General features: G+C 44.9%; 1 protein-coding gene across 1 annotated transcript; it reads right to left on the reverse strand.

Moving 5' to 3' along the window:
- Positions 1 to 39488: 39488 nt before the first annotated feature.
- Positions 39489 to 57640, reverse strand: LRRC18 (leucine rich repeat containing 18). The gene is made up of 2 exons (XM_088459794.1): positions 57548 to 57640; positions 39489 to 40348 (listed from the first exon to the last, which is right to left on the reverse strand). The coding sequence occupies exon 2, from the start codon at positions 40342 to 40344 to the stop codon at positions 39589 to 39591; it is 756 nt and encodes a 251-aa protein (XP_088315920.1). The 5' UTR covers positions 40345 to 40348; positions 57548 to 57640; the 3' UTR covers positions 39489 to 39588.
- Between the last annotated feature and the right edge of the window lie 14449 nt (positions 57641 to 72089).

Consider the following 72089-nt stretch of genomic DNA (forward strand, 5'->3'; position numbering starts at 1 on the left):
TACTTATTCACTGCATGCCGGTAGGCAGTAGCAGTGCCCCACTCAAACTTTCACTCAAGGGGGAAGTGCGGGGGACTATGCAGCAGTTGCAGGAGCAGGCCCGGGCCCCCTCCCATTCTGCCAGTGTCCGGGCCCGGGACTCTAGTACTGGCAGTCCCCCCCTGATGGCGGCCCTGCGCACATTAGCAAACATTGTCTGCAACGAGTGGCCGCTTGCTAGCGAACTGGTCTGAATCAGGTCCATAGTTTCTAACTCAAAGATCCAATACATCTCTCTTTTTGAAAGTTTATTCAGAATGTCTCTACCTCTTTCTCCTGGTTTGACCAGTTCGATTGCCTTGACCAGGGTTAGAATTGTGTTTATCAGAAAAATGTTTAGACACTGCATCTACTTTCACTTTGTTCTTATTATTGCGGATGTGCTCCTGGATATGTATTTTAAGAGGTCTTTTCATCTTACCAACGTATTTATATCCACAGGTGCATTCAAGTAAATAAATAACCATTGTAGAGTTTCATTTAATAAAATCTTTAATAAAATATCCCTTTGAATTATTAGAGTTAAAAAACTTTTTCCTATTAGGATGAAGAAATTTACAGATATTGCAACTACCACATTTATGACATCTTTTGCATCTCATGAAGGTGGACTTCTCAATATTTTTTCTTAAAAGACTGGGGACCTCATTCAGAGGTGGTCATTAGTTGCAAGCAGTCGCACTGAATCAGAGCGGCTGCTTGCATCCTGAACGACCGCCTCCTTGTAGTTCGCTAAGCTGTGGGTTAACACCCACAGCTCTAGCGACCGAAATGGGTGATGGTCGCGATGATCAAGACCATCGGGGCTTACGACCAGACCCTAAGGTTGGGTCTGGGCACTCGTAAGCCCCAGGGAGCTTCCTGCTCTGATCGAGCAGGAAGCTGCCCACTAACATCAGCAATGATGTCAGTGGGGCCGCCCCCAAACGGCAAGTGTTCCAGCGGGAACGCCTCCATTTGGGCAGGCATGCCCCCTGCCCGCCTCTCAAATGGGGCGAGCTGTCACTCACCATCGACAGCTTGCCCCGTCTGCTGCGAGACCCCTAGCGACGGAGCGTCCGTTGCTAGCCAGGTCTCGCGCATGCGCACAACGGAGCCGGGTCCGTCGTGTGCATGCCCAGTGGGGCAACATCGAGTCGGTTGCAAACGCTCAGCACTTGCGACTGACTCTGAATGATCCCCTGGGTGCCAAGATATATTTAAGACTTGGCGTTTTTCTGAATACAATTTGGGGACGGGAGGGGACTTCTTTTAAAACGGGATCCATCAAGGGAAGCAGTATGTATTACCGCAGGCTGTCTGGCCTGCAGTACAAATCCCGACGCTGGAAGCCCAGCAGGAGTGAAGATCCTGACAGCGAATTTTGGTAAGTAATTCTAACCCTTTCCCCCCCAACCCTCCCTTAGGGGTGCCTAGCTCTAACCTCCCCACTAGTGCCTAAACCTAAGTTTCTTGGGGGGGTGCCTAACCCTAACCTCCCCGTGGGGGTGCCTAACCCCCTCTTTCCCTAGCCTAACCCTCCTGGGGGGTTGCCTAACCCAAAGTCCCCCCGGTAGCCCTGAATCCTAACCCCCCTCCCCCGTGACTGTCCGTGCCCGGCTTACCTTTGTTCGTTATGCCGACGTAGGTCTAATGACAGGTGTCAGGATTTTGATGCCTGTCATTAGTACCCTGCCGGGATTTGACAGTCGGGAAACCAGGGGTTGGCATTTCGACCGTCGGCTTCCTGACTGCATCCCCCACAAGAGTAAATGTTGATTTAGGGATTTCTTAATCGTCGCCTCCTGACTATTAAATGTGGTGATGAGAGAAGTGAAGTTCTCAGTTTTATTTTTCATTTTTTCTTTAAATAAATTCAGAGTTCAGAACTGCAATTACGTTTAATGTGATAGAATTGAGAGTATGGAATATTTGTCTACCAATTCTTTGCATGGCAGCTACTGAAGTGGAGATAGCTATTTGTGTCTACTTGCTTAACATGGTTACTGGTGATAACTGACTTCTCTTGTCCTATAAGGGTAAGATCCAGGAATTCAATATTGTTCTTATTTATATGGTGTGCAAAGGTAAGATTGTAGTCATTACTCGATATTTGTTTGAAGAAATCCTTAAATACATCTTCTCCTCCCTCCCATATTATCAAGATGTCATCAATTTACCGCCTGTACATAATCAAATTCTTCAAAAAGGGATTGTTGGCATAGGTAACATTAATGTTTTTTATGATTAGTAAGAAAACACATTTGTGAAGGAGATATGCAACCTCAGAAGCATTAGAATCTTAAAAATGCAGAAAAGGAAGCACTTAAAAATTAACAAGAAAACTGCAACATCGTTATTAAACATTCGGATCTCCCTATTCTGTATACCCTATTCTGCCCTTTCATGAATTAAAGGCATTTTTGGCCCATTTTAGATCTCACATAGGATGTGATGTCATCAGTATGTACCCTGATAAGTATCCATCTTTAATTAGTTATGTAGGTATAAATATAGCTCCCTGGATCACAATTATTATCCCCTTGATGCAGTCTGACCATTGAAGGATGAAACACGTTGGGACTGCTGTACCTGTACCCCTACTTATGGACAGATAAGCTTTTTAATGTTTTAAATCTTGTACGTGTGTTTTTTAGCTATTTATGCCACTGTTTGAATAAAGTTGATTATTTTTTACCCTAACTACCCGTGATTGTAGATTTTATATGGAGCAACGATCTTCCTAAAAAGGTATCTGTAAAGTACAGTATCTATTAAGCATACAGTGTTGAAAAATGGTACTCATTATGTTGCATTTCTTATTCCTTTTTATTTCATGAAACTAATAAGGGTCATTTGACTGAAGATACTGCTACCAGATAAGTTGTCATCTATTATCATCAACACGGGTGTATTTACTGTATATGTATACACTTCACAACTTTCTTATGTCTCAGACACATTTAGGTGCTCATACTCTTCACTATTTTTTATTTAGGTGTGGGCAGGGGGAGGTTAGGGTTAAGCACTAGGGGAGGAGGTTAGGTTTAGGGTGCGGGGAGGGGGAGGTTATGCTTAGGCACTAGGGGGAGGTTAGGGTTTGGCACCTGGGGAGGGAGGGTTAGGGTAGGGGTTAGGAAAAGACTTACCTTTGTTCCCTATGGGTGTCGGGATTCTGCTGTCAGTATTCTGACCAGCGTCATCCCGACAGCCGGGATTTCATACCCAACCCATATATATATATATTAGGGGTGTGCACCGGCCACTTTTCGTGTTTTGTGTTTTGGTTTTGGATCTGGATCTTTCTTCGTGTTTTGGATCTGGATTGGTTTTGCCAAAACCACCCTTCCGTGTTTTGGGTTCTGGGTTTTGTGTTTTGGATCTGTATTTTTTTAAAAAAAAGCATAAAAACAGCTAAAATCACAGAATTTGTTGGTTTTTCTGCTCCTATGCTATTATTAACCTCAATAACCTTAATTTCCACTCATTTCCAGTCTATTCTGAACACCTCACACCTCACAATAGTGTTTTTATGTCCAAAAGGTTGCACCGAGGTAGCTGGATGACTATGCTAAGCGACACGAGTGGGCGGCACAAACACGTGACCCATCTAGGCGTGATACTGCAGTGGCAGACAGGAAGGCAGTTTGAAAAACTAGGCCCCAAACTGTACATAATGCAAAGAAAAAAAAGAGGTGCAAGATGGAATTGTCCTTGGGCCCTCCCACCCACCCTTATGTTGTATAAACAGGACATGCACACTTTAACAAACCAATCATTTCAGCGCCAGGGTCTGCCACACAACTGTGGCTGAAATGATTGGTTCGTTTGGGCCCCCACAAAACAAGCTGGCAATTAATCTGTCCCTGCACAAACTGGCTCTACGGAGGCAAGATGTCATCCTCATCCTCCTCATCCACCGATTCCTCACCCTCTTCAGTGTGTACATCCTCATCCTCACAGAGTATTAACTCGTCCCCACTGGAATCCACCACCACAGGTCCCTCTGTACGTTCTGGAGGCTGGTCTCCCTGGAAGAGCTGATAATTCATTTTGATGAACATCATCTTCTCCACATTCTGTGGAAGCAACCTCCTACGCCTTTCGCTGACAAGGTTCCCGGCTGCACTAAACACTCTTTCGGAGTACACACTGGAGGGGGGGCAACTCAGGTAAAATAGAGCCAGTTTGTACAGGGGCCTCCAAATTGCCTCTTTTTCCTGCCAGTACAGGTATGGACTGTCTGACATGCCTACTTGGATGCTGTCACCGATGTAATCCTCCACCATTCTGTCAATGGTGACAGTATCATATGCAGTGACAGTAGACATGTCAGAAATTGTTGCCAAGTCCTTCAGTCCGGACCAGATGTCCAAACTTGGTCCTGCCTGCTCTGCATCACCGCCAGCGGTTTGCTTAGGATACCTACGTTTTTTCCTGGCAGCCCCAGTTGCGGGAGAAAATGAAGAAGGAGCTGTTGACGTGTCACGTTCCGCTTCAGCTGACAGTGTGTTCACCAGCAGGTCTTTGCACCTCTGCAGGCTTGTGTCGGCCGGAAAGAGAGACACCACATAGGCTTTAAACCTAGGATCGAGCACGGTGGCCAAAATGTAGTGGTCTGATTTCAACAGATTGACCACCCTGGAATCCTGGCAAAGCGAATGAAGGGCTTCATCCACAAGTCCCACATGCCGAGCGGAATCGCTATGTCTTAGCTCCTCCTTCACTTTCTCCAGCTGCTTCTGCAAAAGCCTGATGAGGGAAATGACCTGACTCAAGCTGGCAGTGTCTGAACTGACTTCACGTGTGGCAAGTTCGAAGGGCTGGAGAACCTTGCACAACACGGAAATCATTCTCCACTATGCTTGAGTCAGGTGCATACCCCCTCCTTTGCCTATGTCATAGGTGGATGTATAGGCTTGTATGGCCTTTTGCTGCTCCTCCATCCTCTGAAGCATATAGAGGGTTGAGTTCCACCGCGTCACAACCTCTTGCTTCAGGTGATGGCGGGGCAGGTTCAAGAGTGTTTGCTGGCGCTCCAGTCTTCGGCACGCAGTCGCTGAATGGCGAAAGTGGCCAGAAATTTTTCGGGCCACCCAAAGCGTCTCCTGCACGCCCCTGTCGCTTTTCAGAAAATTCTGCACCACCAAGTTTATTGTGTGAGCAAAACATGGGACGTGCTCGAATTTGCCCAGATGTAATGCCCGCACAATATTGGTGGCGTTGTCAGATATCACAAATCCCCAGGAGAGTCTAAGTGGGGTAAGCCACTGGGCGATGATTTCCCTCAGTTTCTCTAAGAGGTTGACGGCGGTGTGCCTCTTACTGAAACCGGTGATACACAGAGTAGCCTGCCTTGGAACGAGCTGGCGTTTCTGAGATGCTGCTACTGGTGACGCTGCTGCTGTTGCTGCGTAAGGTGATACATCTACCCAGTGGGCTGTCACAGTCATATAGTCCTTAGTCTGCCCTGTTCCACTTGTCCACATGTCCGTGGTTAAGTGGACATTGTGTACAACGGCATTTTTCAGGACACTGAGGACACTTTTTCTGACGTTTCTGTATAGTCTCGGTATCGCCTGCCTAGTGAAGTGGAATCTAGACGGGATTTGGAACCGGGGACACACTACCTCCATCAATTGTCTAAATCCCACTGCACTAATGGCGGATACCGGACGCACGTCTAACACCAACATAGCAGTCAAGGCCTCAGTTATACGTTTTGCTTCAGGATGACTGCTGTCGTACTTCATCCTCCTCGCTAAGGACTGTTGGAGGGTCAATTGTTTAGTAAAAGTAGTGGTGTTCCTACTTCCTCTCTGGGATGATGAATGACTCCCAGCAGCAGCAACAGCAGCAGCAGCAACAGCGGCAGCGGCAGCAGTAGGCGTAGCAATGCAGGATCCTCCGGAGGAATCCCGGATAGGAGAGTCAGTCATGCCAGTGACATGGCCTGCAGGACTACTTCCGATCCTGACTAAGGAGGAAATTGACGAGGAGGGAGTTGACAGTGTGGTTTGCAGGCACTTGGATACAACAGGACAACGGGATTTAGGTGTCCCTGGACTGCTTACGGTCTTAGCCAAAGTTTCTGAACTTGACAGTAACTTTTTATGAACTCGCTGCAGGTGCCGTTTAAGGGAGGATGTTCCTAGGTGGTTGACGTCCCTACCCCTACTTATTTCACCTTTACATATGGTACATATGGCAAGACAGTTGTTGTCCGGATTTGGATAGAAATATTGCCAGACCAAAGAGGTGGAATGTTTGGTCTTCTGCCCAGGCATTACCGTGATGGTCTGTTTTATCCCACGGACAACAACTGTCTCCCCCGGAGCCTGATTTAAACAAACCACATCACCATCAGAATCCTCCTCGCCAACTTCCTCCTCAGCGCCAGCTACACCAGTATCCTCATCCTGTTGTACTTCAACAGTGACATCTTCAATTTGCATATCAGCAAGTGGACTGTGGGTGCTTCTTTCAGCACTTCCAGGGGCGTGCAAATGGTGGAAAGAGCCACCTCTTCCCGTCCAGTGCTGGGAAGGTCAGGCATCGCAACCACCACCACATTTGGACTCTCCTTGGGGATTTGTGATATCTTCTTAGAAAGCACAGTTCTTCGCTGTGCTTTTGCCAGCTTAACTCTTTTGATTTTTTTAGTGGGAGGAGGGCTTCCATCGTCATGTGAAGCTGAACCACTAGTCATGAACATACTAGGGATCGACCTTAGCCGTTCCTTGCCACTCCGTGTCGTAAATGGCATATTGGCAAGTTTACGTTTCTCTTCAGCTGATTTAAATGTTTTTTTCAAGGTCATTTTCCTGAACCTTGTCATTTGGGATTGTATGTGCCCTCTATTATGACATTGGGCATCGGCCTTGGCAGACGACGTTGATGGCATGTTATCGTCTATGTCATGACTAGTGGCAGCAGCTTCAGCACTAGGAGGAAGTGGTTCTTGATCTTTCTCTATTTTATTTTTATCGGAGAAAGTTTGGTCCTCCATTTATGTTATATCGATTTGATATATACGTGCGGCTAAACACAGAAAATATTTTTTTATTTTTGCTGGAGAGTAGTGCACTTTGTGGGTTACACCACCCTTTAAGAAATGAGCCAGCCGGCTCTTTACTTATGGGACACAGGCGCACGCTTGGCGCTGCTCCTTTGTTGATGCACGTGCGGCTACTGCGCACACAATTCACAAACACAGAAAATATATATTTTTTTGGTTTGGAGTGTACTTTGGGGGTTACAGCACCCTTTAACGGTCAAGCCAGCCGGCCCTTTACTTATGACACAGGCGCACGCTTGGCACTACTTTGTTGATGCACGTGCGGCTACTGCGCACACAATTCACAAACACAGAAAATATATATTTTTTTGGTTTGGAGTGTACTTTGGGGGTTACAGCACCCTTTAACGGTCAAGCCAGCCGGCCCTTTACTTATGACACAGGCGCACGCTTGCCACTACTTTGTTGATGCACGTGCGGCTACTGCGCACACAATTCACAAACACAGAAAAAATATTTTGTTATTTGGTTTGGAGTGTACTTTGGGGGATACAGCACCCTTTAACGGTCAAGCCAGCCGGCCCTTTACTTATGACACAGGCGCACGCTTGGCACTATTTTGTTGATGCACGTGCGGCTACTGCGCACACAATTCACAAACACAGAAAATATTTATTTTTTTGGTTTGGAGTGTACTTTGGGGGTTACAGCACCCTTTAACGGTCAAGCCAGCCGGCCCTTTACTTATGACACAGGCGCACGCTTGGCACTACTTTGTTGATGCACGTGCGGCTACTGCGCACACAATTCACAAACACAGAAAATATTTTTTTTTTTGGTTTGTAGAGTACTTTGGGGGTTACAGCACCCTTTAACGGTCAAGCCAGCCGGCCCTTTACTTATGACACAGGCGCACGCTTGGCACTACTTTGTTGATGCACGTGCGGCTACTGCGCACACAATTCACAAACACAGAAAATAATTTTTTTTTTGGTTTGGACTGGAGTGTACTTTGGGGGTTACAGCACCCTTTAACGGTCAAGCCAGCCGGCCATTTACTTATGACACAGGCGCACGCTTGGCACTACTTTGTTGATGCACGTGCGGCTACTGCGCACACAATTCACAAACACAGAAAATATTATTTTTTTTGGTTTGGAGTGTACTTTGGGGGTTACAGCACCCTTTAACGGTCAAGCCAGCCGGCCCTTTAATTATGACACAGGCGCACGCTTGGCACTACTTTGTTGATGCACGTGCGGCTACTGCGCACACAATTCACAAACACAGAAAAAATATTATTTTTTTAGCACTTGGGGGGAGCACCCCTGATGGACAGAGCACCCCCAGGACAACACTACAGCATCCCTTTAGGACTGGGACACTGCACAGGACTTTGGAGTGGACACAGCCCCTATGGAGAACTGACTGCACAACATTGTCCAGCCAGCCCCTATGGACTTTGAAGTAGTGGACACAGCCCCTATTAACAGCAGCACAGCACAACACAGCCTGCCCCTATGGACTTTGAAGTAGTGGACACAGCCCCTATGGACAACAGCAGCACAGCGCAGCACAGCACAGCACAACACTACTCTGCACTACACTACACTACACTACACAGCCCAGCCAGCCCTAACTCCCATCCTCCCTCTTCACTGTCCACTGCCGAGTGAGAAAATGGCGCCGACGCGGGTACCTTATATAGGATCCAAAACCCGCGAGACCCGGAAGGCGGGATGATGACGTTTTGCCTCGATTTCAGATCCGAGTCAGGCGGGAAAAGTCGAGCCTGACTCAGATCGGCCTCGGATCAGGGGGGCTCGGGGGGGTTCGGATTTCAGAACCCGCTCACCCCTAATATATATATATATATATATATAATATATATATATATATATATATATATATACAGTAGTAGAGGATTGAGAGGTGCAGTCAACTACCATTAGTTTATATTGTGTGATTTACTATTTAAGATATAGACCTTTTTCCCTCTAAATTATATAATATCCTTTGATGTCAGTCCAGGGCATACACAGTGTTACACACAGCACAAGTATGGGGATGCAGGATCCTGAGCACCGGCATCCTGTACCCAGTCAATATCCCGACTGCGGGGATTCTGGCGGTCAGAAGCCACGGCTATCAGCTAAGGGTGCCCCACTTACCTTTGATCGGGATTCCATCTGATGGGATTCTGGTGTCAGTGTTTAGGCTGGCTTTGGGATTTAGCCATCTATGTTTAGTCCCGGGTTGGGATTCCGACCCTGGGATTTCAACAGGCGGCATCTCGGACGTCTGTATTTTGACTGTATCCCCACCCGCAGTGCTGAACACACCTCTTGTGGCGACATACAATAGGCCCTTCATAAATTTCAGCTCCAGGCCCTTGTGGACCTTAATCTTGCACTGATCTCTCACATGGTATGATGAAGGGGATAAAGGTTTAGTGTTTTTCATTGTATGGTTGTTCCTTGAAGGTGGTAAATAAATACTGAAAGGCTGGAGATTCTGCTTTACTTGTGTCCTGAGTGCCACACTTGCTAAATATATAAATGAATACTGTTACATTAGAAACATTAATAAACAGCATAAATTATGCTCACAAACGAGCTCTTGACAAAAGGCCTATCTGAATATCCAAGGTGAAAACACCAAGAAACAGGTAATGGCATCAATTCTGCATTTTAGCAGTCCTCATAGAAACCTGTAAGGGTGATTTGCAATAGAAAATGGGGAACTCCCATAGATAGCTTTAATATCTGCTGTGATACTCCTTACATTTATTCAGAGGTTCTTTAGTATTTTAGTTTTGAGAACAATCTCAAATTATGCATATTATGATATGACAATAGTGAGTATAGATCCTAAAACATTATTACTATAGGCCTCTTCCAACATACTTCAGGGACAACAGTCGCCTTTTCATTGCATCACAGCCTGGTCATATGGCAACCCCGTATCTTGCAAGAGGGTCCAGTGATTGTGTTGCCATGGTGCATGTGCACCAGGGCCTTATACTGAGCTGAGGTGCTGCACTGATGGTTCTACCCAACATTTTAAGAGAGAGCGGACAGGCTCATGCCAGCTATAATGGCTGTGGCCATTCCTCCCCTAGATTGCCCCCCTCTCGCTGCTTGTTGTCCTGGTTCTTGCCCTGCAGGCTTTGTTGGCTGGTGGTCTTACCACAGTGGTTATTGTTGGAAGTGCTGCTTCTGGGGTTTCTTCTAAGCAGGCAGGCACTGCTGGGGTTTCTTCAGTGGATGCTTATTTTTCCTGTTTGGATCCCTGAGTGTTTAACGGTTTCATCCGCTGTGTGAGCTCCTTTGTTGTTATTGCAATTGCTCATTTTCCTGTCCTTTTTGTCCTCAATGTCCCACCCCATCTCTTTCTTCTCTTCTGAACACAGTATCATGTGGTTTAGCAGCCTGTACTTTCAGGGTGGATGGGTACGCGATGCTGGCACACACAATCCTGGCGATCAGAATCTCAATGCTTGAATCCCATAGGTTGGAAATCCCAATGCATGCATGTAAGTAATATAACCCTTCCCCTAGCCCGAAACCACCTTTCCCGCAGCCTAGCCCTAACCCGCCTACCCACACATCATAACCCTAAGCCTTCCCATCTGCAGCCTAAGCTGAACCTTCCTCCTGGTGTCTAACTCTAACCCTAAACCTAACCCTAATACTTATCATTGGGATTGTAGCCGGCGGGATTCTGACTCCTGTTGGGATTCCGCTGCCCGGATTCTAAGCACCGGCATTCTGTGCTATTGGATGCCAACTACATCCTCTTTCAGGGGTAGGGGGTCTACTTCCCACTTGGCTGCTGGTGAGCCGGCTGCAGGTCTCTATCAGACAGTATCTTCAGTGGTGGATCTGCTGTGTGTGTGTGCTCCTTCCACAGTTTCTAATGTTCTTTTCTCTCAAGTTATTCAGTTTTTACTAGTGTTATCTAATCTGTAGTAGCTGTGCTACCAAGAGAATTGAGGGAGGAGTCACATGACTTGTTTTAAGTCACAGAGATTTCCAAAAAGGTGCTGAACACTGCCAAGGCCAAAGGGAATATAGAGGAGGATGCATACTGCTACGACGATAACTTCTCGAGTGGGATGCTGATATTTGTTGTGCTATATTATGACCTATTCTGCTGAAGCACTGCAACTTGTCCATGGACAGCACAAAATGTCCCAGGGGAGTGTGGCATTTGTACAACAAGTAGTTCAGGTCTAAGCAGGATGGCCAAGATATCATTGACTGCAAAGACATGGACATGAGGATGGATGTCACACTGCCTCTGCAGCAGTTTCCTGAAGTGCAGTCTGGTCCACATCTCCTAGTGTCCGGTCCTTTAAGATTCTTCCTTTCTACTCACCGCAAGTGTTTTTCTTTCCAGAATGGGCAGTACTTGCATGGGGTTCAACGCCCCTTTCAACAAACCTACTTTTGATTTGGGGACAGCCATACAGTCAAAGACTGCGTCCATCCCAACTGGGGGAAGCCACCTGGGGGTGTCAGGTCTAAGCAAGACATTTTTGATAATATCTCTGTATACCATGGCTACATGGTTAGCATGGTATTCTCACCAGAATGCAGCAGCCTTTTTGCATGAGTGTTTTTTGGTGTATTTCAGGCTTCCAGGGTCCAGGGATGAGTGTTTAGGTGCTCCATAAATGTAAAATCTACCTGGGATATGCATTTGGGGGTATGGGAGATAGCACGAAAGCATGTTGCTTTATCCTTTTTCCGAGATGCCCTTGCAAATTTGCTATTGTCACCTGTGGGTGTGGTCTCTAAGAAGGAGTTTGGTAAGTTTTGTCTGATCCAATATTTATCTTATCTGGAATGAATGCTGTCATCCCAGTGAAGGTGTAAAGACTGATGAGATCCAGGGGCTGGTGAAGGTTCATGTGCAGAAGTTAGATGAGTAGTCGACTTTTCGCCTTATGCCTTTGCACCCCGATTCCTTTTGTTTAATGGATTTTAAATTGGAAAATGGGAGTTATGTTAATCGCTGTCTTCCCATGGATTGTTTAGTTTCATGCACTTTTTTTGGAGTGTTTCAGTACTTTCCTTCATTGGTGCATAATGACTTGGATAGGGAATCAGGGGGTAGCACACACTATTTGAATGATTTGCTGATCATAGGGGGCCTCACCTCACTGCATGGAATTTATATTTTCTTTGCTACTGCTTTTCCAGCATTGGGTGCTCCAGTAACAAAGGAAGAGACTGAAGGGCATTCAAACTAGGTTGACATACTTAGGTATCAAGATTGATAATGTTGCTTGCTGTTGCTGCCTCCTTAGTAATAAAGTTGACAGGTTGTCAGGTCAGTTGATTTTGGGCTTCCCAGTGGGTGTAATTGCGGCAAATGTAGTCTAGGAATGGCCATTGACAGTTAACAACCATTGTTGATTAGCCACCAATGGCCGATGGTTTTGCCATCAATAGCAGAAATCCATTGGTACTCCAGGAACCATTTATTTTTTATTTGTGCTTGCAACAGAGCTTAGCCCCTCCCTGGTGACCCACCAAGCCTTACCCCCAATGCTGATTGGCCCATAGCCCGCTATGGCCCCAGTAGCGGTGGCCATTAATAGGTGAAAACCATAGATGGCTTTGTGCCAACGACAGTGATCACTGATGGCACCATTGATGGTGACCATTGGTGGTTAGCCTACCGATCGCCATCCCTAATGTAGTCCCTTTTTGATTTGCTGAACCTTGGGGCAGGGTCATTCCAATTGACTAAATATTTGTCAGGAGATATCAGGGGTCATGTGCTCTAACCATTACATCACACTGTCTCTAAAACTCCAGAGAAATATGAGCATACAGGATTCCATTTTTACAATTGGTATGTAGTGGTTTAGTTGATGTTCTCTATGTTGACTACAAAATTTTGACAGTAATGATGTCAACATGTTTAAAATGTCTACATAGTGAAAATTACAACATTAGCATTAGTGTTATGCTTAGGTTGTAGGATTAGTGTTAGGGATACATTACAAATTATTATTATGATGAACTTGTCTACATAAGGACCATATCAACAGTCTGTTGTCAACATTATGAATGACGAACCTCTCCAATTTTATCAGTGTTTGATTTTGGGTGTCTCCGCCATTGTCAAGTTGGCAGTTGCAGCTGTTCACTGATGGAGTTCAAGGTGTAACTGGAGAGCAGGTGGTGTGCTGTACCTTGGCAACTGACTGAAGTTGGAAGGACCTGACCAAGAAACTGTTTTGCAAATTGCCACACTGGAGTTCTAGGGAGATTTTGCAGAACAAGTCCATTGTTTTCTGATGTGACAATCTAGTGGATGTGCAGGCAATTAAACAGTGGGAGGCTTTTCTCCTTATAGTCCTGCTGCTTGCTCATCTTATCCTTCATTTCCTGTCTTTGGATATCATATTCATGGCCAGGCATGTCCCTAGTTTTGATTGATACATTTTCAGAAGCTTGCGTTTGATACTGCTCTGCTTGATGAATCACCCTAGTTATTTTTTTTTGACCACTTGTCAAGCCAGATGAACTAGAATGGCAGAAGTGTCCCTTGCACTGTCAACATTGAAGTCATATCAGATGGCTTGGCACGATTGGTATTTCAGACTGTACCAAGATAAGAGCAGACATTAAATTGCAAGGCTTCATGAGGAGGATGATCTCACTAAGAGTTTTTTCATTAGTCAGGTTTTAAAGAGACCAAAACTTCACCCTTGTTTGCCAGATACCCAGCACCCTATTGGTGTCCCATTGCTGCACCAATTGCTGGTTTTCATGGGGATGCTTATGACATCCTTCTTTTTAGCTTGTCCTTGTTGATGGCGCACTTGAAAGCCTTCCAAGTTGGCAAGCTGGCTGCCTCCTCTAAGTTGGCAGAGGGGACTGGCTTGTTGTTTCAGAACCTTTTGATGGGCCCAAGATGCTGCTGTTTCATAGTTCCCATTCTGAGATGGATCAGTTGAACAAGGGACATAGAGTCACCCAGATACCTGTATGTGTCCGGTATACCTGACATCCAGAAGTTTTTTTTTTAATTAATAAAATTTACATTTTAAATACATTGAGTGACCCACCAAGGAGTTCCTTCCCCCTTCTTGTTAAATTCTACTTACAGAGGGGGCTGCAAAATGATGAGTGTCAGGGAGATTAGTCCTAACTCACACACTAAAAAAAATATATATATATAATTATTGGATATTGGGAATTGCAGTTCAGGAATAGTAGTGCTGCAGCAGTATACTTCTACTAGCATGCAGGGCAATTACTGCTTCAGTGAAAATGGCAAGTGTTGTAAGGGCCAGATGGTTGATGATGGCAGGGACTGAAATTATCGGGATTACAGAGAGGACAATTTATCCACAGGCAGTGAATGTCCAACAGTTTGCTTTCTCTCAAGTGCTTGAGATTGGTATACTGTGGACAGGTGAGTAGATTGTTGAGAGGGACTGTAGAAAACACAGTGGCCATGGTACATAGCTACCAGTGACAAACTAGAGGTAGGTGACTGACAGCAAACATGATTTCCACGAGTTAGAGCATTATTTGAATTGGTGTACTTTAAGGGAATTTCATTATAGAAATAAAAGTAATGAAGCAAAATATGTCAAAGAAAAACGTTGTACCAAAAATGAAAGCTGAAACATATGTTGCTAAAGAGAGAAATTCTAATCAAGTACATAAATAGTAAGAAAAATCTAACTTTTAATATTGAACTGCTAAATGATGAAGCAGAAAAAGATAAAGTGAAAGATAATCGTTTATATTTGTTTTCTCATCTGTATTCACAAAGTAGGAAGAAATACCAAACAAATCTAGTTAGTATTTATGAGGCGGTAAATTTATAACTGGGTCTTGATTGGGCAATTGATATAATTGGATTTTGATTACCACATAAAAGTCTCATATACAACATGAGATTACTAGGTCTAGGGGAAAAAGTAAATGCATAAAAAACTGGATGATGGAAAGAAGACAAAGGATACTTATAAATGGAAACTCTTCACAGTGGTTACTATTGGTGTATCACAGGGATCATTTCTGGGCACTGTCCTTTTCAATTTTATTAATAATAACCTAGTTGGTAATCTGGAAGGTAAGGTGCCCACATTTGCATGTTGCATTAAGCTGTGTAAGGTTATTATTAATAGACAGGTTAATACCTTGCCACTGAAAAATATAAACAAAAAAGCAAACAGGATCATCAAGCAGGAAATTTAATTTAATGAGATAATTAGAGGGTTATGTGTCTTGGTGGGGTTAACAATTATGATAATTACACATTAAATAGAACATAGCTGAAAATGACATGGAATGGCCCCCATACACTAGCAATGGATTGTCGCGATGCTGCGATCCACAGATGCCGGGTCGGAGCATAGGTGAAATGCAACATGTTGGATTTCACTGATTTGCCAATCATGATCAAAGTATGATCATGATTTGTAAATCGGTGAAATTTAACAAGTATAATTTCACAGATCCTGTCGGATGGGAGAACATCATTGGCCGCCGGTCAGCATTTCCGACTTTCGGATTGGCATTTCCAATACAATAGCATGATTAAACAATATCCTGCGACATTTTATGAGTGCCTTTAGGAATACTAGAAGCAGTGGCGTATCTATAATGGGTGCACTGTGCGGGGCACACGGGCCCCCGGGTCCAGGGAGGCCCCGCACCACACACACTGCACCCATATTTTTTTTAAACTTACCTGTCCTAGGTCCCGCATCGGGTGTAACTGCTGCTCAGAACACCGAAAAAAATGGCCACGGCGGCCATTTTCCGGTGTTCTGCGCATGCGCAGTAGACTCCGGGCACTAGAGTGTGCCCAGAGTCTACTGCGCATACACAGAACGCCGTAAATGGCCGCCGCGGCCATTTCCGGCATTCTAGTGCCTCACTCTAGTGCCCGGAGTCTACTAATGCTCCGCGTTAGTCGGCTGCCAGCCACCAGGGAGAGAGGAGGGGGCCCCGCACGAGGAGTGCAGATGGGCCCCCTTTTCTCTTAAAACGCCCCTGACTAGAAGACAGCACGGTACCACCTAAAGTGTTCAGGAGCACAGCTACGCACCTTTTATAAGATCCATAAGGGACAGGGCACACAAAGGAATGTCTTTTGTATTATTTCTTTCATGCAGAAAATTGCATTTCATGTGCCTGCCCTCGCCTGTTGTCAATCACTACTTCAGCAGTGAGTAGTTTCTTTTTGTGATAACCCACAAATGTGTGGGTGTAACTGTAAATTCCTTGCAGCTTGCTGTTTGCAGCATAGACTGTAGCTATATTAAAGACTACAACCCCCAAGAAAACTTCAGGAAAGTCAAAAGGTCAGGTGCATGCTCAGTGCATCTAAGGAGAGAAGATATCAGAAGGCTGATAGAGGAGTTCTACACAGAAACTCAGTGAAAATTAGTGAGGAGAAGCAGAAAGAGTCCGGAAAGATGAAGGGTGTGTATTGTGGTTGGTTCAGGAAGGAGCTGAGTATGAAAGGGAGCAATATACATAAAAAACAATGTACAAGAGAGACCGCTGGGGAGCAAAGACGTGTTTATGCTGCATGGCCAGAGCAGTCATAAAAATCAGAGCCGTAACTATACTTTTTGGTGCCCTGTGCCAGAAAGAGCATTGGCGCCCCCCCTATTTTTCAAATAGGGACATAATGCACCTGAAAAAGGGCCATGGCCTCATGGGGAATGGCCAGAGAAGAGATAGGGGAGGCCAGGAGATGCTGGGGATAAAATAAGGGGAAACTACAAGTGAGAATAAACAGAAATTTGACAGGCCCAAACAGCGCCCCGCGCACTGCGGTGCCCTGTGCCATGGCACAGGTTGCACTACCCTAGTTACGGCCCTGATGAAAATGTAGTGTGTTGTTATGCCTGTAAGTTTGATATTTAGATATGTTAACAGGAATTATTAGTAGATATTTGGTAGTATATAAGATTTAGTTAAATAAGTTAAGAGCTAGTACAGTACTTAGTATACCTGACCCTAGTTGAGTTGTAAAGTGGTCTAATGCAGTATTTCCCAAACTCATTCCCCAGGGAGCACTAACAGAGCATGGTTTCCATTTTTCCTAGTTGGTGCACAGGTGTATTCATCACTCGCTTACACATTTTAAAAGATCCACAACTGGAACTTAAATTATTATTTCTGTGATTCTGTGAGGAGACCTGGAAAATAAGGAGACCTGGATAACATGCACTGTGAAATAATTAGCTACACCTGTGAATCTTTTAAACTGTGTCAGACAGTAATGAATACACCTGTGCACCTGCTATGTGACCTGGAAAATGAGAACTGTGAGGACTGAGGGCATGATGCAGAGCTGGACGCTCTGACCAGAGCGCTCGCTCTGAATCAGGGCCCTCGTACCCAAAAATGGAGCTGCCTCCTGGATGCTCGCATAGCTGTGGGTGACCACCCACAGCTTATGCGAGCGTCCATGATGATGGTCGCGATGGTCCCATGGGAACGCCTCCGTCTGGCAGCCACGCCCACGGCACGCCCACCAAAGGGAGCGTGCTCTCAGTCACCATCGACAGCACGCTCCCTTTGGTGCGAGACCCATAGCGACAGCCTGGCTGTCGCTATGCGGGTCTCGCGCATGCGCACGACAGAGCTCCCTCCGTCGTGCGCATGCGCATTAGGGCACCATTGACCCGCTTGCGAGCATCCTACTGAATTAGGCCCTGAGTTTGAGAACCACTAGTTTAGTAAATCATAGGGCCTGATTCAGAGGTTGACACAGTCGCGGCTGCATTTATTGGCGGTCTCCCATGTGTGACTTTATGCAAATAACACTACAAAGCCCTTCCCTTGTGTACACTCATACGTCCAAATGTGCAAGGACTGAGACGCCCACTGTCAGTGCCAGGCTCTGAAATACTGATTGGTTCTTAGATTGGTCACACAATCAATGCTTGTACCAGATCTATGGCAGGTGCAGTTTCTCCATCTGACCCTGGCCTCTTATGTGAGCGCTTTTGTACAAAACCATGTACACCAACACACGCCTGCAACACTTCCATAACATGGGCAAAAAATGGCACCATCTCACTGCGTGAGCGAAACCACCTCCCAGTGACCGTCCTGGTACTCCCAGCCTTTTTCCAAGACATTTCTGACACTGTTCATTTCAATCACAACAGCACCTTTGTGCATATACTTTGTGTAACACATAGGGGCACCGAGAGGGGGGGGGGAGCTGGTATTATTTACCCGGCCCGGGTTTCCTGTGGGGCCCGGCACCGCCTCCCTCCCTCTTACCCACACAGCAGCCTGGCACACAACGTGTTCTGGGCTGCAGTGGGAGACTGCTCGCAGCAGCCTCCTATACCTGTAGGGGGGAGCGATCACACTGATCCCGCCCCCTCTAGCTTTGAACTGGGCTGAGGGGCTCACAGCACCCCCTCCCCAGCGCGCAGCACTGCAAAAGTGTTTATTTTTCAGCTCAAGGGGGTGTGGCCACACCTCCCATGAATAGGCCACATCCCCTCTTCATCTGGGCCCAGCAGTGCTCTCTGCGCCCCTGGTAACACATGTGCTATAGGAGTTTTTATAGATTTTCACACATGGGTAATAGCAAAAAAACATTGTACTCCGTGAACATCGCCATTGCATGCGGCTTAGAAACAGGGCCCATAGTCTTAATTCCAAAAAAAGAAAATAGTGGGAACGGTACTACACAGTCATTATATAGCCGAATGGTATAAATTTGCTACTACTAGAGATGTGCACTGACCCTCGTGTTTTGGTTTTGGATCTGGATCTCCCCTGGTTTTGGATCTGGATTAGTTTTGCCAAAGGTATACAATCGGGAAGCCGGCTGCCAGAATCCCGGCAGTCGGCTTCCCGACTGCTTTATCCCACCGTGGGATAAATGACCGGCATCTATATCTAGACAGCTGCGGGGAGGAGGGTTGGGTTTAGGGCACCCGGGGGGGACTTAGGGTTAGGCACCCCCCCGTGAGAGGGTTAGGCTAGGGGGAGGGGGCGTTAGGGTTAGGCACCCCCGGGGGGGACTTAGGGTTAGGCACCCCCCGGGGGACTTAGGTTTAGGCAGATGGGAAGGGGGGGTTAGGGTTAGGCACTTAGAGGGGGGATTAGGGTTAGGCACAGGGGGGGAGGTTAGGGTTAGGCACCCCTAAGGAGGGTTAGGGTTAGGCTAGATTAGACAATACTTACCTTACCACGATCAGGATTTCCAGTGCTGTTGGGCTTCTGCTGCCGGGCTCTGCTGTTTTATTGGGCTGCCAGGATTCGAACTCCCGGCCATACGGCAGCTGGGATATCATACCGATTCCTTGCCAAAACCTCACCTCCATGTTTTTTTTTCGGTTTTTGTTTTATATCTGGATTTTTTCTTAAAAAATCATAAAAACAGCTAAAATCACATAAAATTGGCCTTTTTTTGTTCATACAGTATTATTAACCTCAATAACATTTATTTCCACTCGTTTCCAGTCAATTTTGACCACCTCACAGCTCACAATATTGATTTTTTCATCTAGTTTAGGCCCAAAATTTGCACCAAGATAGTTGGCTAACTAAGCTAAGCTGCAGCAGTGGGTGGCACAAACACATGGCAGTTCAACTTCAAACATGGCACATCAGGAAGCACTTTTATTATTCAAGAAAGGCCTGAGGGAGTTGGAGTATATATGTAGTTGAAGGCAGGACAGGGACAGGAAGGGTTGATTGGTAGTGAATTTTATTTCGTTTTTTGATTCCGAAGAAAATTTATGAGGGAGAAGGGGAGGGGAGGAGGTATTTACAAAAAAAATGTAATACATTCACATCAGTCCTTGCCACAGAAGAATCCTTGAGCATGGCTGCTGCTGCTGGGATATGATTTTCTCATCCTAGAAGGGGACCAGGAAGAGTGCTTTCAAAAAAAATAAACAATTTTCTTTGCAAACCTTCTATAAAGGCATTTCCCAACCTGTACAGGGACATAAAAAAACATAGTTAATTAGTGGCCTCAAAGTGCCACTTAACCAGCACATATATGTGGACAAGTGTGAGATCTATAATTTAAAGCAGGGGTAGCCAACCATGGTCCTCGAGAGCTACCAACAGTGCATGTTTTCCAGGTCTCCTCACAGAATCACAACTATAATAATTAACTCCACCTGTGGATCTTTCTAAATGTTTTGGTGAGTATTAAATACACCTGTGCACCAGCTAGGTCGTCTGAAAAATGTGAGCTCTTGAGGACCGAGGTTGGCTACCACTGATTTAAGGCCTTATGTTGTGTCTTTCTTGAGAATCCTGTGCCTGCTTCTGCGGCTAGGAGTGGATTTTCATCCCAGAAGGGGACCAGGAAGAGTGCTTCAAAAAAACAATTGACTTAAATAATCCTTTGCAAACCTGTACAGGGACATAAAAAAAAACAGATTTAGTTAGTGGCCTTCAAACTGCCATTGTTCCCACTGTCCACTTAACCATATCAGATATGTGAACAAGCGGAACAGAGCATTAAATGTAACATTTCAGATTTAAGGTTTAAGTCTTACATTGTGTCTTTTTTGGGAATTCTTTCTTGAGCGCCAAGCCTGCTTGCTGGGAGTGGATTTTTTTCATCCCAAAAGGGGACCAGGAACAGGAAGTGTGCTTTCCAAAAATAGATAAACAATTGCCTTAAATAATCATTTGCAAACCTTCTGTTCTGTAAAGGAATTTCCCAACCTGTACAGGGACATTAAAAAAAGCAGTTAGTTAGTGGCCTTCAAATTGCCGTTGTTCCCACTGTCCACTTCTTAGATATGTGAACAAGTGGAACAAAGCATTAAATGCAACATTCCAGTTTAAGGTTTAAGTTTACATTGTGTCTGGAGATCATTTAGAAAGCAGAAAAAGAGCTCCTCCATAAGCGTCAGATGACTAAACTCACACACAAAGGTTTAATAGAAATAGATACAACACCAGATCAGATGTTTACCTTGGAGGATCTGTCTGATTCATCATGGTGCCCCCAAGACCAAGATTGTGCGAATTCTACCAAAAGAGAGACTGACACCATTGCTAAACATAAGAGTCACCTTCTGGATGTGAATTGTCTCATTTGCATGGTGAAAACCCAACCCTCAGATGAGATGGATCTCAGCCAGTGGACAACATTGAAATCACCATTGAAAAGTCACAATGGAAGACTACAGTGTGGAGAATCTTTCTTCACAGTCAGGAGAGGCCTCAGAGAACATGAAAAAAGATGCTCTAGGTGCTGAACTTCAAGGGATTTCTCCATCATGTTCTGCAGTGTGGAAAGGTTTCATTCACATGTTTTCTATAAAGCAGTTCAAAGTTACAGCCTTCAATGTGTCTGGCTATAACACCCACCTTTGCCAGGAATTACCAAAGATTATCACAAGCAAAGGATTCATCTGTCTGGAATCCGTCTGTGAATTAATGGATTGTATCTGGCCTGAATGCACTAAGACATCCAGTGATTCTGTGTTCTGTAGCCGACTTTATTCCTACCTGAATCGCAAACTAAAATACGGAATAGTGAACACAGACAACATGGAGGCCTTTGTTATTCCGCTGCCTGCATGCCAACCAATACCTCCCAGACTACACCCACTGGGGAGACCAGGTCTTGATAATGACCATACCCATCTGTTGCTAGGCCTTCTTTTTCCAAACCATCCATCCTGGACTTCCTGTCCAAAAAGGCTGAGCAGGGTACAGAAAGAGGAGCTAGATGTCCCCGAAGACATTTTTTTTCATATATAATAGATGATGTGGAGAGATAAGAGCTTCAGATATTGGAACAGGGGTTTCCACCTATTTGGCTTCCCTCCAGAGAACAGAGCTCTGTTCCTCAGGAAGTGTCTATGCCTGAGCTGACAGGTAGTCTGTGTCTGTTGGTAAACACCCTTCAGGAAATGGCAACCCAAAATAACAACAACTATAATAATAACCAGCCTGATCCCTTAACAGCAACATACCCCACATGGCCAACTCATAACATAACACCCAGTTTGCAGCCTCCTCTTCCTTATGACACTAATCTAGTCACCATGGTTGATCAATCAGCCATATGTGGTCCACCCAATTTTTGGCCTTCTACATTCTAACATCATCATTACACACTATAAAACACTAGACTTATAATCTTTGCTTTTGTTTATGTTTTTGAATAGAACAGTTTTAGAATTTAGGATGTCCACTCTATATAGGTTTGTAAATACATATAGGCTTTAGTTTTTTAGAGCATATAACTTTATAAGCTGTTAGAATAACATTTCAGCTATGTTTAAGATTAAAAGCAAACAACTTTTTGTAACACAATAACTTAAAAAAAAAGTTTTCATTGCAATATTCATGCAGCCCCTTGACAGACAGCAGCACAGCACCCCTGCACAGCTACGCCGATGACAGGTGTGGCTAACATGCACTCAAAAACTATTGTTTATTTTTTGGGCAGCAGCCCTTTGACAGACAGGAGCACAGCACCCCTGTGCACCTACGCCGATGACAGGTGTGGCTAACACGCACACAAGAAAAATTGTTTATTTCTCTTTTGGGCAGCAGCCCCTCGACAGACAGGAGCACAGTACCCCTGCGCACCTACGCCGATGACAGTGACAACCAGGTGTGGTATGGCTGCGATAATATGCTAATGAAAGCAATAGCATGGCAACCACAGCAATATACCAAGACGCCCATCACTGTATAAAGCCGCCCACTTCCCATGACATCGGTAGCATTGAGTAACAGCGGACCCATTTGCACAGTTGTGGTTGACCTGACTCTACCTCACAAACTGCTAAACTTCCTGTCACCATCTAGACCTCAGACAGCGTATACATTCGCAGGGGCTTAATTATGCATGCCCCTGTAACGGTGTTCAAATGCACAGGCATGCCTGCGTTCCGCCGCCAAACCCCCTTTCTACCCCCAAACGGTCACTTCATGTCAATCACTATGCGATTGGACTGCATGCTCACTGCGATTGCTTCCCGATCGCATCGGTCGGTTAGCGCATGCGCAGTGCGATGCGTACACATGGGTTTTGTACTGTACTATTATTGTCGCCCGGCTGATTGTCTCTGGTAGCTGCAAACAGCAGTAATGCAAACATTCAGGTACTCTGCTTCAGTAGCTCCAGTAATGCCAACCAGTTGGCTCCAGCTCCTGACCCTGTCCTGCTATCTGGCAACACTCAAGTATTGCTGGCAGCAGCAGCCACCAATGAAACTCTGGTAATGTCAAACAGCCACCCTCTGCTGGTGGGTTTCAGCTCTCGGGTAGCTCCGGTAATGACAAACAGCTGGCTCCTGGTCCTGACCCCATCTTCCCACAATCACCCTCTGGGCAATGGACCGTCCTGTGGCTATCTTCTGAGGGACGTCTTCGGCTCTTCTGCGATGACGACTGACATTTCTTTGTGCCGCTGCATGTCCGCTACGTTCGCATACCCGATCACAGTGGGCAGCTTGCACACGCACACTGTGATGCATACGCATGCGCAGAACGCAAACATCGACCGGTTGCGTGCGTCCGCAGTCTTGTGATCCAACCTGAATCAGGCCTAAAGATAACTGTCAGACTATTCCAGGCTAACGGTGATCTATTTATGTGCTTCTAGTGCACAAGTGTTTTGAAATGATAGTAATAAGTATCAGCAATCGATAATGTACAATGTGTTCTCCTGCTTCCATGTCTATAGTGTACAAGTCGTTTTGAACAGGTGCCAAGTGGCTTTATACCCCAACATATAAAGGACCAGTCACTCCTCCCAGGCGCATCATCAGAAGATAGCATTAGGGCCTGTGATAATCCATATACCCCAACATCATAAAACAAAATAATTTGGAATCCAACATTTGAACCTTTTAATACCACCATGAAATTTATGTCATGTGACCACTCCAGACACATGGTACTGTAAATAGATTGCATAGGCTGCATGTTCTACTGCAGACTTAGAAGACAACAACTAGGAAGGGGGCCTGTGATACTGTATCAGCAGGTAAGAACCGAGGCATAAGGTGAACAGATGTACATGGTGGAGAGTGTGTGAGGTACAAGCAGATGAGCATATTGGACACAGGTTGTTAAGGTTGGACACATATAGAGCTATATATGTCAATATGTAGCTTAACTATAGGAATAGTTTTTATAGGAATATAAGGCCTGATTCAGACCCATTCGCTAAGCTGCAAACACACGCTATGGGCGATTATCACACATTTGCGCGTGCATATGCATCAAAGTACCCATGCGCGAGCCAGTCACTGTGGCTGGGAATCGTGGATGCTACTGTGAGTGACAGATAGCGCCGTTTGTGGGTGGTTACAGGGGTGCTTGTGAACGGGGGAGTGGTGCTGTGAACGCAGGCATTTCTGGCCGTCCAAACAGAGGGCCTGATTCAGACCCGGTCGCAAGAGCTGAGTGCTCACAACCGGCTTGATGGTGGCCCAGAGCGCATGCGCACGACGGAGCTGGCTCCGTCGTGCGCACTTGCGAGACCCGGATAGCGACGGGCACTCCGTGTCTCACAACAAAGGGGGTGAGTTGTCGATGTTGAGTGACAGCTCACCCCCTTTGGTGGGCGGGCCTGGGTGGGTGGCTGCCCAAACGGAGGTGTTCCCATGAGAACGCCTGTCATTTGGGGGCGGCCCCACTGACATCACAAGTGATGTCAGTGGAGAACTTCCGGCTCTATTAGAGCCGAAAGCTCTCTGGGGCTTGTGGCCATGAGACCCTACCACAAGGGTCTCGTCTCAAGCCCGATGGTTGAGATGGTCTTGACCATCGCGACCATCATCATGGCCGCTCGCTGTAACTGTGGGTGGTCACCCACAGCTATGCGAGCGGCCAGGAGGCCGTTCTAAAAATAAAAAGCCCGGCCCTGATTCAGAGCGAGCGCTCTGTCAGAGCGACCGGGTCTGATTCAGGGCCAGAGTTTTATGGGTGTACATAATTAGCAAAGATGCATCATTGTACACATCACTTTGTCATATTTCAGTCTGCACTGATCGCAGTGCTTGCGGTGGGGTAGAGTCTACCTCAAGCGCTGTATGCAGCTCCGATGGCTCTCGATGTCACCGATTAATCACACACTTCCTGGAGATGATGTGTGCTGAGAAAGAAAGGTGTGCGTCTTTATACTCCGGCGTGCGCTCACTGCCGTCACTCTCTAAGACATAAAGGCCATCCATTCACCAGATCGCGGCATTTTGCATACCCGGCCCCTTTTAGCTGCAAGAGAGCGCAGCTTGGCGCCTGGGTCTGAATGAGCTCCATAGTTTTCTTTGGGGGAGCTGCATCTACTTCCACTCTATGGTATGCCCTTCCATGCACAACAAGATTTTCCTCTAGTCAACATTGCTGTGTGACTAGGGGGACTATTCATGATGTTAATTATCGAGGACCCCGATAATTAACACACTGACTTGCCGCGGACACCGGGGCAATTCATCATGCTTCGGCGCTGAGACAGCTGATCCAAAAATCAGCTGTCCCAGCGAGCGACTTCACTGCTCCTTTTTCAGAGCAGTGAATCTTTTCGCTGCTTTCGAGAGCAGTGTGCATGCATGATCTACAGGTCACACATGCGCACAAGAAACCAGACATCCGGCGGAAGGAGCCGACAGGGGCGGTGGGTTCCGTGACCCGGGAAGGAGTGGGTAGCTCCGGGAGCTCGCTCCCGGCGCTATTCAATTCGCATTGAATTGAATCGCCCCCAATATATTTTGTTTACTAAATGCTGGTTCATTATTATAATTCATTTATATCCTGTGGCCAGACTGCCTATTGTCCATTTTAATATTAGAGTAATTATGTACTGCTCAGGTTGTTAACTGCTTCACTCACTAGGAAAAATGTTTGAGAGAACGCTGAAAACAAAAGCCGCAAAGTCATATAAAATCATATGATACATATAAAAGTGGAATAATGCAAACATAAGGGATAGTGTTGAGTATTATATATATGCATACATAATATGGGCCCCATTTATCAACAAAACAAGATACCAGCGGCATACAGTATTTTGTTTAGTATCACAGTGATACAAACGAATTTGCCACTGGTATTCATCATTACTTACCTCCCCGGCGATGTCCTCCACCCACCTGCCAGCGACGGGCTTCTGTGTCATACGCATGCACGACAGTCAGTCTGCACATGTGCATGACTTTATCACCAGGCAGGGATCCAGGAGTACCTAAAAAGGCTTTGCTGAAGCCGGAAAGGCTGCTGCTGGGTCTCCATTGGGACAATGGGGACCGTATCGCTCTCGCCAGCTAAAAATCTTAGATCACTGCTGTTTGTTGAAAACTGAAAGGAAAATGAAAAATAACAATAATGTTTAGGGCGTATTCAATTACGAGCGAAAAGTCCGTTATCGGCGATAATTTATCGCCGATGATGTCATTTTCGCCATTTTCACTTATCCCCATATTCAATTTCAAAGACATTTCGCAGGTGTGAAAAGTCTGTAAAAAAACGGGGATAAGTTCACACCTATGAATAGGTGGCGAAAAAAAGTGCAGAACTGGGGTTTTGGGGTGCTGACTTCTAAAAAGTACCCTGCAGCCTTTGAAATGTCCCCTAAAAGTAATGTGTGTCAAAATGTTTAAAAAAATTAGCATAGGACCCCCCAAAAAAGTGGTTTCGTTGTGGGGGCAAAAAAAAATGGGGGACAATAAAAAACTAGTAAAATAGACTCAGGGGGGATCCCCAAGTATGTGGCAGGTGTTTTCTAGAATGCGGGTGGTTGCGGCAGGTGGATTTTTGAAGAACTTTTAAAATTCACTTTAGGGACCTAAAGATATGCTTGCACCCATTTTCATGTACCCCAAATTTGATGGGACTAGTTATTTTCCCTCCCCAAAAAAAGCTAAATGCTATTCTTCACCACTTCTTCAAAGACGCATTAATGCACCTGCCGCGGCTGTTTAAAAACCCAAATTACCTTTAGCAGGCCAACCCATAGTGATCCCCCATGTCAGACCATTTTTTGAGGGGTGACATGCTGATTTCCTCAAAAGTAAACAGGACTTTTCAATACTTACCTTTCCACCGGGTCCCGTTTTCGCCGATTCCTAATTGAATGTGGGGATAAACGGGTACGCGCCCGATACCGATATCCCCTGCAAAAACGGCGATGATGGCAAAAAGTCCGACCTCAGACTTTTCGCCTCTAATTGAATATGGCCCTTACTTGTATAGCGCTTTTCTCCAAAAGAACGCAAAGCACTTTATATCTTCATGAAATAAACTATATTACTGTACATAAAAGGCAGACATCTTGGGGGCATTACAATATTTATTTACAGTGTGTGATTATATGTGCAAAGTACAGTATAGCCACAGAAACATCTATTTCATGGGTTTTTCATACCATCCACAAAAGTACCAGGAGAGGCAGCCATCTAGGCTGCACCACAAAGGTTTCCATGGGTTGATTGTGAAAGCAAGACCTGTGAGCGCGGCGGTAAAGTGGGCATGTACTGCTACATCTGAGAGGCGTGCCAGAAAGTTGACTAGAATCCAAATGTAAACAATCCCCAAAGACTCTTCCGGGAGTCAGGGAGATTGCTACTATTTCAGGGAGTCTCCCTGACAATCAGGGAAAGTTGGCAAGTTCTCCTAAAAATCTGAGTAGGAAAACTGGAAGGAGCAAAATGTATCCCATTGCAAAGTGAGAATCAATCAAATTCCTTTTTCAGGGAGAAAAGGGCAGAGGGCCTGATTGAGAGCCGGATGCTATTTGCGGACGGTCGTTCTGAAAAAGGGGCCGGATATTTAAATTAAGCGCTCGCTCTTTGTGGTCTGTTGACGCCTCTATGTCTGAACGAGCGAACGAAACATGCGCTCGCTATTTTGTAAAGACGCCCCCTGGCCGCTCGCATCATACGTCATCTCCGCTATTTATTTGATTAATCGAGTACATCGAAAGGCGTATGAACTGCTCGCTATTCTTGTGGTAGCATTTTCCTACCGCAATCATGCGAGCAGTTCAGGCTAAAAGACAACCAAGTGACGTGGTCGATGACGCTGCTTTGTTAATTATGCACACCCTTAAAACGCCCGTTTTGACCATTTGGCACGCCTGCGTTCGGCTCTCCACTCCCCGTTTTCAAGCACCTTCCCCTGTTACCACCCACAAATGCCTCATCCTGTCACTCAAATTAGCAGGCATTCGCTATTTTGCGAGCACACGATTTCTGACTGCACTGACTGGCTGGCGCATGCGTATTACAACCCATACGCATGCGCAGATGTGCGAACATCGCTCGCAACAAATGAGCGGCGGCTTACGAGCAGCTCTGAATCAGGCTCAGTGTTCCTTTCCCTGAATCAGAAAACACTCTCCACACTCAGTTATCTTACTTTCATGGCACAAAGCAAAACCTTGTCTTTGTGTGCTAGTGGAATAGTAGGTGCACTTGTGTCAAAACTGCACTCCGCAAAGAATTCCCCCAATCCACGCAATCCTCCCATCCGATGGTGCAAAGTTTTGAAAACACACATACAGTATGCTGTTACGTTGACCCTAAAATACATACGCTTTCAGGTGCAAACTTACCGGGAATCAGAGGCAGGGCCGGCTCGAGGCATGTTCGACTAGTGTGGTCGAACAGGGGCGCCACTCCATAGAGGGCGCACCCCTCCCTGCCAATCCCGATTTCAATGGGACAGTCCCGTTTTTAAGGCACTGTCCCGCTGTTCCACCCGCGGGAAGTGTCCGGCGGGCGGTCAGGAGGTTGGGCACCTCCACTGCTGTGGCTTTGCGGAAGTGCCGGCCCTGGAGAAGAGGAGCTGGGGCAGCCCAGCTACTGACGTGGTGCTGGGCTCGCCCCCAGCCTGACATTACTGGAAGGCATGCCATATGGGCACGCCCCCAAATAACATCATTTAGGGGGCATGGCCTACGGTAATTAGGCCACACACCCATTTCCGGTTATCGGGCGCTAGAGTCCCATCCTGCACAGGTCGCTGCTACCCCTGGAGCCGGCACTGATCAGAGGCTTTTTCAAGCCTCCACTCAGTAAATAAATGCCTTACTTCATAGTAGGGGTGAGCGGGTTCGGATTTCTGAAATCCGAACCCCCCCGAGCCCCCCCGATCCGAGTCCGATCCGAGTCAGGCTCGACTTTTCCCGCCTGACTCGGATCTGAAATCGAGGCAAAACGTCATCATCCCGCCTTCCGTGTCTCGCGGGTTTTGGATCCTATATAAGGTACCCGCGTCGGCGCCATTTTCTCACTCGGCTGTGGACAGTGAAGAGGGAGGGTGGGAGTTAGGGCTGGCTGGGCTGTGTAGTGTAGTGTAGTGTAGTGCTGCTGTTGTCCACTACTTCAAAGTCCATAGGGGCTGGCTGTGTTGTGCTGTGCTGCTGTTGTTAATAGGGGCTGTGTCCACTACTTCAAAGTCCATAGGGTCTGGCTGGACTGTGTTGTGCAGTCAGTTCTCCATAGGGGCTGTGTCCACTCCAAAGTCCTGTGCAGTGTCCCAGTCCTAAAGGGGTGCTGTAGTGTTGTCCAGGGGGTGCTCTGTCCATCAGGGGTGCTCCCCCCAAGTGCTAAAAAAATAATATATTTTCTGTGTTTGTGAATTGTGTGCGCAGTAGCCGCACGTGCATCAACAAAGTAGTGCCAAGCGTGCGCCTGTGTCATAAGTAAAGGGCCGGCTGGCTTGACCGTTAAAGGGTGCTGTAACCCCCAAAGTACACTCCAGTCCAAACCAAAAAAAAAATTATTTTCTGTGTTTGTGAATTGTGTGCGCAGTAGCCGCACGTGCATCAACAAAGTAGTGCCAAGCGTGCGCCTGTATCATAAATAAAGGGCCAGCTGGCTTGACCGTTAAAGGGTGCTGTAACCCCCAAAGTACTCTCCAAACCAAAAAATATATATTTTCTGTGTTTGTGAATTGTGTGCGCAGTAGCCGCACGTGCATCAACAAAGTAGTGCCAAGCGTGCGCCTGTGTCATAAGTAAAGGGCCGGCTGGCTTGACCGTTAAAGGGTGCTGTAACCCCCAAAGTACACTCCAGTCCAAACCAAAAAAAAAATTATTTTCTGTGTTTGTGAATTGTGTGCGCAGTAGCCGCACGTACATCAACAAAGTAGTGCCAAGCGTGCGCCTGTGTCATAAGTAAAGGGCCGGCTGGCTTGACCGTTAAAGGGTGCTGTAACCCCCAAAGTACACTCCAGTCCAAACCAAAAAAAAAATTATTTTCTGTGTTTGTGAATTGTGTGCGCAGTAGCCGCACGTGTATCAACAAAGTAGTGCCAAGCGTGCGCCTGTGTCATAAGTAAAGGGCCGGCTGGCTTGACCGTTAAAGGGTGCTGTAACCCCCAAAGTACACTCCAGTCCAAACCAAAAAAAAATATATTTTCTGTGTTTGTGAATTGTGTGCGCAGTAGCCGCACGTGCATCAACAAAGTAGTGCCAAGCGTGCGCCTGTGTCATAAGTAAAGGGCCGGCTGGCTTGACCGTTAAAGGGTGCTGTAACCCCCAAAGTACACTCCAGTCCAAACCAAAAAAATAAATATTTTCTGTGTTTGTGAATTGTGTGAGCAGTAGCCGCACGTGCATCAACAAAGTAGTGCCAAGCGTGCGCCTGTGTCATAAGTAAAGGGCTGGCTGGCTTGACCGTTAAAGGGTGCTGTAACCCCCAAAGTACACTCCAGTCCAAACCAAAAAAATTAATATTTTCTGTGTTTGTGAATTGTGTGCACAGTAGCCGCACGTGCATCAACAAAGGAGCAGCGCCAAGCGTGCGCCTGTGTCCCATAAGTAAAGAGCCGGCTGGCTCATTTCTTAAAGGCTGGTGTAACCCACAAAGTGCACTACTCTCCAGCAAAAATAAAAAAATATTTTCTGTGTTTAGCCGCACGTATATATCAAATCGATATAACATAAATGGAGGACCAAACTTTCTCCGATAAAAATAAAATAGAGAAAGATCAAGAACCACTTCCTCCTAGTGCTGAAGCTGCTGCCACTAGTCATGACATAGACGATAACATGCCATCAACGTCGTTTGAAAAGGCCGATGCCCAATGTCATAATAGAGGGCACATACAATAACAAATGACAAGGTTCAGGAAAATGACCTTGAAATAAACATTTAAATCAGCTGAAGAGAAACGTAAACTTGCCAATATGCCATTTACGACACGGAGTGGCAAGGAACGGCTAAGGTCGATCCCTAGTATGTTCATGACTAGTGGTTCAGCTTCACATGACGATGGAAGCCCTCCTCCCACTAAAAAAATCAAAAGAGTTAAGCTGGCAAAAGCACAGCAAAGAACTGTGCTTTCTAAGAAGATATCACAAATCCCCAAGGAGAGTCCAAGTGTGGTGGTGGTTGCGATGCCTGACCTTCCCAGCACTGGACGGGAAGAGGTGGCTCTTTCCACCATTTGCACGCCCCCTGCAAGTGCTGAAAGGAGCACTCACAGTCCACTTGCTGATATGCAAATTGAAGATGTCACTGTTGAAGTACAACAGGATGAGGATACTGGTGTAGCTGGCGCTGAGGAGGAAGTTGGCGAGGAGGATTCTGATGGTGATGTGGTTTGTTTAAATCAGGCTCCGGGGGAGACAGTTGTTGTCCGTGGGATGAAAAAGCCCATCACGGTCATGCCTGGGCAGAAGACCAAACATTCCACCTCTTTGGTCTGGCAATATTTCTATCCAAATCCGGACAACTGTCTTGCCATATGTACCATATGTAAAGGTGGAATAAGTAGGGGTAGGGACGTTAACCACCTAGGAACATCCTCCCTTATACGGCACCTGCAGCGCGTTCATAATAAGTTACTGTCAAGTTCAGAAACTTTGGCTAAGACCGTAAGCAGTCCAGGGACACCTAAATCCCGTTGTCCTGTTGTATCCAAGCGCCTGCAAACCACACCGTCAACTCCCTCCTCGTCAATTTCTTCCTTAGTCAGGATCGGAAGTAGTCCTGCAGGCCATGTCACTGGCATGACTGACTCTCCTATCCCGGATTCCTCCGGAGGATCCTGCATTGCTATGACTCCTGCTGCCGCTGCTGCTGTTGCTGCTGCTGGGAGTCATTCATCATCCCAGAGAGGAAGTAGGAACACCGCTACTTTTACTAAACAATTGACCCTCCAACAGTCCTTAGCGAGGAGGATGAAGTATGACAGCAGTCATCCTGAAGCAAAACGTATAACTGAGGCCTTGACTGCTATGTTGGTGTTAGACGTGCGTCCGGTATCCGCCATTAGTGCAGTGGGATTTAGACAATTGATGGAGGTAGTGTGTCCCCGGTTCCAAATCCCGTCTAGATTCCACTTCACTAGGCAGGCGATACCGAGACTATACAGAAACGTCAGAAAAAGTGTCCTAAGTATCCTGAAAAATGCCGTTGTACTCAATGTCCACTTAACCACGGACATGTGGACAAGTGGAACAGGGCAGACTAAGGACTATATGACTGTGACAGCCTTGTATCACCTTAAGCAGCAACAGCAGCAGCGTCACCAGTCGCAGCATCTCAGAAACGCCAGCTCGTTCCAAGGCAGGCTACGCTGTGTATCACCGGTTTCAGTAAGAGGCACACCGCCGACAACCTCTTAGAGAAACTGAGGGAAATCATCGCCCAGTGGCTTACCCCACTTAGACTCTCCTGGGGATTTGTGATATCTGACAACGCCACCAATATTGTGCGGGCATTACATCTGGGCAAATTCCAGCACGTCCCATGTTTTGCTCACACAATAAACTTGGTGGTGCAGAATTTTCTGAAAAGCGACAGGGGTGTGCAGGAGACGCTTTGGGTGGCCCAAAAAATCTCTGCCCACTTTCGCCATTCAGCGACTGCGTGCCGAAGACTGGAGCGCCAGCAAACACTCTTGAACCTGCCCCGCCATCACCTGAAGCAAGAGGTTGTGACGCGGTGGAACTCAACCCTCTATATGCTTCAGAGGATGGAGGAGCAGCAAAAGGCCATTCAAGCCTATACATCCACCTATGACATAGGCAAAGGAGGGGGTATGCACCTGACTCAAGCGCAGTGGAGAATGATTTCCGTGTTGTGCAAGGTTCTCCAGCCCTTCGAACTTGCCACACGTGAAGTCAGTTCAGACACTGCCAGCTTGAGTCAGGTCATTCCCCTCATCAGGCTTTTGCAGAAGCAGCTGGAGAAAGTGAAGGAGGAGCTAAGATGGAGCGATTCCGCTCGGCATGTGGGACTTGTGGATGAAGCCCTTCATTCGCTTTGCCCGGATTCCAGGGTGGTCAATCTGTTGAAATCAGACCACTACATTTTGGCCACCGTGCTCGATCCTAGATTTAAAGCCTATGTGGTGTCTCTCTTTCCAGCCGACACAAGCCTGCAGAGGTGCAAAGACCTGCTGGTGAACACACTGTCAGCTGAAGCGGAACGTGACACGTCAACAGCTCCTTCTTCATTTTCTCCCGCAACTGGGGCTGCCAGGAAAAAACTTAGGTATCCTAAGCAACCCGCTGGCGGTGATGCAGGGCAGGCAGGACCAAGTTTGGACATCTGGTCCGGACTGAAGGACCTGGCAACAATTTCTAACATGTCTACTGTCACTGCATATGATACTGTCACCATTGACAGAATGGTGGAGGATTACATTGGTGATAGCATCCAAGTAGGCATGTCAGACAGTCCATACCTGTACTGGCAGGAAAAAGAGGCAATTTGGAGGCCCCTGTACAAACTGGCTCTATTTTACCTGAGTTGCCCCCCCTCCAGTGTGTACTCCGAAAGAGTGTTTAGTGCAGCCGGGAACCTTGTCAGCGAAAGGTGTAGGAGGTTGCTTCCACAGAATGTGGAGAAGATGATGTTCATCAAAATGAATTATCAGCTCTTCCAGGGAGACCAGCCTCCAGAACGTACAGAGGGACTTGTGGTGGTGGATTCAAGTGGGGACGAGTTAATACTTTGTGAGGATGAGGATGTACACACTGAAGAGGGTGAGGAATCGGTGGATGAGGAGGATGAGGATGACATCTTGCCTCCGTAGAGCCAGTTTGTGCAGGGACACATTAATTGCCAGCTTGTTTTGTGGGGGCCCAAACGAACCAATCATTTCAGCCACAGTTGTGTGGCAGACCCTGGCGCTGAAATGATTGGTTTGTTAAAGTGTGCATGTCCTGTTTATACAACATAAGGGTGGGTGGGAGGGCCCAAGGACAATTCCATCTTGCACCTCTTTTTTTTCTTTGCATTATGTACAGTTTGGGGCCTAGTTTTTCAAACTGCCATCCTGTCTGCCACTGCAGTATCACGCCTAGATGGGTCACGTGTTTGTGCCGCCCACTCGTGTCGCTTAGCATAGTCATCCAGCTACCTCGGTGCAACCTTTGGGACATAAAAACACTATTGTGAGGTGTGAGGTGTTCAGAATAGACTGGAAATGAGTGGAAATTAAGGTTATTGAGGTTAATAATAGCATAGGAGCAGAAAAACCTACAAATTCTGTGATTTTAGCTGTTTTTATGCTTTTTTTCAAAAAAATACTGATCCAAAACACAAAACCCAGAACCCAAAACACGGAAGGGTGGTTTTGGCAAAACCAATCCAGATCCAAAACACGAAGAAAGATCCAGATCCAAAACCAAAACGCAAAACACGAAAAGTGGCCGGTGCACACCCCTACTTCATAGCCGTCATAAGCAGAGCTGTCACTAGACTTTTTGGTGCCCTGTGCCAGAAAGAGCATTAGCGCCCCCCTCATTTTTCAAGGGGACATAGTGCACCCAAAAAAAGAGAATGGCCTCATGGGGAAGGGCCAGGGAAGAGATAGTTTAGGCCAGGAGATGCTGGGGATGAAATAAAAGAGGAAGCTACAAGTGAGAGTGATAATAAACAGACATTTGACAGGCCCAAACAGCGCCCCCTGACCTGTGGTGCCCTGTGCGATGGCATCGGCCGCACTACCATAGCTACGGCCCTGGTCATCAGTATTAGTGTGGTGCCCATTGCTAATAGTATTCATAGAGAAGTGGTGGATCTCACCCTCTCCCTCTGAGCCTTTTCATAAAAACGGAGGGCGCGTGTCGAAAAATGGGGTGTGGTCTCAAAAGAGTGGGGCATAGTCACAAAAGAAAGGGGCATGGTCACACAATAGTATTCCCAATTCAAATTACACCACACATTAGCACAAACTTGATTCACCCCTGATTCACATCACACCACATAGTAGTGTCCCTTATTCATGTATGACACAGAGCAGTGCCCCTTTTACACAATGCCCACATTTGTGTCCCTTATACACAATGCCCACAGTAGTAATGTCCCTTTTACAATGCCCACAGCAGTAGTGCCCCTTACACATAATGCTTACAGCAGTAGTGCCCCTTGTGCGAATGCAATGCCCATTGTAGTGGTGCCCCTGATGCAGTGCCCCCAGTAGTGGTGCCCCTTATGCAGTGTCTCCAGTAGTGGTAATGTCCCTTATGCAGTGGCCCCAGTAGTGGTAGTGCCCATTATGCAGTGCCCTCAGTAGTGGTGCCCCTTATGCAGTGCCCCCAGTAGTGGTAGTGCCCCTAATGCAGTGCCCACAGTGATAGTGCCCCTTATTCAGTGCCCCCAATAGTGGTGCCCCTTATGCAGTGCCCCCAGTAGTGGTGCCCCTTATGCAGTGCCCCTAGTAGTGGTAGTGTCGCTTATGCAGTGCCCACAGTGGTAATGTCCCCTATTCAATGACCCAGTAGTGGTGCCCTTTATGCAGAGCCCACAGTAGTGGTAGTGCCTCTCATAGTAATATCCCCTGTAGTAGTGCCCCCTGTGTAATGCCCCCTGTGTAATGACCCCTGTGTAATGCCCCCAGTAGTAGCACCCCCAGAGTAATGCCCCCTGTGTAATGCCCCCAGTAGTAGTGCCCCCTGTGTAATGCCCCAAGTAGTAATGCTCCATGTGTAATGCCCCCTATAGTGCCGCTTACACACAAAAAAAATACTTACCTTAAGCCCCGCTCCTTCGTGCCTCCGGTCCGCCTGCCTGCTCCGAGTCCTCTGAACTATGGGAGAGACATCATGACGTCTCTCCCATAGTGCCCATGGGGTTAGCGGAGCCGGAAGCAGGAGCTCAAGAGCGAGCTCCAGCCGCTGGCACTGCAGGGAAGGAGTCGGGCGCCGACTGGTAACAAAATCTCAGCGGGCCCCCGGCAAATGGAGCCTCTCTGCGGCGCCGGGCTAAGGTGGGTTGGAGGAGGCGGAACTGGTTCCATCTCCAAATAGAAGTGACGGAATGCAGTTCCACCCCATTCTGGCCCATTATAACCCTTAGTGGTGTCAAAGAAACATCTGAAAACAAGCATAATCATGCTTGTACAGTGAACATTTCTCCATAGCCCTGAATTCCATCAACACACCCTCACTACATTTCACCTATTTGCAAGAAATACCACTACCATCCAGTTTAGCACAAGTGGAGATGAGATTGAAATACATTTGACGCTGTGTCAGTCACACAATCTACTATTAATCATTACTTGCCTACTTTTGAAAAAGCTTTTCAGGGAGATTGTGAAAGCAGCACCTATGAACGCGCATTAAAGTGGGCGTGTACTGATAAATCTGGGGGGTGTGTCATCATAATGACTTATATCCAAATGTAAATGAGCCCCAAAGCAGTCAGTAAAATCTATTTGTTGATAAACAAAAACACTGATACTTTTCAGAAAATACATGTAGCCATAGGGATCATTGTGCCTTATAACCAATGCAGAGAAATGATACTAATTACCCCATTTCAAAGTATATATCTCTGGGTTTTTTTTATATATAACAGCTTCACAATGGGTGTAAGATGCAATGAGGGATTGCTAGACTCTTCAGGGAGTCAGAGAGATTGCTATAATTTCAGGGAGTTTCCCTGACAATGAGGAGAGTTAGCAAGTATGATATAGTATATAGTGAAAGGATGGCACTCAGGGTCTCAACAGCACCTCTAATAAATAACAGGCACAGATATATAGTCAACATTTCAGAGCATTGGCTCTTTTATCAAGACATGCAGTACAATGAACAAAAGAGACATAAATACCTGTGTATCAACCCAGTGAGAGTCAAGTTCCCACCCTTGCCACACACTGGAGTCCTGGTGACATCATCAGTAAGCGGCGACACCCAGGATCCAGCAGGGAGGTGTGGTTAGGACCAGTAGCAGATTAAGGTCCACATGGGCCTGGAGCTGAAATTCATGAAAGGTCAATTGGGTGCTGCCACAGGAGTATGCACAGGCGTTGTGGTCTGTGCCATGGGGTGTGACCATGGAGGGCATAACTACTGCCTACCTTCAACCACCTCAGTATTCCTCCCCTCTTTGCTTATATAAAGCATACACAACTTGTTATATTATTGACCACTAAATAAAAAAATTATAAGAAAAACACAAACTATGGTTTATTATTAAAATATAAAAGGAAGGAAATACCGCGCTGTTGCAGAATATAGAATAATTTATTGTTAATAATATTCAAAAAGAAGCAGATGTAAATGAAAATAAAAATAAATAACATGAATGACTAATGCTGGGCATACACAGCCAGATAAAATGTCTGTCAGACCGACAGACATTTTATCTGGCAGCATGCCAGCCGCAGATGTCGCCGGCATACACTGTGAGATCTCTCTCACAGTGTATAGCCCGACATCAGCGCTCCGCCCCCGGGGGAGGAGACATTTCCCTGTTCCTTCCGTAGGAAGGAACACAGGAAATGTCTGTCTGTCGGCTGCGCTGGGCATACACTGCCCGATGCGGCCGACAGTTTACCGGGTAAATATCACATCGGACGGGCATGCTGGACAATCCTGCATGCCTGACCGAGCAATATTTAACCCTCGGTCGCCCGCACACACGCTACAATTATCGGGGCGATCCGCCGATATCAGGTGGATCGCACCGATAATTGTAGCGTGTATGGCCAGCATTAGGCAATAAAAACAATAAATAATGAATGAAATTAATAATAGAAAAATCCAAAATAATAGTGGTATCTCATGAAGTTTGTCAAGCTGTACTGTGTCCCGGACAATAAATCAATAGTCTGTAACTTGGTAAATATTCAAGTGCAACATATATAACTCAGGAGTGAGTAAGTGAGTAGTACCTGTGGTGGTAACAAAAGTGTCCACTGTGCTTTAGTAATTGTATCCGTGATGAAAAGCCATATAGGTGAAAATGGCATGGAGCTGGAGATGTTACCACAAGCCGACTGACGGAAGAGGTCTTACAAGGCAAAGAAGCTTAGGCATTTATTTATGAAGCGTTGCCTTTACTAGCAAGACACGGCTAGTTAAAACATTGCCCTTTTAAAAATCGGGTTTAAACATGATCAGAAGTACCAAGTTTTACAACCTTATGTGTGGTAAATAAACCCCTTAAACTGCCAAGAAAAAAACAGAAACGAGCATTACGCTCACAACAGGTACATGCTAAAGCCGCTTCCCAGCTAATAACACCTATAAATCGTTCTAAGGAGGGAGCACAATAAAGGTGTCCATTCTACAGATCTCCCCATTTTATTTCATTCAATAAATCGTCAGATAGATAGATAGATAGATAGATAGATAGATAGATAGATAGCAGAAACACAGTTATGGGGAGGGGACAAAGGCACAGATATGGGAAAGGGCAGAGGCACAAATATGGGAAAGAGGGAAAAAGTAGTGCCCCATTCACAGTTCCCCCAGTAGTGGTCCCCCCTATACAGTGCCCCCAGTAGCTGCCACCCCCTCTATACAGTGCCCCCAGTAGCGCCCTGCCACCATACAATGCCCCTAGTAGTGGCCACCCCCTCATACAGTGCCCCCAGTAGTGCCCCGCATGCAGTGTCAGTGCCTGTGCCCCTTACACACACACAAAAAAGATAACACAACTTACCTGAATCCCCGCTCTGCCACAACCGCCTCTGTCCGCTCCTCCCGGCTCGCTCTTCTGCACTATAGGAGAGACGTCATGACGTCTCACCCATCACCCGCTGCGGGGGGAGCCGGAAGGTGGAGCTCATGAGTGATATAGTTTTTGTCACCATGGTAACGGTATGCACAGCCCCAACCACACCTCCCTGCTGGATCCCAGGTGTCACCGCTTACTGATGATGTCACCAGGACTCCAGTGTGTGTGGCAAGGGTGGGAACTTGACTCTCACTGGATGGATACACAGGTATTTATGCCTATTTTGTTCATTGTACTGCATGAGTGCCATCCTTTCACTATATACTACATCTATCTGCTGGAGAGGCACCTGGGCATGTTGTGGTGGCTGGTGTAGGTGTCAGATTAACTCTATATCCTCTCTCTCTCTATATACATAAATGTATATTTCATACTACTTTGGCAGTTGTTAAAAGTGACTAATTTATCCATGTAAACATTGTTTAAATGGTTTCATTATAATCTGATCTATAGTTTCAGAAAAGATCAGGAGCATAAGAGCAAAAACATTAAGACACATTTGTAAACCAGATGATTGCTTTTATTTTCCTATTTTGTTTCCTCTATTTCCATACTGTAATTGAATATCTCTTCTTCTTGTTCCTCGGGCACCAGATTAATGTTTTTCCCTTATTTACCTCAATTCAACTGGATTTTTTCTGGCTGTGGAGTTTGGCTTCATTGTGAAAGCAGGTTTCAGTGAAAGAGCTAGAAAATTCTTCAGTTTGCTCCTGTCCATCTGGCACTTAGAGGCACAGGGACTGCATAAATCCTTCTCATTCACTAGATAAAGATCTTTCATTCTTTGTATACTCTCCTGCTGCTCTGCCTCCATGTTACCTTCTGGGGGTGGGATAGGGTTTCTTTTGGTGTTCAGCTTCTTGAGTTTAGGCAGTTTGTGTATGCTAGGGGGTACTACAGTCAGGTGATTGTCAAAAAGGCCCACCTCAGTGAGCTCTTTCAAAGCCCCTATTGTAGAAGGTAGTGCATCTATGGTGTTGAGTCCCAGGTTAAGCTGGCGGAGATTCTTTAGCTGACTCAATTCCATAGGGACACCATTTGCTGTTAACTTGTTGTTGCTTACGTTAAGATACAGGAGGTTTTGGAGCTGTCCTATGGAAGCTGGAACCTTATCTATTTGATTGCTGTGCAGGTCAAGCCACCGCAGATTCTTAAAACGGTGTATCCAATCAGGTACCTTATGTATCAAATTTCTACTAAGGTCCAACTCTTCCACATCACATAGCTTCAACAAGCACTTGGGTACAACTGCAATGCCCATCTTAGAGAGGTCCAGTCTCCGCTTGCCATCTAATGTTATCCTGATGGAGTTCTTGGCCACTTTGAGAGTTATTTTCTTGCCCTTGGGGCCACCTTTCTTTTTAGCCATTTTCCTGAGACAAAAGTTTTAGAGAAATTGAATTAGAATGTTTATATACTTTGGATTATTACAGTAAGTACATTAGAGGTGATGTATCAATGTAAACAGTGGGTTAAATAATACATTTCTACATAGGCATATAAGTTGTAACACACAACCTGTGTTAGGCCCCATTAAGGTTTGAATAGGACATTGTATTCATATAGTTCTAGTCTATCCATAGACTTGTCAGATTCACCTTTTAAGGTCAAATAAGATATAAATTGAGAGGCCAACTTGTACCTGTCACTATTAGTAGATGTATAATGAGCCCTTAATACCTTATATGGTTTTATTAGTAAACAGTTAGCCACATTCCAATGGGGTGACCATTGTAAGATGTGTAGAGACACTAAGCATTATGGGTTATTGACAGTGATGCCCATTTTCTCTAGACAAAGGGGCTTTGAGAGTTTATCTCCAGACATTAGGACCCGTCATTACTGTATTTCTTTGTCTGGTAGTATATGTTAGTGCTTACAGAGCATGTGCAAGTGGTAAACATGGTCCATGCTATGTTGTACCAATCAGTGCTTGGTACCCAGTGTAACTATAATGGGCTTAATATCCGGAACGACAACACCCATACTAGGGTATATAAATCAAGACATAGACAAAGGCTTTTTGGCTCGTGCATGGACCTGAGATTGCAGTAGGGTGCCTGCAATGTGAATTGAACTGCCTGGGCATTATTGAAACGAGGGCTCCCCAGATGAAGATGAAGTACATCTTATGTTGAAGATGATGAACTACTGGTGTCATCTGAATATCTAGACAAAAGTTGAGTATACTGTATACTTTGTTAATTCTTTGTTTTTTACTTGTAATAAAGTGTGTTCATTTGTACTCACTCAAATGGTCACGTGTGTGTACTATTTAATTTCGATCAGAACAAAACCCACCATTATGCAATCAAGCAGTTGAAAGATTGGAGAAGTAAACCAGTGAAAAAGTTCTCTACCTATCATTTTATAGAGTGTACTTGATAAATGCTACCTCAAAGCTGGTTTACTTCTCTACTCTTTTCTCTGCTTGATATATCAACCATTATTTTTAATAACCCTTAAGGCTAAATTTACCAAGTGTCGGGTTCTAAATCCCGGCAGTTTTGCAACCCACCAATTTACTAAAGACAAAACCACCACAAAACAGCTGAGTAAGCACACTTTAGAATAGAATTCCATATCAAAGCACCATCAATGTTTTATACCATGGAAAGAATGGAATAGAATAGAATCCCTTGGATTTATCAAACAGCAGTTTTGAAAACTGCTTTAAAACTGGCAGTAACCCTGACAGAAAAATTACTAGGCTCAGACAAACACCATTGCTGAAACCACAGGTAAATTAGTTGATTTTGACAGGCAAGATTGATTGACAGGAATATCATCCAATTGAGCTATGGAGGATTATGATATCTTTCACCAGAGATACAGAGAAATACACAAACAAAAAATAATTAAACAAACCCCCCCCCCACAAACACACAATCAAACCACACTCATGAAAAAACATATGTAAAACACAACTGAAATAGACAAAATACAAAACAACTTAAAAAAAAATCTTTCTCCTACTACAGTACTTTCCTGCACCTTTCTCTTTCTCCACTTAAACTCCTCACAAGCATACATAGTGAAAGGAGTCAGCTGTCTGTTTCTACATCAATTGAGTGGTACTTTCTATAACAAATAGAGTAGCACAAGTAATTGAATAAGAATAGAATAGCTGCTAATCCACAGTAGTTCCAATAGAAACTGCTTCCATATAGAACATGCCATGTTGGGTTGTCAATTCTAATTGATCAGGGCCAGATTAAGGGACCTGGGGCTGAAAATGTTCAAGGGCAAACGGAAGTGTCATCATACACCAAGGGGAGAATTTACAAAGAAGCAGCTCACCACTCGCTACCAGCAGGTTGCATGTGAATATTTTAAATGGCACCCGAGTCAGTGTAAAGCACGCCGGGCTTTACACTGACTGCGGGTGCCGTTTTAAATCTGCTCGTGCAACGCGCCTGGAAGCAGAAGCTAACAGAAGCCGCTGTTTCATAAATTCTCCACCAAGCCTCACTACGCCATACGGTGTGAGATGCCGCCTGAGCCATGCCAGGTGGTGTAGTGTAGCGCTTTTTTCTTTAAATTTACACTGTATTTGAACCACAGATGCAGTGAAACACCACTCAAACTGTACCAGAGATGCTGGGCTGTGACTTAAACCACGCAGGTATTAGTTTTAAATATGTAAAAAGTTGCAGATGAAGCACAACAGACAATGGGGCAGATGTGTTAAGCTCCAGAACAGCGGTTTTCGGCAGGCACATTATACATTAATGTGTGTTCCGGGCTGCCGCTGACCTCCTCTGGGAGGCTCAGGCGCGCCCAGGCCATCACCTGCCTAGACGCGGCGGCGTGACATCACAGGTCACGCACGCCGCATTGCCTCCAGCAAGCCCGCGAACGAGCCGTCGCTTCATGCCCGCGTGACGGAAGCCATCGCTTCTGCCCGCCTCCCGCCAGTGACTGAGCCGAAGCTTCCTTCCCGCCCCGCGAAAGTGACAGAGCCAGCGCTTTCCAGCCCGCAATGTGCCAGTGACCGAGCCAGCGCTTCCAGCGCGGGGGCAGGGTGAGCCAATCTGCTTTTTTTATTTCAGTTGGGGAGCAATGTGTTTTTTTTCTCTGTGGGGACCAATGTGATTGTTTATTTCTGCAGGGGGCCACTGTGATTATTTTATTTCTGCAGGGGGCCACTGTGATTATTTTGTTTCTGCAGGGGGCTAATGTGATTGCTTTATTTCTGCAGGGGAGCAATGTGATTATTTTATTTCTGCAGGGGGCCAATGTGATTGCTTTATTTCTACAGGGGGCCAATGTGATTATTTTATTTCTGCAGGGGCCAATGTGATTATTTTTTTTCTGCAGGGGGCCAATGTGATTATTTTATTTCTGCAGGGGAGCAATGTGATTGCTTTATTTCTGTGGGGGCCAATGTGATTGCTTTATTTCTGTGGGGGCCAATGTGATTGCTTTATTTCTGCAGGGGGCCAATGTGATTGCTTTATTTCTGTGGGGGCCAATGTGATTGCTTTATTTCTGTGGGGGCCAATGTGATTGCTTTATTTCTGCAGGGGGCCAATGTGATTGCTTTATTTCTGTGGGGCCAATGTGATTGCTTTACTTCTGTGGGGGCCAATGTGATTGCTTTATTTCTGTGGGGGCCAACGTGATTGTTTTATTCTGCAGGGGGCCAATATGATTGTTTTATTTCTGCAGGGGGCCAATGTGATTGCTTTATTTCTGTGGGGGCCAATGTGATTGCTTTATTTCGGAATCGGCGGTTAGAATCCCGACAGCGGCTGCCCGACATGGCTGAAAATCCCGATCATCCCTAAGGTAACTAACCAACTTCCCTCCCCTAACCCTAACCCCCCTTAGGGTTGCCTAACCCTAACCTTCCCCCCAGTGCCTAACCCTTCCCTGCCACCTAAACCTAAGTCCCCCAGGGGGGTGCCTAACCCTAAGTCCCCCCCGGGAGTGCCTAACCCTCCCTCCCCCTAGCCTAACCCTAACCTCCCGGGGGGGGGTGCCTAACCCTAAGTTTCCCCCAGGAGCGCTAAACCTAACCCTCCCCCCCCGCGGCTGTCCGCGCCCGGCGCCAGGCATCCCTTCGATCGGGATGCCGGACGCCGGTCTCCTGGCATCGGTAAAATGACAGGTGTCTAGATTTAGATGCCTGTCATTTAACCCACGCTGGAATAAAGCAGTCGGGAAGCCGGCTGTTGAGATTAGGCCCGCCGGCTTCCCGACTGCATACCCTTTATTTCTGTGGGGGCCAATGTGATTGCTTTATTTCTGTGGGGGCCAATGTGATTGCTTTATTTTTGTGGGGGCCAATGAGATTGCTTTATTCCTGCAGGGGCCAATGTAGTGTGTTTTATTCCTGCAGGGGCCAATGTAGTGTGTTTTATTCCTGTGGGGGCCAATGTAGTGTGTTTTTTCATAGGTCGCGCACGCCGAATCGACAGATGGTGTACCTTGGCAATTTTAAAATCTTGTGTAGTGTGCCTTGATTTAAAAAACGTTGAAAATCACTGCTCTGGAAAGTTATAAAGTGATAAACGATAATCCAATCAGTTCATAACTATCATTTTCAAACACAGCCTGTAACATGACAGTTAGGAGCTGATTGGTTGGTCGTTTATCACTCTCCACTTTATCACTTTCCAGAGCTTAGCACATCTGCCCCTCTTGTGTGAAAAAAAGCAGTGGCTGCTGCATCGTAGCACTTCATGTTCAGATTCAGACTCATTTGCACACATACAGTATGTACAAGTGTTAGGTACAGGTAAGTATTTCCAGTTTATAATAAGCACTTTTTACTAGGCCTTTCCTTCTGACACAAATTCTTGCTGTATTTTCCAGCTTCCAGAGGTGTACCTCAACTCAGAAACAGTCACAAATGAATTTTCCAAATAAGAACTCAATTTTATTGTCACAACACTTCTCATTTTCAGGATTTTTAAAGTCATTTTAAAAGTCTCACAAAACAATTACAATAGCATGCAATTACAAGGAATATCACATTAGGTAAAAAAAACTCTACATGTAACACTTTTGCAATGTATTATTAAGCTGGAATTCCTTTTGGAAAAATGTGGAAAACAAATGGTTTCAACCTAAAATGTCTCCTTTCTCTATTAACTTGCTCACCTATACCTTGACACTACCGTGTTGTAAATATTAAATAAATATTTGAACTACATTGTCTTTCAATTCTTTACACCTAAGTTTAGGATGCTGAATAGGTTAAAGCAAAATAGCTAAACAATAAGCTTATATCAGTATAACAATAAAAAGCTTTATCATGATCAAGTTCGTACATATATAATACAATCACATGTATTGGCTACACCAGGGGTCAGGGAACTTTTTTACCTTTTACCCCAAAATATATTTAGATATGCCGACGTTACCACCTTGATTTAAAAGGAAGGAAATCATATAGTAGTGCCCCCATATAATGCCCCTGTAGTAGTGCCCCCACAGTTATGCCCCTGTAGTAGTGCCCCCATATAATGCCCCTGTAGTAGTGCCCCCATATAATGCCCCTGTTGTAGTTCTCCCATATAATGCCCCTGTAGTAGTGCCCCCATAGTTATGCCCCTGTAGTAGTGCCCCAATATAATGCCCCTGTAGTAGTGCCTCCACAGTTATGCCCCTGTAGTAGTGCCCCCATATAATGTCCCTGTAGTAGTGCCCCCATATAATGCCCCTGTAGTAGTTCCCCCATAGTTATGACCCTGCAGTAGTGCCCCATATAATGCCCCTGTAGTAGTGCCCCCTTATAATGCCCCTGTAGTCGTGCCCCCATAGTTATGCCCCTGTAGTAGTGCCCCCATATAATGCCCCTGTAGTAGTGCCCCCATAGAGTGCCCCTGTAGTAGTGCCCCAATATAATGGCCCTGTAGTAGTGCCCCTGTTGTGCCGCTTGTACAAAAAACCCCAAAAAATAACACCTTAATCCCTGCTCCTGCATCCGCCGCCGTCCTGTACGCCCGGCTGCTCCTCGGAACTATGGGAGAGACATCATGACGTCTCTCCTATAGTGCGCATGTAGATAGCCGGAAGCTGGAGTTCAGAAGAGAACTCCAGCCTCCGGCTAACACGGCGCTGCAGGGAAGGAGGCGGGCGCATGCTGGTAATAACATCTCAGCAGGCGTCTGGCTTAGAGCCTCCCTGCGGCACAGCCGGGCATGCATATGAATCATTCTATAGTGAATCATTATAGAATGATTCATATGCATGCCCTGCTGTCCGTCCATTACCCCCAGGAATTTCATTTTTACCCCATGAGGGGTAATTTACCCCTGATCACGGACCACTGGGTTACACCATGAGGCCCTATAAAGAAATATAACTGAATTGGCCACAGTGGTGTACTTTATAAAGCTGAGATCTCTTCGATATTAAATATCTGAATTACCAATCCAGAGTCGTAAAATTGAGCATTAAACTTTCAGTAGATAATATTTCTTTCTCCAGAAAGAAAACAGTTGCAGCTCTCTGCCACATGCAAAACTATATGAGTCTTTTTTGTATTTAAGATGCTAAGGCTATGCTGTTCTTTATTGTGCTAGAGCATATTGGCTGAGTCTGAGGAGAGCTGCTGTCAATGTTTTAGCAGGCTGACTGAGGTTATACAGGTTGAGTCTCCCATATCCAAATATTCCAAAATACGGAATATTTGTACCCAGACTAAGATAGTAAAACCTTTGTTTTTTTGATGGTTTAATGTGCACAAACTTTGTTTAAAACACAAAATTATTAAAAATATTGTATAAAATCATCTTCGGGCTGTGGGAATGATTCAGACCCGCTCGCAAGGGCTATGCGCTCGCAAACGGTTTGATGGCCAGGCAGTGCGCACATGCGGTGTACGCACTGCGCGTGCGTGAGCCCCGGAGCGAGCGAGAAATCACTCGCTCCGGGGCTCGCAGCAAAACAGGGCGGCTGTCGATATTGATCGACAGCTCACCCCGTTTTGTAGGTGGGGAGGGTGGGTGGCTGGCCAAATGGAGGTGTTCCCAAAGGAACGCCTGTCATTTGAGGGCGGACCTACTGACATCACTAGTGATGTCAGTAGTGAGCTTCTGGCTCTATTAGAGCCGGAAGCTCACTGGTGCTTGCGGAAGACGAGACTCTACCACAAGGGTCTCGTCGCAAGACCGATGGTCGCGATGGTTGCGACCATCGCAACCATCACCTGGCTGCTCGCAAAAGCTGTGGGTGGTCACCCACAGCTTAGCGAGCGGCCAGGAGACCGTTTTTTTAAAAAAAAGTGGCCGCCCAGATTCAGAGCGAGCGCTCGCTTTTTGCAAGCGGCTCTGAATCAGGGCCTGTGTGTATAAGGTGTGTATTAAACACAAATACATTTCATGTATACACACAAACTTTGTTTGAGCCATAAAATTATTGAAATTATTGTATATGTGTGTATATGAAACATAAATGCATTTTGTGTTTAGATTTGGGTCTTATTCCCAAGATATTTCATTATGGTATGCAAATATTCCAAAATACGGAATATTCTGATATCCAAAATACTCCTGGTCCCAAGAATTTTGGATATGGGAGACTTAATCTGCACTGGTGTGCCTACTATTAGCTCTTATTAACTTCACAGTCTATGCTGGTAGTAAGTGGGCTGACTGCCTAATATTTTAGATTTAAACGGTTAACTCCTGTATGCTAGTATAGTAGTCCTTTAAACTTGCAATAAGAAGCCTGTAGCACAGTCTGCCGGGTTACGTGGTAATTGCTGGGGCTCTCACTGTTTAGTGGTGCAGGAAGTTGTAGTCAGTTAACTGGAACTTACTAACCTCCTTCTAGGCATTTGCTTTGCCCCTTGAGCAAGCACAACCTGCCCAATGATCTGATGCTCTTCCTATGGTAGCTGATTAGCTAGACGTGCCCCTGCAATGTATTGTTTACCAGTGGCTGTAGTGAAGGAAGCACCTCTCTGCCTGCCTCCACACGGAGTGCAAAAGCTGCGCCGCTGCCCCCTTTGCCTGGACGGAAGATGTCACAGGGACCAGTTTTCTCTGGAACCCGCCGCTGTCGAACAATGCTGCTGTCTGAGAGCCTCTGCCGATCTCTGGTCACTAACAGCATCAGTCTCACCCTGCTGATCTCTGGTCACCGGGAACACCACTCTGTCTCAAGTCAGTGTGAGACAGGGACATAGGGAGGGCGGTTCTGGCGGAGCTCGAGCTCTAGGCGCCGAAAAGGTAAAAGGGTGCCGTCTTTTACTTACTGTGATTTACTGTAAGTTAAAGCTGACTCCTGCGGAACCACTGACAGGACGCGATCACACCCGTCGTGAAGCCATGCCCTCTTGCAGTGACGTGAGCTAGGCACGTCACTGCCTCTCCACTTATCCAGCCCTCTCCCTACTTTCCCAGAGACTGACGTCACTGGGAGGCGGGGCTTAAGTCAAGGGCTATAGGAGGCGGGGCTTAAGTCTGGTGGCGGATCTTAATCCCATAACCATGGCCCAGGTACTGCACATAAACAAGAGGATCTGTGGATGTGCCCACAATAAAAAAAAAAGGTGTGTGCTGGCTGCTCTTGGTAAATGTAATTGATGTGTCTGTATATGTATATATAAATATATATCTACTGTATAAAAGCAAAAATTTGTCCTTCTGTCATTCTGTCTTTCTATACAAATCGACAGTTTACAAGCCAAGAGCATGACATTTTACACACGAGCGTATTAAATCACGGCGGAGGCAACTAAAAAAATGTTAAATCGAAATTAATTACTGTTAATTTTTAATTAATTAAAAAACACAATTTTTGCATAGCATTCAACCACTACAGGTCAGGTACGGAATTAGAAAAGGATTTAGCTTATCTACTATTTTTTCTTTTCTGTCTCTACTATCTACTATATAAAAGCGCAATTTTTTCCTTCTGTCCTTCTATACAAATCCACATTTTACAAGCCACAGTTTACAAGCCAAGATCTCTCATGATTCTACACCTAAAACACCAAAGAAGAATAAAAGCATTGTCCTGTTTGGTTTATTGTTAGATGCAGATTTGGACACCATTCTTCTTGGGCCATCTGCAAGGTCAATAATAAAAATATTAAAATTTTATTTTTGCTTCATTTCATAATTTGATTTTATAACATGCATTTTGCTACATACTAAGGAATTATGGAATTTTATTCTATAGCATATAATCTAAGTCTCTGAACATCATTTACTATGGCTCTCGTGTGGAGTTTACAGTGCCTTTTAAATACTGTATGAATTTATAACCACTATTGATATTAAGCCAGGCTTATTATGAGTCTGAATATGGTAAAAATTGCTATCTGCATCCATGAGGAGAGATCCATCTGATTTACAATCAGGCCCATAAAGATGGCAACTATACTGGGATGCAAAAACGCAGCTCTGCTGTACAAATTTTTATTTATACTTGCTCATGCATGAGCTTACACAACTAGATGGTGTCAACAGTGGCGACCAAACTTTATTGTCTACCTTCTTGGTTGCTGGACCACACTATGGAACGCACAGAGGCTACTTCTGGTTCATTCCTTTGTCAGCCCCTGAAAGGTAAAACCGATTGGATGAATCTTATACACTGTGGATACTGTGAATGCCGGAAATAGCTGCACAAGAAACTGAAAGTAGTTGCAGTGCATTTCATATTGCGATCCAGCAACCAGGAAGTAAACAGTAATCCTGGTATCAGAGCAACAGAAGCTCTTGGCCGTGTTTACACTGTACATCCGACAAATTTTGAATGCTTCTATCTCCGAAGTTTGCTTTACAACGTTACAGGGCCTACTTCCTTCGAAGACCTTAGGACTGTGGATGGGGAAGTTTGTCACACTTTTCGTGAGGCCTGCCTAAGGAGAGGTTGGTTGGAGGATGATGTGTAAACAAACATTCTTAAAATCCCTGGCAACGCGGGATACTCCATCTAGTATATATATAATGTATGTGTGTGAATATGTATTGTAGGCATATATGCACATATGCAATTTATATCTTTTGTAATACATTGTTTATATATTTTAGATTTATATTTTATTTATTTTATTTCTTTGTGGTTCATATACTAAATTTTGCACTTTGCACTTTCAAAAGATATATATATATCGATTGCAGACTTCATGCAGAGTGATAGATTGGAAGTGACCGGAAGGGGTGGTCGGCGAAATGCAGGCGTGCCAGTGCATTTGAACGCTGCTACAGGGGCGTGCATAAATTAGCTTCTGCGATGGCATATGCAGCTTGAGCCCTCACTGTGTACCGGAAGGTTAGCAATTTTTAAGTAAGGTCTGACCTTGTGCAAGTGTGTGTGAGGCTCTGATGTTACTTGATGTTTTTGCAGACGGATGTGTGTATGGGGAAGTGGGCGTCCTTATGTTGGGCTGCGATGGCAGTGAGATTGCATGCGTAATCGCAGCGGCGATCGCACTTGCTAACCGTAATGAATCAGGCCCTTTATGTATTGTATTTATGAAAAATACAATAGAACAGGCTGTTTTTCTAAATTTAGGATTTTTCTTTGTCCTTTCCTATGTTCACATGCCCCTACATATTGGCCACACCCCCAATTCAGTACAGGTGAGGGGGGCATCGAAACATACACCTCTGGCTGCATCTCACTGCTCTCCTCAATCTCTGCTTAGTCAGCACTACAGTTAGGGAGTCCGTGGCTGTTCAACTGTCCTCTCCGCTGCACATGCTGGCGCCTGCCCACCTGACCCATGCACATGCCAGGCATCCACAAAGTTCTGGTATTGCAAACTGCATCCTATAAAGGCTCTATTCATCATGTTAATTATCGGGGTTCGAACACTAGTTTTTTCACTGCTCCTTTCAGAGTAGTGAATCTTTTTACTGCTCCTTTTGGAGCAGTGTAACTAGTGCGCATGCATGACCTACAGACTCTGACTGGTGTTGGGATTCCAACGCCGACATTTTGTGCACTGGCATCCCGACAACCGGGATAATAACTACATCCCATTCAGAATGTCCAAAGGCTGGGCTGACTTTTGAGTGTTAGGGACCTGCTCAGTGAGGTGACCTTGACGCTGGTGGGCAGGCCCGTATCAGTGGCCATTGATATGCAAACTACCTCTGAAATTCTATATAATAAATTTAAATGTATACAGTAATGATCGCATAGTGCATCTGCAACTCTGTTTTTTGTATATGTCACTTTAAAATCTCAGCATGATGGCACCTTTCATTACTATTAGGGTGTGCAGTCTAGAGCCCCTCCTTATACAAAGGTACATGGCTGCCAGTGCCAGTGGAACTGCATCTTCCAAAGTACTCCCTGACACTGCCCCCCCCCCAACTATCACGACGTATGTGCAGATTTAAAACATCAGGCATTTTAAAAGTATCCATAATATGTCAGACCCATAGTTACATGTTGTAAATGACCCTAAGTTAATTATCATTATTATTATTATAAATGACCCTAAGTTAATTATTATTATTATTATTATTATTATTATTATCATTATTATCATTATTATTATAAATGACCCTAAGTTAATTATTATTATTATTATTATTATTATTATTATTATTATTATTATTATTATTATTATTATTATTATCATTATTATTATTAATGACCCTAAGTTAACTATCATTATTCATTATTATTATTATTATTATTATTATTATTATTATTAACCCTAAGTTAATTATCATTATTCATTATTTATTATTATTATTATTATTATTATTATTATTATTATTATTATTATTATTATTATTATTATTATTATTATTAGTGCATTTTGGTATATGTTAATAATGATCTCCCCTCTGTTTTTTCAAACTTTTTACAGCATTCATGCTTGCTAAATTACATATTTTAAATACATTAAAATAAATTGCTGTCAGATAAACTAGAAATGTATTTTGACAATTCCAGCTAGAATTGGATAAGCTGGTAAGCACACAAACACACTCTGAGGAGACAGCACAGAAAGGGTATATGCAGGTTACAGTTTTTGTGATCATCCTGTATACTGGGGGTCTTTACACAGTGCTCCGCCTGAGTGGATATCTCCCTGAGCTGAGCATCCTCACATGTAGCATACTGAGTACTTACATCACCCTCAGGGTGTTAAGATAGATCATTAATCATCTGGCAGACAGTGAGGGAAGCGAGTAGAGGGTGATTTAGAGCAGTAAGCATAAACTCTGAAAAGATACATTCACATTAGAGCATTCAACACTTGGCTAGTGTATTAAATTAATGTCATTGCCTCATGTCCTGCAACCCTTGACTGTGACTGTGAAACCGAACATGCAGGGCAATTAAATAGCGTAGAACACAATAGAAGCATGCCATCACACTGGGTAACACATTTGCACTCTGCTGGGAGCTTGGTCTTGTCGTGCAGAAGCTACAAAACTAAAACAGAGAAGATTGGTACTGATCAGCAGCAGCAGCCTCTCTGGTCCCAGTGCAGCCCAGCACTCAGCAGCATGTGCTGGGCTGAGGAGTAACCCAATGGCAAACGCAGGAATTTGAAAGGGGGGTTTCCAAATATGAAAAAAAAAAAAAAATCTGACCACAATTAATTATATATATATATATAGAGTCAGGTGCATAAATATTGGGACATTAACAGAATTTTCATATTTTGGCCTCTATTCACCACCACAATGGCTTTGAAATGAAACAAACAAGATGTGATTTAACTGCAGACTTTCAGATTTAATTTGAGGGTAATTACATCCAAATCAGGTGAACGGTGTAGGAATTACAACGGTTTCTATACGTGTCTCCCACTTTTTAAGGGGCCAAAAGTAATGGGACTATCAACTCAAAAGTTATTTCATGGACAGGTGTGGGCTATTATCAATTAAGCAGGTAAAAGGTCTGGAGTTGATCCTAGGTGTGACATTTGCATTTGGAATCAGTTGCTGTCGACTCTCAATATGAGATCCAAAGAGCTGTCACTATCAGTGAAGCCATCATTAGGCTGAAAAATCAAAACAAACCCATCAGAGAGATAGCAAAAACATTAGGTGTGGCCAAATCAACTGTTTGGAACATTCTTAAAAAGAACGCACCGGAGAGCTCAGCAACACTAAAAGACCCGGAAGACCACGGAAAACAACTGTGGTGGATGACAGAAGAATTATTTCCCTGGTGAAGAAAAACCCCTTCACAACAGTTGGCCAAATCAAGAACACTCTCCAGGAGGTAGGTGTATATGTGTCAAAGTCAACAATTAAGAGAAGACTTCACAAGAGTGAATCTAGAGGGTTCACCACAAGATGTAAAAACAGGAAGACCAGATTAGAGTTTGCCAAACAACATCTAAAAAAGCCATTACAGTTCTGGAACAACATCCTATGGACAGATGAGACAAAGATCAACTTGTACCAGAGTGATGGGAAGAGAAGAGTATGGAGAAGGAAAGGAACTGCTCATGATCCAAAACATGCCACCTCATCAGTGAAGCATGGTGGTGGTAGTGTCATGGCGTGGGCATGTATGGCTGCCAATGGAACTGGTTACCTTGTATTTATTGATGATGTGACTGCTGACAAAAGCAGCAGAATGAATTCTGAAGTGTTTCGGGCACTATTATATGCTCATATTCAGTCAAATGCTTCAGAACTCATTGGACGGCGCTTCACAGTGCAGGTGGACAATGACCCGAAGCATACTGCAAAAGCAACCAAAAAGTTTTTTAAGGTTAAAAAGTGTAATGTTATGCAATGGCCAAGTCAATCCCCTGACCTGAATCCGATTGAGCATGCATTTCACTTGATGAAGACAAAACTGAAGGGAAAATGCCCCAAGAACAAGCAGGAACTGAAGACATTTGCAGTAGAGGCCTGGCAGAGCATCACCAGTGATGAAACCCAGCGTCTGGTGATGTCTATGTGTTCCAGACTTCCGGCTGTAATTGCCTGCAAAGGATTTGCAACAATGTATTAAAAAGTGAAAGTTAGATTTAGGATTGTTTAGTTTGTCCCATTACTTTTGGCCCCTTAAAAAGTGGGAGGCACATATAGAAACCGTTGTAATTCCTACACCGTTCACCTGATTTGGATGTAATTACCCTCAAATTAAATCTGAAAGTCTGCAGTTAAAGCACATCTTGTTTGTTTCATTTCAAAGCCATTGTGGTGGTGAATAGAGGCCAAAATATGAAAATTCTGTCAATGTCCCAATATTTATGCACCTGACTGTATATATATAGATATATATGTATATACCTCCAAAAAACAAACCGCACTAGGACACTGGTGTAAAGAACAATAGCTTGTCATCAGGACCATACAAACTGTTGATCTTTTTACAATAAAATCTATTGTTCTTTACACCAGTGTCTTATTGCCGTTTGTTTTTTGGGGGTGCATGAAATTGGATTCTGGCACAGGATCAAGTTGCCACAGTGTTGTTCAGAGTGTCAGCAGAACTGTGGATATATATACACATATATACTCTCACACACAAATGTACATATATATATTTGGATGATGGACAGAGTTCGGCATCTCACACAATGACACAGACACACACACACACACACTAACCTAGACAGACACTCACAAAGACTACACACAGACACACACACCAACACAGACACTGACACACATACATACATACATACATACATACATACACAAACACACCTATTTCACAAAAAAAACATAAGAACACCCCCACTGGCAACTCCCCCCCCACGCGCTGTCAGTAACCTCCCCCCCCGCCGGCGGACACCCCACATGACTTCACCTGGGCTCCAGGTCCAGGAGAAAGCACCGGGAATGCAGTCACCCGGCAGCAGCTCAGCCTGGCCCTCTTGCAGTCAATGCCCCATCCTTCCTAGGAGGAGCTGCGCGCTTCCGCAGCAGCTCCCCCTACAGTCAGCCAGCCCAGCTCCAGCCGCAGCCAGTGTAAGAGAACTCCGGCAGCTCCTTTTAATAGAAATAAAATGTTGTTTAGCTGCACGGCGATGGACCGGCGGACAGGAGGGGTTTCTAGGTACTCAGAAACCCCCCCTGCGTGCGCGTATGTAACAGGTAACGGAGAGGGGGGAGGGGTGTAGGCGGACCCAGGCCCCTCGATCAAGCCAGGGTGCCGGGTAATTAGTACACGCTCCCTTCCCTCTTGGCTCCTCTGATTATAACATCTCAAAGACTTTCAGGGGGCAATTCAATTACATGGAATCTGGGGGTAATGCTGGTCTTGTGCCATTGTGACGTTGTTTTGAATGCTGGGCAATACCACCCTACACCTGTTAAAGATGTGACCACCTACACCTATACTCAATGGTGCTATATGACACGCCATGCATAGTTTTTGCTCAATAATTTACTTCATTTGTTTCTTTGCGTCAGATGCTAACTTGAGAAAAAAGGCAAGAGACTGCCCCGCAGCTTTGCACGAATGTACACTGCCACAATTGCGATAAAAGTGCAAATCTAAACCCCAAGTACACTACATATCTATTGGCATTGGCAAAAAAACCAAACACTGGACCTGATTCAGAGGTGCGCGGATTTTGAGAGCAATGCCAACGGTCTCGTAGCTGAGATTATTTACTACTGTGCATGCACAAAAAGTTTAAAAAGCCCTACGACACGTGTTACAGAGTGTATGCACAAATATGCTTTTACATTCTAGACAGGCAGTAACAGAAATAAGGAGGAAAAGGTATTGGCATTCCTGTGAGGTGGCCTGAAGTAAACACAAAAAAGTCCATCTTATGGGCGTGTTATGGGATTGTCGCAGGCGTGTCAATATAGTTTGTTACATTTTCAGGCACAGAGCTGCAGTCACAGAGGCAAGGGTGTAGCTAAATATATGCCCAGCTATATCCTTGTCACTGGCGCTGCAAATCGCGCCACGCATAACCCGAGACGAGGCCCTCCTGATGCACGCAGTTACACTACTTTCAAATTCTTAGCAGTGTGCTGTCCTGTCTGGCTCCGTCTCTTCTCACTGATGCTGGGAGGAGGTGTGGCTATGCTGAGCCCTGAGACTACCCCGGACCACGGCCACACCTCCTCCCAGCATCAGTAAGGAGAGACGGTGCTGCCCTGAAGCAACACACTGCTAAGAAATGAAGAGCCGCCCATGGGGGTCAGTAGGGTGCACAAGGGGGGCATGGAAATTTTGCCATGGGTCTTGCACAGAGACCATGTTCAGACAGAGAAACTGCACCCGGCTTCTCCCGGGGAGGAAAAATCAAATGTCGACAAGTGTGAGGAGAAGGCTGAGACAAGCATTTGCATATTATTGCTGCCATGACTCCAGCAATTGACGCTCGAGCAGACCCAGCCACGTCCATCTCTGAATCAGGCCCACTATGTGGTGCAAAAGAGATGCTACAAAGCAAGACTACAAAACTCGATACCCATGGCACAGCATCGAAGTCACGCCACAGAAGAACACTAGGTGAATGAGTTCACATTGGTAGGACTTTATTTATCATTGGTGAGTCAGTGGCTGCGTTCTCTGTTGGTGTACTATATATCATAGCAATACAGAAAAAACGTTTTCTAGCAATTTATCAATATGAGAAATCCTTGCTGCTAAGCCAACGTTTTCTTCTTATCACGAGCAGCCAAACATTATATGGAAATTGTGCTAGCAATTTGCCCATGTGTATAGAGGTTTTACCTAGAGGTGAGCCAGTGAAGTCTTTCCAATTTTGCAGGTCCCCCATTTCCAGGTATAGGTACAGTAACACTATCTCAAGATGACATGCCTAGCGGCTAAAACCTAGCCTTTTCACTGCTTGAGGTCTAAAGAGACAACAATGAGTTCCAATAAATGGGTTAAGGCCACATAAACTGTTAACCCTTTCATAAATAGCCTAAACCTAAGTCTCCCGGGGTGGTGCCTAACCCTAACCTCCCCCCCCTCGGGGGTGCCTAACCCTAACCCCCCTTCCCCTAGCCAAACCCTAACTCTCCCGGCGGGAGCCCCTAACCTTCCCCCCCCCCCGCGGCTGTCCGCGCCCGGCACCCGGCTTACCTTCGTTCGGTATGCCAAGCGTCAGGCTCCCGGCATAGGGATAATGATAGGCGTTGGGATTTCGGGATTAGACAGTCGGGAAACCGGCGGTCGGCATTTCGACTTCCTGATTGCATCCCTGTGAGGAATCAATAGCGGTCGGCATTTCGACCGTCGGCTTCCTGACTATCCCTGTGATATAGCCCTGATTTACTATGCAAAGGAAGTAACACACTATATTATAAATGCGGTTGTCACAGAGACCAAATCAACACTTATTTACATACACTGACACTGACCAGCTTTTACACTGGGATATTACTCTACTTACGCAGTTCACAGTTGTTTTTGCAAGCAAAACTATCAATACTGTTATGGTTATTTGAAGTTAAAGATTTATTTTCAAAATCAAATTCAACCGAGGTGGGAGAAAAACTTGCATTTAAAATAGAATTACATTGCAGACTGCATGATGCTGATTTGTAACAGAAGAAGGTGGACTCAATAATGTCCTTTCTAACTGACCTTTACAATTACTTAGTAATGGAAGAGTAAATATTTATATAACATGCAGACAGCAGATAAATGTCTATATATGTCAGCAACAGCAGTTATTTCATCCCCATTATCCCTACCTTGTTCTCACACTTCCTTTCCCCTGGTAAAGGCACTGCAGAATGCAGATCTTTTCCCTAGCATTATACTTGTGCCTGACTCTGTAGCTCTGTCTGTAACCAAGTAACAGGTTTGAAACACTGATAACAAAAAGCAATAAATAAATAGTGATGAAAGAGGACTGGAGGACACGAGTAAGTATCCCGTGCTCCCAACTTGCTCAAGTTACAACCCCCTGTGTGACGTAACAATCACCATAGCATGACATCATTAGAGTATTCCAACGCATACTCTTTGGACATTGCTTGTAGGAACGTTACTGTCTGAAATTATGAAGAATTTAGAGGTACATGGTTAATTTAGGACTGCTAATCTATCGCCAGTGCCTTTTTGTTAAAATATATTAGCTGTACATTTCCAGATTATTGTTACATTTTCTTCTTTCATTGTCAACAAGTTCTAGATGAGGTTTGGGTAGTCTACATCCTTGGAAGTGGGGGTCGTACAGCCCTTGCCCTTAGCCTGCAAACCCATTTGCCAGGATTAGGGGCTTATTTATCAAATGTTCCTAAAAATACATATTTTCGCTAGCTGCTCATTGCAGAGGAACTGAGTGATGTTTATCTCCCTAGAGGCTGGTAGCGATAAAAGTAATGTTACTCCTTGTCAGGCCAACCAGGACAAATAGGTGTCAGAGGGTACGTGCGTATACGTGCATATTGCCTGCCGCATGTGCACTGGAACTGAAAGTCCAGACTTGAATTTCCAATTACAGATGCAAGGGAAAAAAAAGTATGTGTCAAAAGAAATAAGTACAAATAGAAGCAAAACAATGAAAAACATATTTAGAAAATAAAAAAATGCTTTATTTGATTAATAAAGCATTTTTATTCAGTCTTTGATAACTTTGAGATAAGGAGATTACTCATGTTTTTGTATATGGAATCTGTCTCTGGAGGATTCCTGTGATGGGGCAGCAGGGAATGGTAAATAGGGAGAAACCCAAAATCCTGTGATAACTGATGTCAATCTGCTTGGAGAAGGTTTGGGATAGGAAATGGTAGGGACAATAGGAGAGAAGAAGAGATTTGTACCAAATGTCTCCATAGCACAGGAAACATTATACAGGTTGAGTCTCCCATAGCCAAATATTCCGAAATACGGAATATTCCGAATTACGGAATATTTTTGGTATGACTGAGAATGTGAAACCTTTGCTTTCTGATGGTTCAATTTACACAAACTTGTTTTAAAGCACAATTTCATTAAAATACAGTATACAATAACCTTCAGGCTGTGTGTATAAGGTGTATATGAAACATAAATGAATTTCATGTATGTACACAAACTTTTTTTGATGCTCAAAATTATAAAAAATATTGTATAAAATGGGCTGCAGGCTGTGTGTATAAGGTGTATATAGAACATAAATGCATTCTGTGTTTAGTTTTGGGTCCTATACCCAAGATATTTCATTATAGTATGCAAATATTCCAAAATACGGAATAATCCGATATCCAAAATACCCCTGATCCCAAGCATTTTGGATATGGGAGACTCAACCTGTAATACAGAACGGGGTATGGTTGTCCATACAGCTATCAGCCTGCCATGCTGTCACAGCAAAAATCTACCCCAAGTAAGTTTGAAAGTTACAGGATTATTATTTCAGCACCCAGCCTGCCAGCGTGCAATTAAAGCGTATGTTCTCTTTCTTTGTGCATTTTCCAAAGTCTGTGGGAACCTTTGTCTGACTTAAATAAGACCCCGCCTGTTCTGTTGCAGTCTTTTCTGCCCTGTTGCTATAAACGGTGGTTGTCAAGACAAGAGGCTCTTTCAGAAGTGTCAATACAGTGTGATTGTTAGCATTGTCAATTAAATCCCCACACATATTTTCCTCATTTCCCTTATGGTATACAATAGCATACAAGCAGCAGTGTGTACATTGGTAGATGCAGCTTAATCCCTGACATGATCTTCACCTCTATAATGAACCCAATTTCACAGTTTTACATTGTGTCTGTTTCACCTGAATTTGTTTATTTTTTTTAGATTGGTTTCATAGGACATATATATCTGTTGGTTTCTTTTTTAAGAAATTGAAATAGCTTGTAATTTGTATGACCAGACAGATGTAATATGTTTCCATTAGTCATCTTTGTTAAATAATTAAGTGGACCTCAATATATTCACTGTGAAGGACATTTACTTATTAGGATTATAAACAGAGGTTGGGATAGAAACAGTGGAAGACTGAGCTTTTCCACTACATCTCAGCCATTTCCACTGTTTTGCTGGCTCCAGGCACTGACAGGATTCAGGGAACAGTTATGTTCATCCAAACTGTGCTGAAGGAGGGGTACGGAGACTTTGACTGAAGCAGCCAGTGAGAGCTATGAGGAGAGAGGGACCAGCCTGCAGCTTGCACTGCACTTGTCCAAGACAGGCATTTAGAAGGGTGATATAATTACCATTTGTCACCGGGTGTTGTTCAGAGCAGAGGCGGATTACCGACAAGGCAAACTAGGCAGACGCCTAGGCCCTATATGCCCCAGGGGGCCTGCCTCTGTCCATTTGACTTTTATCAAGTATAAATGTGCCTTGAAGCCCAGATTCTGAAGGTGGTCCTGCATGTACCAACAGCAGCCTATTTTTTACAGTGCAGCAGGGCATTTCATCCTGCTGCACTGTGCTCTAGTGACAGAGGTCCGAGGAGCATGTGCTGAGCCCTGATTGGAGAACCTCAGCACATGGTGATTGGAGAAGCTCCTGATTGGAGGCAGGGCTGCCCCAGGTCCTTTTAGCACCCTAACACTACACTCCATACAGTACTCTTACCCCCTAACCCTGAACCCACTACTATATGCTAACTCCCCTAACCCTGCACACAATACTGTGTCCTTATCCCCCTAACCCTGCACCCAATACTGTGTCCTTATCCACTAACCATGTTACTAATACTGTACCCTTACCCCATAACCCTGAACTCAATATTTACCCCAACCATTTACTCACTATTCAAACAAGGGAGCCACACAAACTGCCAGTGATGTTTGGCAGCACTTGGGATGACAGTTGGTGTTTGAATATTAACTGTGCTACAGCCATGATGAGTCAGTCAGGGAGGACATTGCACAGGTGGAGGAGTCAAATTTAAAAAAATCCCTTCTTAGTGGGCACCTACGTCATTAAAGTAATATTCTCTCTGATTTTCATGTTTCTAGGTCCAGGGGTTTGGACTGGGCATTTATGAGTCAGTGAGTCAGTCAGGACATTTGATTTTATATAGATATATAAAAAATCAAATATATATTAGAGATGAGCAGGTTCGGTTTCCTGGAAACGCCATTTCGGATTCCAAAATGAGGAGCGACATCATCTTCCCGGTGCCGGATTTCACGTGTCTTGGATTCAATATAAGTCCCTCCTGCGGTGATTCAGGTCATTTGTCACAGGATCGCCGGAGGGGAAGGAGGGTAGGCTAGTTAGTTAGTGACAGTGAAAATCATACCTGGTACACACTGCCAAATCATAACGACATATAGTACATATCGTGCAGTGTTTATGCACGATAAGTACGCTCCCGCGGCCGAATGCAACATCATCAGGTTTGATGCATATTTAAATCATACTTGCCAACTCTCCCTCATTGTCAGGGAGACTCCCTGAAATAGTAGCAATCTCCCTGTCTCCCTGAAGAGTCTAGCACTCTCCCTCATTTCATCCTCCTTACCCCCATTATGAAGCTGTTATATTAAAAAACAGATATATACATTCCAATGGGATCATTAATGTCATTTCCTTACATTGGTTATTATAAGGCACAATGATCCCTATGAATTTCTGAAAAGTATTAGTGTGTTTTCATCAACAAACAGATCTTACTAACTGCTTTTGGGCTGGTTTACATTTGGATGTAAGTCAGGTTTAGGACACGCCTCTCAGATTTATCAGTACACGCCCACTGTAACACGCGCTCATAGGTGCTGCTTTCACAATCTCCCTGAAATGCTTTTTCAAAAGTAGGCAAGTATGATTTGATGTGCTGCACATCAAACCTGATGATATCAAATGCGGCCCCATTCATGTAAATGAAGGTGATCATTCCGTCGTTCATTACATAGTTCTGATGTGTACCTGGCTGGCTGGCAACTTTCAGCCTGGGGGGCAAACACAAGCAAGTGGTCCAGCTTTTCTACCAGCGAATGCTATTTTTTGGTTTACGTAATGTGGGTATGGTTTAAATAGCAAATTAAATATGAAATATTGTTATAACAAAGAGCTATAAACAAATATATCACATACAAGCCCCATATGAAACTCCTAAATATTTTTATTTCTGTGCAACTATAGATTGTAAGCTTACAAGCAGGGCCCTCTTACCTTTATGTCTGTCTATTACAACCCAGTCTTGTTCTATTAATGTTGGTTCAAATTGTAAGGCGCAACGGAATATGCCGCGCTATATAAGAAACTGTTAATAAATAATAAATAATATTGTTGCTTATAGGTCTTTTATGTGGGATTATTAGTCCTGTTTTTATGGTAGATTTAATATACTATTAATAAATTATTATTATTCTAACGGAGAGTTGCAGATAGTATATTGTCTCTATTGGAGTTTAGGTGCTCTATTAGATTTGTTCATGTTTTAGCATTTTTGCTTTTTGGGGAATTGGTAATTAGCCTTTAGCAAAAGTTAGGTATTCCTGCGCACTGAAGTGTACTGGCCGGGGAATGCAGCATTTAGATAAGATGGTGCCAATCCCTCTTAGGGTGAGTACAATGAATTTATAATATCTAATGCGCTCCCCCTTGTATTGTGCTGATAATGTCTATTTGTACCTCTATAAATATGATCCCTTGTGGTATAATAGTATGATCTTATATACTGAAAGCTGGAGATGGTAAATAGGTAATAATCCTTTAATATAGGATAAAACACAGAATTGATATGCTGATCAAAATCACAATAAAGAAGTGAACGTAGATGTTGGTACAACACTATTAATGTGCAGACAGAGGCCCTGATTCAGAGCCGGACGCTCTGACAGAGCGCTCGCTCTGAATCAGGGTTGTCCTTCTCTTTTTTTAGAGCGGCCTCCCAAGAGTGCTTTTGGCTCTGACAGAGCCAAAAGCACTCCCACTGACATCACTTGTGGAACACCTTCGTCTGGGCAGCCATGCCCCCGGCCCGCCCACCAAAGGGGACGTGCTGTCACTCAACATCAACAGCACGCCCCCTTTGTAGCGAGAGACCCGGAGTGACGGCTTGCCCTTCGCTATCCGGGTCTCGCGCATGCGCACGACGGAGCCGGCGCATGTGCACTGGGCCAACATCGACCCGCTTGCAGGCGCTCGCGAGCGGGTCTGAATCAGGCCCAGAGTTCGATGTGCAATATTATTCATGAAAGAGTTCAACCATACATGAGGTTAACAGGTGGTGTCCCAACCTGTAATGATCCTGCTTGGTCACTTCTTAATCAGGGGAAAGTTTATGTGGAAAGGATAATCGCACTGTGTGATGGGATCACCAGTGCGGGGTACCTGATTCCTGGAGTCTGTGTGCTGGCCATCTGGAGTATTCCGGGTTTCTTTCCAGGGACGCAGCAAGCAGCACACCTGGTCCTGGTGGTCTGCTGGGCGTCGACCTGAAGCTTGTATCCATGGTTGGTTCAACGGGGTGAGCGGTGTTCCCGACAGGGGTTAGCCGCGTGGCAGCTGCGCCTTCCTCTCCTTTTTTGGCCGTGGACAGATGGTCTCCATGCGTTGCAGCGCTGTTCATCCGGCTCCTCTGTGCTTCCGGGTAGAGTGTGGTCTAGGGGCAGGTGCAGTCACGTGATGCAGAGATCGGGGGGTATAATGCAGTACAATGCAGAAATTTTCAGTAGGTGTCTCCAACGCGTTTCAGCCCTTTAGGTCTTCCTCTGGGGGTGTGGTATCATGTCTGGTAATAACTTCTTTAATTTATAGGAACAAGTCGCCTTTGATTGGTTCCTGTTGTTCCATATGGTGTTTCACAGTGGCCATTTTGTTGGAGATAGTCAGTGTGGAACAGGTTAATTGGCCATTTTGGGTGGGATATTGTTAATGGAATATTATAGTTAAATTTCTCAATGTCTTCTTACTATATGTTCATCGTCCAGTAGTATTCATATTGCAGTGAATATGCATACCTAATGATTTTGATTGCCTATCTATTGCATACAAGGGAAAATGACTTGGTATGAGTCATAATTGCAGACTATAGATCTGACCTTGTTATCTAGGTTTAGGCCTTTGGGGGACAGAGGACCTCATTCAGAGTCAGTCGTTGCATCCGCTCGGTCGTACGCCACCGATGTTCGCTAAACTGCGCATGCGCGTGCGCAAACTAGCTATTACGATCAGAAATTGCTCTCTCCTTGAACACAGCCAGGTCGTTAGTTTGAGTGACAGGATGAGGCGTTTGTGGGTGGTAACAGGGGAAGGTGCATGTGAACGGGGGAGTGGAGATCCGAACGCAGGCGTGCCTGACTATGCAAACTGCGTTTTATGGGAGTGCATAATTAACTAAGTAGTGTCATGGCACATGTGACATGGGAGGTTTTTACACTGACTAGATCGTAGTGCTTAAGAGAGGGTATGGTCAACCTTAAGCTCTACGAGCAGCTCCGATGGTTCCGATTAATCCTTATATGCCCGGAGATGACGTGTAATGCGAACGAGAAGGGGGCGCATTTTTAGTCTTACAGCCGCATCCTCCCCTCGCTCGTCCAGCTAACGATCCCATCTTAACGATGCAACTTGCAAGCGCTTCATTTGCACACCCGGCCCCTTATACCTTACGACCGTGCGGCCGCAACGACCATCTCTAAATGAGGTCCAGAGTGTCTAATTCTATCATACATTTGAGCTCTTCTTTATTTATTAATAAAGTATAGTCTTCTCCCCTCCAGCTCTGTTTTACTTTCTCTATGCCATAGAATTCTATCGATTGTGTTTTACATTGATGCATCTCTTCGTAATGTACAGCAAGAGGGTGATCTTCTGATCCTTTTTGTATGTTCCGTATGTGTTCGCAGATGCGTGTTTTTAAGGGTCTTATGGTTCTTCCCACATATATTTTGGGACATGGGCATTTTATAACGTAGAATACTCCTTTCGTGTTGCATGTGATATTATTTCTGATGATGAATAATTTTATTGCTGGGTGATACTATGGAAGTTGTGGGTTTTGTACTTTTCTGTCCCGTTGTTTGACATGCTTTACAACTTCCACAGTGGTAGAAGCCATTTTTTTCTATACCTGATGCCAATAAGGTAGTCGGTTCATGGTTGTGGGTAGAATATGGTTTTGCACTAATTTCTTTTTAATGTCGGGCGCTTTGCGAAATGTCTCTCATTAGATAGGGTCTTCGAGCAGAATATGCAAATGTTTGTTTAGGGTGTGTTTGACATGTTTAGCTTATTGAGTGAATTGTGTTATGAAGTTTACGTTCATAATCTGATTTCTAGAATCAGTCTTGTTTTTGTACTGGAGTAGTTCTCTCTTCTTGTTGTACCTTATCTTTGGCCATGTTTACCAATTGCTTATTGTATTGCTTGGAAATCAGTTGAGTTGTGAGAGTTTGCCCTTGTGTTAGGAATTCGGAGGTCTTTGAGAAGTTGCGCCTCAATCTTTTGAATTGTCCTGCTGGTATATTCTGTAAACTTTTTGGGTAGTGTCCGCTCGTTGCCAGAATAAAACTATTCCCGTCCACTGCCTTGTGGAATGTCTTGGTTTCAATCTTTCTTTGTTCAATGAAGATTTCTAAATCTAAAAATTCGACTTGTGTTTTACTGTATTTAGATGTAAATGTCAAGTTGTATGGATTGTTGTTTATGTACTTCAAGAATGCATTCAGAGATGTTTCATCTCCATCCCAAATACAAAGTATATCGTCGATGAAATGTACCCCGAGGACGAGATTTGCGCCAAGCTCGCCATGGGACCAGCTGTAGTTGTCTTCCCATGTACTCACAGTACCTGTGGTCGGCCTGTAATATGTGTCATTAAACCATGTATAGTTGTGGCTTAGAATGAAATTGATGCTATCCAAAATGAAGTTTGTAGGTCCTGCAAATCTGAATCTTGTATGAGGTGGTTTTTAATACTCTCTGATCCATGTTCATGTTTAATTACGGTATAGAGTGATGTTACATCGCTGGTTATAAACCAGTAGTTGTCTTGACAGTTTATTGTTTGTAATCTATTGAGTACATCAGTTGTGTCCCTAATGTATGATCTTTGTTTTTTAACAAACGGTTGGAGAAAAGTGTCTATGTAATGTGATAAATTTGACGTGAGCGATTGTAGTAGTTTCTGCAGTTTACCACGAGAATTATTGAGGACAAAACCACGTATGAGCCATTAAAAACAGACCCTACAAATGCGTACAAAAGTAAACTACAGAAACTACTACAACATGGTATAAACGAAGGAATACTAACCAAACAAGAACATCTATATATTGGATATTAAACACCCATGCATCCCTGTTTTTTATTACTTACCAAAACTGCATAAAGACCCAAAGAACACCCCAGGCCATCCAGTCATCTCAGGAATACAATCACTCATATCAAATTTATCACCCAGCAATAAAAAAGAATTCATCATCAGAAATAATATCACATGCAACACAAAAGGGGTAATCTACATTATAAAATGCCCATGTCCCAAAATATATGTGGGAAGAACCATAAGACCCTTAAAAACACGCATCTGCGAACACATACGGAACATACAAAAAGGATCAGAAGATCACCCTCTTGCTGTACATTACAAAGAGATGCATCAATGTAAAACACAATCCATAGAATTCTATGGCATAGAGAAAGTAAAACAAAGCTGGAGGGGAGAAGACTATACTTGATTAATAAATAAAGAAGATCTCAAATGTATGATAGAATTAGACACTCTATCCCCCAAAGGCCTAAACCTAGATAACGAGGTCAGATCTATAGTCTGCAATGTTTGATATTACTCCACGCCCACAGTGTCAATAAGTATAAGCTTCTGATATAATGAGTGATCATTTACACACTAGTTTATACCATTAATTATGACTCATACCAAGTCATTTTCCCTTGTATGCAATAGATAGGCAATCAAAATCATTAGGTATGCATATTCACTGCAATATGAATACTACTGGACGATGAACATAAAGTAAGAAGACATTGAGAAATCTAACTATAATATTCCATTAACAATATCCCACCCAAAATGGGTGATTAATCTGTTCCACACTGACTATCTCCAACAAAATGGCCACTGTGAAACACCATATGGAACAACAGACCTTGCTGCAGGAAAACAGGAACCAATCAAAGGCGAATTGTTCCTATAAATTAAAGAAGTTACTACCTGACATGATACCACACCACCAGAGGAAGACCTAAAGGGCCGAAACGCATTGGAAAAACCCCTACTGAAAATTTGTGTATTGTACTGCATTATACCCCCGATCTCTGCATCACGTGACCGCACCAGCCCCTAGAGTGCGCTCTACCAGGAAGCACAGAGGAGCCGGATGAACAGCACTGCAATGCACGGAGACCATCTATCCACGGCCAAAAAAGGAGAGGAAGGCGCAGCAGCCACGCGGCTAACCCATGTCAGGAACACCGCTCGCCCCGTTGAACCAACCACGGATACAAGCTTCAGGTCGACGCCCAGCGGACCACCAGGACCAGGTGTGCCGCTTGCTGTGTCCCTGGAGAGAAACCCGGAACACTCCAGAGGGCCAGAAAACAGAGACTCCAGGAATCAGGTACCCCGCACTTGTGATCCCATCACACAGTGCGATTATCCTTTCCACATAAACTTTCCCCTGATTAAGAAGTGACCAAGCAGGATCATTACAGGTTGGGACACCACCTGTTAACCTCATGTATGGTTGAACTCTTTCATGAATAATATTGCACATCGAACTCTGTCTGCACATGTGCACCATTAATAATGTTGTACCAACATCTACGTTCACTTCATTATTGTGATTTTGATCAGCATATCAATTCTGTGTTTTATCCTATATTAAAGGATTATTACCTATTTACCATCTCCAGCTTTCAGTATATAATATCATATTATTATACCACAAGGGATCATATTTATAGAGGTACAAATAGACATTATCAGCACAATACAAGGGGGAGCGCATTAGATATTATAAATTCATTGTAATTACTCTTTAGAGCTGCCACTCCACAGCTGGTGAATGAGGCAGTGCACTATATAAATATTATTTATATTTGCCCATCTGACTAATGCTGGGTACACACTGACAGATATATATCGCCCGTGTTTTAGTTTTGGTTTTGGATCTGGATCTACCCTGGTTTTGGATCTGGATTGGTTTTGCCAAAAACCTCACCTCCGGGTTTTGTTTTAGTGTTTTGGTTTTGGATCTGGATTTTTTCTTAAAAAATCATAAAAACAGCTAAAGTCACATAAAATTGGCCTGTTTTTGTTCCTACAGTATAATTAACCTCAATAAATTTATTTCCAGTAATTTCCAATCAATTTTGATCACCTCACAATATTATTTGCTTCATCTAGTTAAGGCCAAAAGGTTGCATCCAGCTAGCTGGCTGACTAAGCTAAGTGACACAGTGGGCCGCACTAACATGTGGCAGTTCAATTTCTAATTTCCAACATGGAAACAGTGGGTTATACAGTGTGGGTTGGATACACCAATAGTGCACTTACTGTGACAGCAGTGTCAGCAGAGCGGGGTTGCTGACGTTGTCCTCCTCAGTACATGGAATGAAAGTGCTGCAGTGCTGGCAGTGTCCTCAGTGAAGGGTACCAGTGATATCGGCAGTGCGGGGGTGTCAGCGGTGTGTTTAGTGCAGGTTTGCTTGCTGTGTCAGCAGTGCGAGGGTGCCAGCGGTGTCTTAGTGCAAGTTTGCTGGCTGTGTTGGCATTGCGGGGGTGCCAGTGGTGTCTTTAGTGCAGGTTGGTTGGCTGTGTCGGAGTGCGGGGGTGCCAGCGGTGTCTTAGTGCAGGTTTGCTGGCTGTGTCGGCAGTGCAGAGGTGCCAGCAGTGTCTTAGTGCAGGTTTACTGGCTGTGTCGGCAGTACAGGGGTGCCAGCGGTGTCTTTAGTGGAGGTTTGCTGGCTGTATCTGCAGTGCGTGGGTGCCAGCATTGTCTTAGTGCAGGTTTGCTGGCTGTGTTGGCAGTGTGGGGGTGCCAGCGGTGTCTTTAGTTCAGGTTTGCTGGCTGTGTCGGCAGTGCAGGGGTGCCAGCGGTGTCCTCATTGCAGGTTTGCTGACTGTGTTGGCAGTGCAGGGGTGCTGATGGTGTCCTCAGTGTGCGAGTGTCGGCAGTGTCGGCAGTGTGAGGGTCGCTGACGGTGTCTTCAGTATGTTGGGCAACAGTGCAGGAGTTTTGGCAGTGGTGGTGTTGGCAGAGGGGGATGCTGCCAGTGGGGGAACCGGCGGTGTCGTCGGCGGGGGATGATGGACGCCATCTTATTTTCTTCTTTTGTGCTGTTTACAGTGGGCTTAACGCTGATTGGCTGAGAGCCGTGACAGATGGCTCGTGAGGTTTTGCCTCAGGTCAGGGATCCGGGGGCAGGCAGGGAGATGCGAGCTGCGCTCGGATTGCCCTGGATCCCACAAATTTGGGTGGGTTTAGGTCTCTTAGATGCAAAACCGCTCATCTCTAGTTTTGTGTTTTGGATCTGTATTTTGTTGGAAAATAGCATAAAAACAGCTAAAATCACAGAATTTGTTTTTTTATTTGTTCCTACACTATTATTAACCTCAATAACATTAATTTCCACTCCTTTCCAGTCTATTCTGAACACCTCACACCTCACAATACTGTTTTTAAGACAAAAGGTTGCACCGAGGTAGCTGAATGACTATGCTAATCAACACAAGTGGGCGGCACAAACACGTGGCCCATCTAGGAGTGACACTGCAGTGGCAAACAGGATGGATAATGCAAAGAAAAAAAAGACGTACAAGATGGAATTGTCCTTGGGCCCTCTGACCCAAAGCCGTAACTAGACTTTTTGGTGCCCTGTGCCAGAAAGAACCAGTAGTGGTTCCCCCTATGCAGTGCCCCTTATATAGTGCCCCCAGTAGCAGTCCACCCCCCATGCAAAGCCCCCAATAGTGGTAACCCTTATGCGATGCCCCTTAAATAGTGGTCCCAGTTGTAGTCTCCCTCCTATACAGTACCCCCAGTATTTCCCTTTTTATAGAGCCCCCAGCAGTGCCCCCTTGATGCAGTGCCCCCAGTGGTAGTCCCCTCCCCCCTATGTAGTGCCCCTAGTATTAGTCCCCTCCCCCTATGCAGTGCCCCTAGTAGTTGCAGATCACTGCGTGGCTTATATATGCACATGAACAAAGGAGCTCATTCAGACCCGCTCGCAAGATGCGATCACTCGCTGGCAAAAAGAGGCCGGATATTTAAATGAAGCACTCGCACTGCGTCCCGTAAGGACGCCCACTATGTATTAGCGAGCTACGGCTAAGTGCGCCTGCAAATGTCTGAAGATGTCCCCTTGCCTCTCTCAACACACGTCATCTCCGGGAAATGAAGGATTAATCAAGACCATCGTGAGCCATCGGAGCTGCTCTTAGCTCTTGGTGTTGCCTTTGCCTGCCGAAAGCACAGCGATCAGCGCTGGCTGAAATACATGCAGGTGACGTATACAATGACGCCACTTTGCTAATTATGCACGCTCTGTAAACGCCGTTTTGGCGGCCAGACACGCCTGCGTTCGCACATCCACTCCCCCGTTTAAAAGTACCTTCCCCTATTACCACTAGAGATGACCCTCGTGTTTTGGTTTTGGATCTGGATCTCCCCTGGTTTGGATCTGGATTGGTTTTGCCAAAAGCTCACCTCCGTGTTTTGTTTCCGTGTTTTGGTTTTGGATCTGGATTAAAATCACATAAAATGGGCCTTTTTTTGTTCCTACAGTATTAATAACCTCAACAACATTTATTTCCACTCATTTCCAGTAAATTTTGACCACCTCACAGCTCACAAGGGGACCAGGAAGCGTGCTTTAAAAAAATAAATAAGCAATTAACTTAAATAATGCTTTGGAAATCTTCTATAAAGGCATTTCTCAACCTGTAGAGGGACATAAAAAAAACATAGTTAGTTAGTGGCCTTCAAACTGCCGTTGTTCCCACTGTCCAGTTAAACATATGAAATATATTGTGAACAAGCGGAACAGAGCAGCAAATGCAACATTTCAGACCTAAGGTTTAAGTATTACGTTGTGTCTTTCTTGAGCCCCATGCCTGCTTGCTGGGAGTTGATTTTTTTCATCCCAGAAGGGGACCAGGAAGCATGTTTTCCAAAAATAAATAGACAATTGACTTAAATAATCCTTTGCAAACCTTCTGTTCTGTAACAGAATTTTCCAATCTGTACAGGGACCTTAAAAAAAACAGAGTTAGTTAGTGGCCTTCAAATTGCCATTGTTCCCACTTCTTCTTAGATATGTGAATGTTAGAATGTGGGAGGCCAAAAATTGGGTGGACCACACATGGCTGATTGATCAACCATGGCTACTGAATTAGTGTCATAAGGAAGAGGAGGCTTTTAACTGGGTGTCATGTTATGAGTTGGCCATATGGGGTATGTTGCTGTTAAGGGATCAGGCTGGTTATCAGTGTTGTTATTATTCTGGGTCACCATCTCCTGAAGGGTGTTTACCAACAGACAGGGACTACCTATCAGCTCAGGTATTGACACTTCCTGAGGAACAGAGCTCTTTTCTTTGGAGGGAAGCCAAATAGGTGGGAGCACCTGTACTTCCAACATCTGAAGCTCTTATCTCTCCACATCATCTATGATAGAAGAAAAAAAATGTAATTGGGGACATCTAGCACCTAGCAACAGATGGGGATGGTCATTATCAAGACCTGGTCCCCCCAGTGGGTGTAGTCTGGGAGGTATTGGTTGGCATGCAGGCAGCGGAATAACAAAGGCCTCCATGTTGTCTGTGCTTAGTATTCTGTATTTCAGTTTGCAATTCAGGTAGGAATAAAGTGGGCTACAGAATACAGTGACAGAATCACTGGATGCCTTAGTGCATTCAGGCCAAATACGATCCATGAATTCAAAGACAGAGGGCCTGATTCAGAGCCGGATGCTATTTGCGCTCGCTCGTCCAGAAAAAGGGGCTGTCTATTGAAATTAACCGTTCACTCTTTGCGGTCTGTTCACGCCTCTATGTCTGAACGAGCGAACAAAACATGCGAACGTAATTTTGAAAAAAAACACCCCCTGGCCGCTCGCATCATAGGTCATACGTCATGTCCGCTATTTATTAGATTAATCGAGTACATCGGACGGCGCATGAACTGCTCGCTATTCTTGTGGTTGGTTTTTCCTACCACAATCATGCGAGCAGTTCTGACTATAAAACAACCTAGTGACGTGGTCGATGACGCTGCTTTAGTAATTATGCACACCCTTAAAACGCCCATTTTGACCGTTTGGCACGCCTGCGTTCGGATCTCCACTCCCCGTTTTCAAGCACCTTCCCCTGTTACCACCCACA

The sequence above is a fragment of the Taudactylus pleione genome, unplaced genomic scaffold (assembly GCF_031769625.1).
Source record: "Taudactylus pleione unplaced genomic scaffold, aTauple2 ptg000935l, whole genome shotgun sequence".
Taxonomy (NCBI): domain Eukaryota; kingdom Metazoa; phylum Chordata; class Amphibia; order Anura; family Myobatrachidae; genus Taudactylus; species Taudactylus pleione.

Bases quoted from the DNA above. Each gene is read 5' to 3' on its own strand.
- LRRC18 (XM_088459794.1), bottom strand. From the start codon at position 40,344: ATGGCTAAAAAGAAAGGTGGCCCCAAGGGCAAGAAAATAACTCTCAAA.